The sequence below is a fragment of the Pongo abelii genome, chromosome 21 (assembly GCF_028885655.2).
Source record: "Pongo abelii isolate AG06213 chromosome 21, NHGRI_mPonAbe1-v2.0_pri, whole genome shotgun sequence".
In the NCBI taxonomy this organism is placed as follows: domain Eukaryota; kingdom Metazoa; phylum Chordata; class Mammalia; order Primates; family Hominidae; genus Pongo; species Pongo abelii.
In genome coordinates this window covers 31,587,897-31,648,844 of record NC_072006.2, presented here as the reverse complement: position 1 = coordinate 31,648,844, position 60,948 = coordinate 31,587,897, and the positions used below count along the sequence as shown (strand labels likewise).

The 60,948-nt window shown below is 52.0% G+C and overlaps 4 protein-coding genes across 12 annotated transcripts; 2 read left to right on the top strand and 2 right to left on the bottom strand.

Moving 5' to 3' along the window:
* Window positions 1-788: 788 nt before the first annotated feature.
* SPEF1 (sperm flagellar 1) lies at window positions 789-4,884 on the bottom strand. Its single transcript, XM_024239190.2, has 7 exons — window positions 4,484-4,884; window positions 2,951-3,062; window positions 2,483-2,639; window positions 2,239-2,278; window positions 2,034-2,094; window positions 1,705-1,828; window positions 789-1,603 (listed from the first exon to the last, which is right to left on the bottom strand). Exons 1-7 carry the CDS (start codon window positions 4,590-4,592, stop codon window positions 1,496-1,498), a joined length of 711 nt encoding a protein of 236 aa, XP_024094958.1. The 5' UTR covers window positions 4,593-4,884; the 3' UTR covers window positions 789-1,495.
* Window positions 4,885-7,140: 2,256 nt separating this feature from the next.
* CENPB (centromere protein B) lies at window positions 7,141-10,045 on the bottom strand. The gene has a single exon (XM_024239189.2). The coding sequence runs from the start codon at window positions 9,785-9,787 to the stop codon at window positions 7,976-7,978; it is 1,812 nt and encodes a 603-aa protein (XP_024094957.2). The 5' UTR covers window positions 9,788-10,045; the 3' UTR covers window positions 7,141-7,975.
* Window positions 10,046-18,987: 8,942 nt separating this feature from the next.
* Window positions 18,988-29,733, top strand: CDC25B (cell division cycle 25B). 7 transcript variants are annotated; one of them, XM_009233400.4, is made up of 16 exons: window positions 18,988-20,181; window positions 21,080-21,207; window positions 21,865-21,916; window positions 23,753-23,794; window positions 23,931-23,967; window positions 24,212-24,349; window positions 24,440-24,562; window positions 24,723-24,857; window positions 25,326-25,406; window positions 25,528-25,704; window positions 25,885-25,980; window positions 26,513-26,575; window positions 26,737-26,835; window positions 27,033-27,166; window positions 28,196-28,307; window positions 28,449-29,733. In XM_009233400.4, the coding sequence occupies exons 1-16, from the start codon at window positions 19,982-19,984 to the stop codon at window positions 28,587-28,589; spliced, it is 1,758 nt and encodes a 585-aa protein (XP_009231675.1). In that variant the 5' UTR covers window positions 18,988-19,981; the 3' UTR covers window positions 28,590-29,733. The 7 variants fall into 7 exon arrangements, with proteins under 7 accessions (XP_009231675.1, XP_009231676.1, XP_009231677.1 ...); XM_009233401.4 differs by having other exon boundaries at window positions 19,043-20,181; window positions 24,212-24,334; XM_009233402.4 differs by having other exon boundaries at window positions 19,186-20,181; window positions 21,122-21,207; window positions 24,212-24,334.
* Window positions 29,734-43,782: 14,049 nt separating this feature from the next.
* On the top strand, window positions 43,783-57,329 carry AP5S1 (adaptor related protein complex 5 subunit sigma 1). Of its 3 annotated transcripts, XM_054542053.2 has the most exons (4): window positions 43,811-44,363; window positions 45,710-45,901; window positions 47,485-47,837; window positions 50,915-57,329. In XM_054542053.2, the coding sequence occupies exons 2-4, from the start codon at window positions 45,726-45,728 to the stop codon at window positions 50,986-50,988; spliced, it is 603 nt and encodes a 200-aa protein (XP_054398028.1). In that variant the 5' UTR covers window positions 43,811-44,363; window positions 45,710-45,725; the 3' UTR covers window positions 50,989-57,329. The 3 variants fall into 3 exon arrangements, with proteins under 3 accessions (XP_002830115.2, XP_054398028.1, XP_002830114.2); XM_002830069.5 differs by lacking the exon at window positions 50,915-57,329 and having other exon boundaries at window positions 43,783-44,363; window positions 47,485-48,933; XM_002830068.5 differs by lacking the exon at window positions 50,915-57,329 and having other exon boundaries at window positions 43,838-44,459; window positions 47,485-48,933.
* Window positions 57,330-60,948: the final 3,619 nt, after the last annotated feature.

Sequence of the window (60,948 nt, the reverse complement as noted above, 5' to 3'; positions counted from 1 at the left end):
TCTCCTTCTGTTGCCCAGGCTGGAGTGCAGTGGTGCGATCTTGGCTCACTGCAACCTCTGCCCCCCAGCTTCAAGCAATTCTCCTGCCTCAGCTTCCCAAGTAGCTGGGACTACAGGTGCCTGCCACCACGCCTGGCTAATTGTTTGTATTTTTAATAGAGATGGGTTTTCACCCTGTTGGCCAGGCTGGTCTTGAACTCCTGGCCTCAAGTAACCCACCTGCCTTGGCCTCCCAGAGTGCTGGGATTACAGGCCTGAGCCACCATGCCCAGCTGGATCTCAGGATTTACAAATGTTCCACATTACTGGTAGTCAAAAAACCATTAAAGTTAGGGTCATGCCATGGCTGTAGTGTGTTGGCCAGGGTTGGGAGTAAAGCCTGGCCTCAATCCATTGAAGTTGGGATTGTCTGTGGGCAGGGCTGGAGTCGTACAGAGGGCCGAGTTACGGGTCAGTCCTTACGTAGGGTTGAGGGTGAGTGCGTGGCCACATTTGGGAAGAATTTGAAGCCTGGTTTGGGGTTGGGTTTGGACAAGGTTGGAGAACACTGTGAGGGTGGGTTTGGCGGTCAATCTTAGGCCAGGGTTAGAAGTTAGGCTGTCATCCTGTGCAAAACCTGACCCCTGGTGATATCAAGCTGTGGCCACACAGGACCCAGCCACCCACAAGATGAGATCCACTCTGGGTCCAGAAAGCTCTTTCACTCAAGGCGGGGGTGGGGAGATGGAGAACAAGAAGAAACTCGCTTCCCTCAGAGATCTATGCAAAAAGAGAAGGCAGGCACAGGAAACAGAACACAACACTAACTTTAATGGGGCAGCCCTGAGCTGTATCCTTCAAACCTTCCCCCTCAGTACCCGGTGCGCGAGGAGGGAGGGGCGACTGCTACAGGCACATCGTCGATGTCCTCCCTACTCCTGGCGATCCCACTCCTCACCCCTTCTCGAGCTGCTGCGGTCTCCGTCGCCGAGGTGGGTCCCAGGTAAGCTCCCAGGAGGGGCAGGGGAGCCCCTCAGCGGCCCGGGACAGATTCCCCCATGGCTGAGGGCATGGGAAACTGGCCTGGATGGAGACGCCGCCGTCCTCGGAGCTGGGCGGGGACCTGATTCTGGGGGTGTGGACAGAGCCAAGGGACCGCCCCCCAAGGCCCAGCGCCGGGAGCTGCAAGGCCGGGCCCAAGGTGTTGGACACTGCTTTGGGGGGCAGGCTAGGTCTCTGCACGTGGCTTCTGGGCTCTGGAAAGCGGTCCATTCTCCTGACCCGGATTTCCGGAGTGGGAGGAGGCGGCTCAGTCCCGGGCCTCCGCTCCTAGAGTTCCTGTCCCATCTCCTCCCACGCTCACCCATCCCAAGGAAGGAGGGCACTCGGGCCTCAAGAGGCTCGTGAGAGCAGCAGGCTCCGCCCTCCCAATGGTCTGTCCATCGGTGGGTGGGTCCGGCGCGGCGTCGGGGCTCTGGCGGGTACCCGGGCGTCCCCGCGCGGCCCGGGCCGCGGCTCACCGCTGCTTACGCTCCGCCTGCTGGAGCCGCCGGGAGAGGTCTTCGATTCGCACATTCTTGAGCTGGAGCAGGTGCTCCAGGCGCCTTACCTTCATCTGCAGGACCTAAGCCGCACCGCGCAGGGGTCAAGCCTGGCGGCCTGCTCCCTCCTGCCCGGCCTCTGCTGGCCACGAGTCCCCACCCGCAGCCTTCCTAGACCCCTCACCTGCACAGTCTCTTGAGAGGCCAACAGCTCCTGCTCCTTTTCAGCGATCTGGAGGACGAAGCTTGGGTCGCCCTGCAACGCCTGGTTATATGCTGGAGGCCGAGGCGCCGGCGGCCGGTCCCAGCTGGGGTGGGAAGCAGCTTAGCGGAGGCTTGGACCTCGGGCCCTACACTCACCCTTTCAGTGCCCTCGACCAGGCCTTCCCTTCTCCCCCCCTAGCCCCTTTCCTGCCTCCCGACTGTCTCAGGCTCAGCGTACCGTGCCCCCCAACCCCAGCTGTGTGCAGAGATCACCAGCCTGGTGAAGTCGGGAACTTCCAGCTTCTTTACCTGAGCTGACCCCCTCCCTGGGGGTCCGGGGCACCTTCACCTCGGGCCTTCCGGGATAAACCTGAGACAAGGCAAGTGGAGGAATGACTGTGCTGGAGTCTCATTCTCCTGCTTCCCCCTCCCTACTTCCACTCTCACAAGCAACGGGAAGAAGGACAGAAGGAAAGCTCCAACCGGGAGGGAGAAATGGAAAAGGCCACCTTACCCACATCCATGTAGCCACTGCCATCCTGGGGAGCCAGCTCCTGAAAGAACCCCGGGGGTCCGCTGTAAGCCCGGGCTCAGTCATCCCCAAGGAGCCCCATGTCCCTTCCACGGCCCCCAGGCCAGGCTCTATTAGCCAAGCACCCCTCCCCCACACTTATCACCCAAGCTGGCTTTTCTGTGGTCTGGGGAGCGCCCCCCACCCAGCCCCCAGAGCAGTGGGAGAAGCTGGAGCGGAGTGGCACCTGTAAGGAGGCCGCGCCCTGCTTCCTGCGCCTCTGCCTCTCCTCCAGGCGCTGCCTCAGCGGGATGAGCACCAGCTCCACCACGCCTGGGGCGCACTCCGCGATCTTGCGCATCACGTCATCCGGTACTGAAAAGTTCAGCCTCTTCAGTACCTTCCTGAGGGGTAGACACAGGGATAGCAGATTGGGTCCTGGGGAAATGAAGCGAGGGGATGGGGGAGACGGAAGGGGGCATGGTGGTTGCTGTTCTGAGTGCACAGCCCTGGGGGAGTGAAAGCGCATCGCATCTGAGCTTCCTTGTGTGGGTGTCCCGAGGTTCCTTGCCTCCTTCCGAATAGAAGAGTCTCTTGATTTTGTAACCGGAGGGATTCTGTCTGCGTTGACCCTCCCCACCCTGCCACCGAAACAGTCTCAGCCTGGGCAACCAAGACCATAGGAGATGATGGGGCTGAACAGGTATTCTGCTACCTGTTCAGATGACCCCAGTTGCTGAGCTTCTGCTGGAGAGAGTTGGCAGGGACATAATTGTGCATCTCCACCATCTTGGGGAAGTAAAACTTGATGACCTCTGCAACCAGGACTGAGGGAGAGGGGAGCAGACATGGAAAGTGGGGGCATGGGTAAGGAAGGAGGAGGTGAGAGAAGGTGGGGGTGGGAGAATCAGGCATGGCAGAGTGATGGAACCCAATAGGAGGGGTGGAGATGCAGAAAGGGGAAGGATAAGGAGGGAGACAAAGACATTAAGATTAGTGATAGGTAGAGGAGACTAAGTCTCCAGCATACCTCAGAGGAGCTGCATCCCTTCCCCATTAATTTAGGAATGGGAATACTGAGTCTCTGATCCTCTAGTAGAGAATGAGTCAGCCAGCGCAGGGGCTCACACCTGTAATCCCAACACTTTGGGAGGCTGAGGCAGGCAGATCACCTGAGGCCAGGAGTTCGAGACCAGCCTGGCCAACATGGTGAAACCCCGTCTCTACTAAAAATACAAAAATTAGTCAGGCATGGTGGTGCATGTAAACCCAGCTACTTGGGTGGCTGAGGCAGAAGAATCGTTTGAACTCAGGAGGTGGAGGTTGCAGTGAGCTGAAATCATGCCACTGCACTCCAGCCTGGGCAACAAGAGTGAAACTCTGTCTCAAAAAAAAAAAAGAATGAGTCTCCAAGATAAGCTTTCAGGAGCCCAGATAATTCACATGGATGCATGACGCGCGCGCGCGCGCGCGCGCACACACACACACACACACACACACACACACACACACACACACACTCCAACACCAAAGTTCCAGGAGAGTAAAAGACTCACATAAGCAGAGACACATGTGATAAGATCCCCCTACACACAGATACATAGGGCAGAATGTGTAGACACAGAACAAACACATGCTAGACACACATAGGCACACATGTAGAACACACATAAACAGAAGCACAAAAAGCCGCATATGCACACAGCCTCCCCAAATATACAGATACAGAGATGCATAGAAGTACTTGACATGAAAAGATGACAGATATGTATTTCTGTCATTGAGATCCCAGGAGACATTCCTAGAAACACAAACACCTTCACAATCACAAAGAAACACACGCACACAAGACCCCCCCAAATACAAGACTAAACATATCAACACACATATGAACACACACATGCTCAGACTCCCACAAGACATAGAACACATAGCAATGAGTGAGCACATACAGAAATGCACAAATACATATGCAGACACATATCTTAATCATTAATGTCCCTGGAGGGAGTTAGAGGCACACACTCCCCCCACATGCACACAGGATAGAACATGTAGACATACATATATGGACACGCATCGTTCACACACAGATGCAAATAGAAAACAAGCACACACGTCTAAAATTTGAAGTCCCAGGAGGCAGATTCCTCCCCACTCCCATAAGCACACAAACACAAAGAGTTTGCGCAGAGACCCGTTACACACGAACATACAGGACAGAACATGAACACACAAGGGCACACACCTCCATCACTAAAGTCCCGGGAGAGGTTTCGCTTGGGCCGGGACAGAGGGATGTTGTCTACCCACAGGTACAGCTGGTGCAGCGCCTCCTCGTCCACGCTGCTCGCCATTGGCGTCCTCAAGGCCTGGCCGCCCCAGCGGTGCCGGGTCCAGCCCCGGCCTCACGACCCTTCAGGCGCTTCCTTTCTCGCCACTGCAGAAGCCCATAATTGCCTCTGCCTGCCTAATCCAGAGACTCACGTCCCAGCTGGGAGCGGCCATATTGTTTTCTGAAACCATGGAAACCATCCCCGACTCGCCTGTGAACAAAGACTTCTGGGAGTTGTAGTTTTATCCCCTCCCCGCTACCTCCTCTCAGGCCCGAGCTTTCAAAAGGCGGTTAGCTGCCCTTGTCTTCTTCCCAAGAAAGCATCACTTCTGTGCCCGCGCCACCTGGTGACCAGCCACTCATCCATTTTGGGACTAGCCAAAGCCAACCAGGACCCCAGAATTCCTGCATCTGCACCCCTAGGGTGGGGATTCCCCTTCTTGGCCCTTTAGCCCTTTAGTCCCAAATGAAGGGAGCACTCCAATGTTTGTCCCCTTTATTTGGGGGTGCATTGTTGATAATCTGCCACCCAAATGGATTGCGTGATACAACTGCTTCCTGCTTCGTCCCTCTCCAAAACTCTATGCTCATGGGGCCATTGCCACTCGCCCTTCCCAGCAGTGTTCTAGTGGGTATTTAATAGGTAACCCAGACTCCCAGGGAAACACCAGAGTTCAAGGCCAGTACCTTGGCAGGTCATTTAACTTCTTAACTCTATTTCCTCCTTTGTGAAATGATGATGGTTCTTATTTGTCCCAAACCCCTCATCACCCGTCAATGAGCTATTCCATAGATTAGAAATTCATTTCAGGCAAGGCGCAGTGGCTCACACCTGTAATCCCAGCACTTTGGGAGGCCGAGGCGGGCAGATCACCTGAGGTCAGGAGTTCGAGACCAGCCTGGCCAACATGGCGAAACCCCGTCTCTACTAAAAATACAAAAAAGTTAGCCATGCGTGCTGGTGGATGCCTGTAATCCCAGCCACTGAGGAGGGTGAGGCAAGAGAATCGCTTGAACCCAGGAGTCAAAGGTTGCAGTGAGCCAAGATCGCACTATTGCACTCCAGCCTAGGCGACAGAGCAGGACTCCGTCTCAAAAAAAAAAAAAAAAAAGAAAAGAAAAGAAAGAAATTCATTGCAGTACCCATAGGAGGGTTAGGAATATGGGTCCCTCCTTAGAGAAGAGGTACTTCTAGAGTCAGGATGAGAAGAGAGCTTGACTAATGGCACGGCCTTGGGCACCTGACCGGACCTCTGCCTGGTTTCTCATGGCTTTACCTACCTTATAGGGGCTTTGTGAGCATCTAAAGCATTTAGCACAGAGAAGGGGCCCTATTAGTATCAGCTGGTACTATCATTAATGACACAGTCTCAGTTCCAGCAAGAACTGTTCTTTTTCGCAGGAGACAAATGCAAGTAATTTGCCTTGGAACCTGCGGTGAGGCAGCTGGGTTAAACAGGAGCACCTGGGCAAGCAGGCAATGCTCCTCCTGCTCACTCGAGAGCAGGTGGGGCTTCCTTGTGGCCTTCTGGTCTCCAACTCCAGGGCTTGGATTTGGGGAGGGAAGGTGGTGGCAAGGGGTATCCCAACTACTTTTTGTTGTCACTTCAAAGCCCTCAAGGCCTGGAGGGGATTCCTGAATGCCAGAAGTGCAGGCCAAGAGTGGAAGTCACCCCCATTTCTTGTTTTAAAGTCATATATAATGGTCTTGATTTTCCACAAGGGGCCATAACCAGGGCAGGCCAGGGACAAGAGATGAACTGGATACTCCCCCATTAACATTCCCGGTGTTGGAGAGGAGAAACTTGGTGGTAAAGGCGGGCCGGGGATGGGAAGGAAACACAGAAGTGATGTGCCAGCCTCAGGTGAGGTGGGAAAACCGGTTTGGGGCCCAGAGCTGCCAGCCATGCTCAAGCCCAGGCCCTCCCCTGGCTGGAACCGCTGGGGCCTGAGGGCCTCAGTGAGGGAGGGGTAGGGAGGGAGGGGCTGGCTCTGAAAGGAAAAAGGGTAGGATCAGCAAAGGGACCTGACCTCACCTTTGTACTGGGGGCCCCCTGGAAGGCACTGCACAGGGAGTTACCAACCATCCTCTGCCTCTTGGGGGTTCAACCTGTTCCTAGCAATTTCACCTTCCTCCTGCCACTATGCCTAGAGGTGGCCACCAGGCTTGGATATGCCAATCACTGAAAGGCCTAAAGGGCTCCCTCTTAAGGCACCAAAGGTAAACCAAAGGGTGCCCTATATGCCCCTCCAAACTCCAATCTGGACTCCAGAAGCTGCCCCAACACTCCTTTCTTTCTGTCCTGACCCCACTCCTGCAAAGGCCTTCAAACCAGCCTCGGTAGGCCTAGTCCCCACGTGCATATTGATTTGCCCCCAGAGACTGATGGCTCCCTCCCTCCTGCCCCAGCCAAGTGACCCCAAGCTTGAGGTCTCCTCCTGCCCCTCTTCCGGTCAGGGCAACCCTCTCAATACTTGCCTTCATGTCCCACCAGAGCAAGGACCAAAGGGAGCCAGGACGAATATGTCCCCCAAGACAGACGCAAGCCCAGACCATGAAGGATGCACCCTTGGCTGTTAAAATGTTCACCCCCACAAAAGGGGAGTGGACAGATTTATTGAAATCAAACTGGGAAAGGAGCAGCTGGATGGCTGGACTCTGGGCCCAGCCCCAGGCCCCTCTGCCCAGGATGGGGCCCTGCCAGAGAGGGAGGAGAGGCATGGGGCCTGCAGCTGCCCACAAGGGAAGCGCCCTTTGTCACTCCCACGGTGGGGGGCCTCTTGGAAACCTCCAATCTGGAAAGAAAACCAAGGGCCAAAGTCACATGGACAGGGCCAGAGAAAGGGACTGGAGAGGTGGAAAGCAGGCAGAAGCAGGCTCAGGAGCCCGCGGTGAGTTAAACTGTGCTTCTCAAGGCGGCCTGGGGGTTGGGGGTGGGGGCTGCCAGCCTTGCAGGGGGCCTAGGCTGGACCTTCTTCTGGAGCCCTTCCCAGAATGGCTTTGGGGTCCCCCCCACCAAAGACCTGGTGTGGATGGCAGAGGGGAGAGGCACTCTCCGGCCGGGAACCTCCAGGGCCCATCCCTGGCTGCTGCTGTGGTTAGTCCACTGAGGGCACGGTGTGGTAGCACCGGACAGCTCCCCACCCGCCCCACCTGGTCCCCTGAGCCCAGGGCCAAATGGGGAGGAAAGAGGATTCTGAGAAAGAGGCAATAAGCAGGCAGTGAGGCTGACCTCAGCCCCAGGCCCGGCCGAGGTGACCGGGCCTGTTGCAAGACCAGGGGAAGCATTACTAAAGGATCTGGGGCTCTGCACTCTGGCTCCATGCACAGTGGGTGCCCAGAGAGTCCTCTGCCCTGGGGTGGTGCTGCCAATCTAGGTTGGGGGCACAGCTAGGTCCAGTGACTCAGCTTTGATGTCCAAGACCTCGAACTCCCGCCTGCCTGGCGTGGTTCTTCCTGGTCACATGTACCAGATCGTGTTCCAAGTGGAGGATGTGGCTCTGCACGCGGTCATCAATGGGGAAGGAGGTCAGGTACCTCTTGACCATGGCAAAGTAAGCCATGGCCTCCCCAAAGCTGGGCACAGGCACCTCATCACCATCCTCCTCATCATCATCGTCGTCTTCATCTTCATCATCCTCTTCCTCATCGTCCTCCTCTTCCTCACTGTCCGAATCAGAGTCCTCCCCACCTTCCAGGAAATGCAGAGTAGGGCACTGGGCCTCCTCCTGGGCACCATAACCCCCGAAGCTGCCACCGGCCTCCACTACTCCCTGGGCCCAGTCCTCAGCCTCCAAGCCCTCCGAGGAGCTCTCCTCATCTTCCTCCTCTTCTTCATCACTGTCATCAACATCACCCTCCTCCTCCACCTCTTCTTCCTCCCCCAATTCCTCTCCTTCCCCCCCTTCCTCCTCCTCCTCCTCTCCTTCCTCCTCCTCTTCCTCTCCTTCACCCTCTTCCTCCTCCTCTTCTTCTTCCTCCTCCTCCTCTTCCTCTTCCTCCCCCTCACTCTTGAGGGAAGTGGTGATGGTGGCATTAGGGCCACCCCCAAAGCCAGCCTCACGAAAGCAGGTGGCTATGTCTGAAGGCTCCACTGCCTGCCAGGCGGCAGCCACAAAGTGCAGGGCCTCCGTGAGACCCAGCTGCAGGCCTGAGCGATCCTGGCCCTCTAGCGCGGCCATGGCCTTGAGCAGCATGGCCTGGCGGTAGTGGCCCTTCACCTGCTGGACCACTCCCCTCTCCAGCGGATGCACGGTGCCCGGAGGGAAGAAGGCCAGCTGCACATGCCGCAGGCCCGAGGTGTCCAAGGACTGGGCAGCCAAGCGGCCGGCCAGCAGTAGGACCCGGCGAGACTCTGCAGCCATTCGGGTGTCCAGGGCCTTCAAGTACTTGGCCAGGGCCTGGGTGGTGACACCACCCTTGGAGTTGGCGGTGTAGTCACAGGGCAGGCCGGCTTGGCCTGCGCGGGGCTTGGCCGACTTGCCGGCCACCAGCGGGGGCAGCTTCTCGCTGCCGTCGGCATTGGCGCATAGCAAGACGCTCAGGCGCTGGGTGGCTTGACGTGGCCGTCCGTCGCCTCCGCACAGCCCCGCGGCCTGGTCGGGCAGGAAGTCGTACCATAGACTGGTCTCGGTGGCGCTGAACACGTCCTGCGAGGCGTAGCCCTCGGCCACCGACGGCGGCTGCTCCTCCCGAGCGCGCCAGCCAGTAGTGCTCCCGCCGCTGCCCTCCGAGGGCACCGCGGCCGGACTGGCAGGCGCCGCCGGGGTGCGGGGGGCAGCGTTTCGCGCGCGGGCGCGGGCCACGCCGCTGCAGGACACCACGCCGTGGCGCCGGCGGAAGCGGTCCAGCCAGCCGTTGGAGGCGGTGAAGTCGTCCATGCCCAGCTCCTCGGCTATGCGCAGCGCCTTCTCCTTGAGGATGATGCCCTTGACCGGCAGGCCGGCGGCGCGGATCTGCTGGAACCAGGCGATGAGCAAGCCCTCGAGCTTGTCGTAGGGAGACAGCTTGTTGGTCTTGCGGCAGGTGGAGGCCACCCCGTACTTGCGCTCCGACGCCAGGATGGCGCGCTTGTTCTTCAGGATCGTGCTCAGCGTGGACGGCGGGATGTTGAAGCGCCGCGCGATCTCGCCCTTGCGCAGGTCCGGATTCTCCTCCACCTCCTGGATGATCCGTGACTTCTCCCGGAACGTCAGCTGTCGCCGCTTGGGGCCCATCCCGGCGCGCCCCCCGCCCCGGGGCCCGGCGCCGCCGCCGCCGCCCCGGGGCGGGGGGCCCGGGCCCGTGGCGGGGGGCACCTGGCGGCCTCTCCCGCGCGCCCCGCCCGAGACAAAGCGGCTCGCGGGCGCGGCGGCGGGGCGACGACCCGGCCGGGCCGGGGGCACCTCCGGGGGCGCCGGCGGGCGCGTCGCCGGGCGGCGGGCGGCAAGCGACGGGCGCAGACGAGAGCGGGCGGCGCGGGCGCGGAAGGCAGGAAGTGCCGCGGCGCGGGGAGCTGAGAGCGCGGCGAGCGGGGCGGAGCGGGCGGAGCGGGATCTCGCGGGAAGCGCGGGGACGCCCGGCACCTCCTCCCCGCCCTCCGCGCCCACCCCCTTCCCGCCGCCAGGACATACCGCGGGGGGGCGCTGCGGCCTGCTGGACCTGCCCGTGCTGCGGCCTCCGGCGACCCGGCAGCAACGCGGGCGAGGACGCGGTGCATCGCTACTGCGCCCCGCGGACAGCGACTTGCTGCTCAAAAAGAATAAGAACCAGGGTTTTTGTTTATTTGTTTTTTTTAAATTAAGGTAAAAATAACGCACTTTTTTTTTTTTTTTTTTTTTTTTTTGCGGAAACGGAAAAATTCAAGAAGTTGAAAAACGCTTTTCACATCACCTGGAGAGATGCACAGGTAACATTTTGATACATTTCCTTCCAGTCTTTTCTCTAGATGCATGTAGTTTTCTCTTTTAAAATTTATTATATAAAACTGGCATCAGACTGTATAGACTGTATATCTGGCATCTCCTGCTGTTTCACCTGGCACCAAGTAGTGAGAATTTTGCCATATCGGTAAGTATCATTGCCAACACGCTTTTTAATGATTGTGTAGCATTCCAGCTATGAACGAACACTAGTGTATGTAACCTATTGTTACACACTTAAGTGATTTTTAAAATCAGCATTACAGTTGTAAATCTATTTGATGGTGCTAATGACATTTTTAAAGTTCTAGTAATCCCACAACCCATAGATAAACACTCATAACATCTTGGTGTGTCACTTTCTGGGCTTTTCCATGCATATAGCCATAAATGTATGTGTTTGCATTTACAGAAATAACATCATGTATATACCTAAGTGTGAATCCCTGAAGCCTCGCTCTCCTGCAGCAAGACATTAAAATGCCAAGCTCTTAAAACAATGAATGTATAGCTGTGTTTTTAAAAATCTCTTAGGGCAGCATTAAGGGGAACTCCAGCATTAGCAGAGGGGAAGGCTGTGACCCAGGGGGATAGGCTGAGGACCTGGGGCTGGATGAAGCTGTGGGTGAGTGTAGACAAAGAAGAAAAGAGGACCAAGGACAGTGCCCTGGGTCCTCCAAGGTTAAGAGCTCAAGAAAGAGGCCAGGTGCAGTGGCTCACGTCTGTAATCCCAGCACTTTAGGAGGCCGAAGCAGGTGGGACCACCTGAGATCAAGAGTTCAAGACTAGCCTGGCCAATATAGTGAAACTCCATCTCTACTAAAAATACAAAAAATTAGCCAAGTGTGGTGGCACTCACCTGGAGTCCCAGCTATTTGGGAGGCTGAGGCAGGAGAATCGCTTGAGCCTGGGAGGCAGAGGTTGCAGTGAGCCAAGATCATGCCACTGCACTCCAGCCTGGGCAAAAGAGTGAGACTCCATCTCAAAAAAAAAAAAGAAAGAAAGAACCAAATAGAGACTCTTGAAGGGGAGGAGCCCCTGAAGCAGGAGAAAAACCAGGCTACTGTGGCATTCTGGAAGCCAAAGGAAGAAAGTGTAACTTACTGCTGTTTTAGTGCAAATTTTTGTTTTCATATGTTTCTTGGCCATTTGAATCCTGTGAATTTTCTAGTCATATCCTTTGACCATGTGTTTGTCTTTTTCTTGACTTTTATTAGGAGCTCTTTACATGCTCTGAAGAAAAGATCTTGTTAAGTATGTTGCAAATGTTTTCTCTCAGTCTGCCACTTGTCTAACTTAGCTTAGAGAATCTTTTGGATATGAGAAGTTTTTAATCTTCAACCTGTCAATTTTTTCCTTATTGCTTCGGGGTTTTGTGTCTTACTTAGAGAGGCCTTCCCTATCCCTGAGATATAAAAGATATTCTTTTAATCTCAAGGTCCAAAAGAACACGTGGGAGACTTTTCCAGAGCACTGCTTGGCCCAAGAGGAGTGTGTGGTCACTGGGCAAAAATGAATCTAAGATTACCTGGATGAGAACTCCTTGCCATCCATCTTTTCTTTCTTTCCTCTCTTTCATCCCTTTCCTTCTTTCTTTCCTTCCTTCATTCCTTCCTTCCCTTCTTTCTCTCTTTCCCTTTCTTTTCCTTCCTTTCCTTCCTTCTTTCCTTCCTTCATTTCTCTTCCTTTCCTTTCCTTTCCTATGACCCCTCCTTGGTGCCATACAAAGGGCATTTGCACAATCACTTCTAGGACAGAAAAGCCACGCCCATCATATGCTGATATCATAGCCATTTCCAGATACCTCATCTACCCTTTGCCTGTAGCAGTGCACGGGGCCCATTTCCAATCCCTCTCAAGTGACCATTTACCCCAGTAATCCATCTGAGGCCCTGGGCTCCCCCACCTCTTTCTGTAAGTCCCAGCTTTCTGCTTTTAGGACTGTTTGGGAAATCCATAACTCACCTTCTCTTCTTTTGGTCCAGCCTGCCCAAAGTTGTCCTTCAGGCCCCTCAGCAAGCTTTCCATTCTCCTTTTGTTTATTTGAGACAGGTTCTAGCTCTGTCACCCAGGACGGAGTACAGTTGCACGATCATAGTTCATTGCAGCCTCAGTCTCCTTAGTAGCTAGGACTACAGGCATGAGGCACCATGCCTGGCTAATTTTTAATTTTTTTTTTTTTTTTGAGACGGAATCTCACTCTGTTGCCCAGGCTGGGAGTGCAGTGGTGCGATCTCAGCTCACTGCAACCTCCTCCTCCCTGGTTCAAGCGATTCTCCTGCTTCAGCCTCCTAAGTAGCTGGGATCACAGGCGTACACCACCACACCTGGCTTAGTTTTGTATTTTTAGTACAGACAGGTTTTCACCATGTTGGCCAGGCTAGTCTCAAACTCCTGACCTCAAGTGATCTGCCTACCTTGGCCTCCCAAAGTGCTGGGATTACAGCCGTGAGCCACCTCACCCGTCCAAAAAATAATAATAAATAATAAAAATAAAGAAAACAACATTGGGCGCGGTGGCTCATGCCTGTAATCCCAGCACTTTGGGAGGCCGAGGCGGGCGGATTATGAGGTCAGGAGATCGAGACCATCCTGGCTAACAAGGTGAAACCCCATCTCTATTAAAAATACAAAAAATTAGCCAGGCATGATGGCAGGCGCCTGTAGTCCGAGCTACTCAGGAGGCTAAGGCAGGAGGGTGGCATGAACCCGGGAGGTGGAGCTTGCAATGAGCGGAGATCACGCCACTGCACTCCAGCCTGGGCGACAGAGCAAGACTCCGTCTCAAAAAAAAAAAAAATTAGCTAGGCATAGTGGCTTGAGCCTGTAGTCCTAGCTCCTAGGGAGGCTGGGGTGGGCGGGAGGATCACCTGAGCCCAGGAGCATGAGGCTGCAATGAACTATGATTGCACCACTGCATTACAGCTTGGGTAACAAACTTTGTTTTGAAAGAAAGGAAGAAAAAGAAAGAAAGAAGGAAAGAAGGAAGGAAAGGAAAGGCAGAGATTGCAGTGAGCCAAGATTACGGCACTGTATTCTAACCTGGGTGACAGAGTGAGACTCCGTCTCAAAAAAAAAAAAAAAAGTTTTATTAAGATATATTTCAAAAAGCATACAATTCACCCATTTAAATTGTACAGTTCACAGATATGCTCAACTGTCACCACAGTCCATTTTGGAATTTTTTTTTTTTTTTTTTGAGACCAAGTCTCACTCTGTTGCCCAGGCTGGAGTGCAGTGGCTCGATCTCGGCTCACTTCAACTTCAACCTCCGCCTCCCAGGTTCAAGAAACTCTGTCTCAAAAAAAAAAAAAAAAAAAAGATTTGCTTAAAAGTTAACATCTCGGGCTGGGCACGGTGGCTCACGCCTGTAATCCCAGCATTTTGGGAGGCCAAGGCGGGCGGATCACGAGGTCAGGAGATCGAGACCATCCTGGCTAACACGGTGAAACCCTGTCTCTACTAAAAATACAAAAAAATTAGCCGGGTGTGGTGGTGAGTGCCTGTAATCCCAGCTACTTGGGAGGCTGAGGCAGGAGAATTGCTTGAACCCGAGAGGTGGAGGTTGCAGTGAGCTGAAATCATGTCACTGCACTCCAGCCTGGGTGACAGAGCAAGACTCTGTCTCAAAAAATAATAATAATGATAATCAAAAAACTTATACCTGTTCTTTGAAAAATGTTTTAAAATACAGAACATTTTGAAGATAAAAACATTTAATCAACTTTATTTCCACCACTCAAAGAATATCCTTGTAGAATGTTTTCACATGCATATTGTGTGGTTTTTTAAATTTTATTTTATGTTTTTTGAGACAGAGTCTAGCTCTGTCGCCCAGGCTGGAGGGCAGTGGCGCAATCTCAGCTCACTACAAGCTCTGCCTCCCAGGTTCATGCCAATCTCCTGCTTCAGCCTCCCGAGTAGCTGGGACTACAGGCGCCCGCCACCACGCCTGGCTGATTTTTTTGTATTTTTTTAGCAGAGACAGGGTTTCACCATGTTAGCCACGATGGTCTCAATCTCCTGACCTCGTGATCCGCCAGCCTCGGTCTCCCAAAGTGCTGGGATTACAGGCGTGAGCCACCGCGCCCGGCCATGCATATTGTGTTTAATGTGACTACACTTGGCATAGTATTTTGTAGCCCATATTGTGAACATCTTTTCATGTCAATAAATAGCTACATCAGTGAATTTCACACTTTTTTTTTTTTTTTTTTTTGAGACAGGGTCTCGCTCTGTCACCCAACCTGGAGTGCAGTGGCTCAATTACTGCTCACTGCTTCACTGCTACCTCAGCCTCCCAGGCTAAAGTAATTTTCCCACCTCAGCCTTCAGGGTAGCTGGGACTACAGGCACCCACCACCATGGTGGGCTAATTTTGGGGTTTTTTTTTTTTTTTTTTTTTTTTTGCTTTTTTTGAGATAGAGTTTCACTCTTGTCACCCAGGCTAGAGTGCAATGGCGCAATTTCAGCTCACTGCAACCTCTGCCTCATGGGTTCAGTCAGTTCTCCTGCTCAGCCTCCCAAGTAGCTAGGATTATAGGTGCCAACCACTACACCTGGCTAATTTTTGTATTTTTAGTAGAGACAGGGTTTCACCATATTGGCCAGGCTGGTCTGGAACTCCTGACCTCAGGTGATCCACCTGCCTGGGCCTCCCAAAGTGCTGGGATTACAGGCGTGAGCCACCACACCCGGCCTAATTTTTGTATTTTTTGTAGAGACAGAGTTTCACCATTTTGCCCAGGCTGGTCTCGAACTCCTGAGCTCAAGCGATTCTTCCTCCTTAGCCTCCCAAAGTGCTGGGATTATAGGCATGAGCCACCACCTACACTTCTTTTACTCTAGGAACCTGTTGTTCAGAAGTCCATTTGCTATGATCTCAATATGTAGTCTTTCAATAATGAGCCCCTACCAAGCAGGCATCCCCACCTGACTGCCCATTCTCCTTAAAGGTTGCAGGTATTGCACAGTGTAGAGGAATCACCTCCCTTATTGAAGACAATAACTCAATGAACATACATCTGTGTGTACGTTTATCATCTCCTTAAGAGAAATGCTGAGAAGTGGGATATTAGGGTCGTGGCCAACTTTGGTCTTGAACCAAAGTTCTGGGAGCAAGGTTCTGGGAGCCTGGGAGAGAGGTAAATGATTTGGTCCTTGTCCTTCGATAGTCCAGTCAGCTTGAGATGAGATTCAAGAAAGGGAAAAGGAGATTTCAATACTTAATGCTACTGGGTGTGGTGGTTCATGCCTGTAATCCCAGCACTTTTGGAGACTGAGACTGGTGGATCGCTTAAGCCCAGGAGTTCAAGACCAGCCTGGGCAACATGACAAAACCCAGTCTCTCCAAAAAATACAAAAATGTGCCAAGCATGGTGGCACGCGCCTACAATCACAGCTACTCGGGAGGCTGAGGTGGGAGGATTGCTTGAGCTCAGGAGACAGAGGTTGCAGTGAGCCGAGATTTAACACTGCACTCCACCCTGGGTGACAGAGAGACTTGGACTCAAAATAAAAACAGAAAACAAACTAAATGCTGTGCCTCCCATCAGTTCCTCCCTAGGAATTCATCTTGTAGATAGCACACAGACACGTAAGGGCATACTTACTGCATCATTGTGAAAGCTAATATCCTAAATGTTCAGCATTAGGGGCTTGAGTAAATATATATTGTTATGGTACTAATATGGATCCATCTCCAAGTAAGATGAAGAAAGGTATAGAACAATGTTTTTTATTTTTATTTATTTATTTATTTTTGAGACAGACTCTCACTTTGTCACCCAGGCTGGAGTACAGTGGCACGATCTTGGCTCACTGCAACCTCTGCCTCCCGGGTTCAGGTGATTCTCCTGCCTCAGACTCCCAAGTAGCTGGGATTACAGGCTCACACCACCATGCCTGGCTAATTTTTGTATTTTTAGCAGAGACAGGGTTTCACCATGTTGCCCAGGCTGATCTTGAACTCCTGACCTCAGGCGATCCACCTACCTTGGACTCCCAAAGTACTGGGATTACAGGTGTGAGCCAGCATGCCAGCCTAGAACAATGTTTGTATGCTGTTTGTATATTCTTTAAAATACAGACGGATTTACGCTTGTAAAGATATAGACCTACAGCCACTAACCGTAAGTGGCCACTGAACTATTAATTAATTTATTTTTATGTTTAGAATCAAAGTCTTACTCTGTTGCCCAGGCTGGAGTGCAGTGGTGGAATTATGGCTCACTGCAGACTCAAACTCCTGGGCTCAAGCTATCCTCCTACCTCAGCCTCCAGAGTCACTTGGATTTTTTGTTTGTTTGTCTGTTTTTGAGACGGAGTCTTGCTCTTTTCGCCCAGGCTGGAGTGCAATGGCGTGATCTTGGCTCACTGCAACCTCCGCCTCCCAGGTTCAAGTGATTCTCCTGCCTCAGCCTCCCGAGTTGCTGGGATTACAGGTGCGTGCCACCAGGCCCAGCTAATGTTTGTATTTTTAGTAGAGGGGTTTTCACCATGTCGGCCAGGCTGGTCTCAAACTCCTGACCTTGTGATCCACCTGCCTCGGCCTCCCAAAGTGCTGGGATTACAGGTGTGAGCCACCGCGCCCAGCGAGTCACTTGGATTATAGGCAGGGGCCACCACACCGGGCTAAGTTTTTTAAAAATGTTTTGTAGAGACAAGGTTTCACCATATTGCCCAGGCTGGTCTTGAATTACTAGCCTCAGGCAATTCTCCTGCATCAGGCTCAGGAGTTGCTGGGATTATAGGTGTGAGCCACAGTGCCAGCACTATTGAGCCCTTTAAATGTTCCAAGTACAAATTGAGATGTGCTGGGGGTGTAAAATGCATATTAGTTTGAAGACTTGGTATCCAAAAAAGTATGCAAAATATCTCATTAATTTATATTGATAACATGTCAAATAATATTTTGAATACATTACATTGAATAAAATATTACAGTAATTTCATGTTTCTTTTTTACTGTTTTAAATGTGGCTACTAGAATATTTTAAATTATGTATGTGGGCCAGGCGCGGTGGCTAACGCCTTTAATCCTAGCACTTTGGGAGGCCGAGGTGGGTGGATCACCTGAGGTCAGGAGTTCGAGACCAGCCTGGCCAATATGGCAAAACCCTGTCTCTACTGAAAATACAAAATTGGCCAGGAATGGTGGCGGGCACCTGTAATCCCAGATACTCAGGAGGCTGAGGCAGGAAAATCGCTTGAACCCGAGAGGCAGAGCTTGCAGTGAGCCGAGATCGTGCCACTGCACTTCAGCCTGGGCAACACGGTGAGACTCCATTTCAAACAAACAAACAAAAAAACCCAGAACCCCTCTGTGGTCTTGCCCACCTCCCCCCTCACTGGCCCAGAGGTGACCTAACTGTGGGATTTCAAGGGATTCAATAGTATAATGCCTGCCCTGCCACATACACCCTGTGCAGATGTATGTTGGCTGGGTGGGGGGTGGGGGGATACCTGTTGTGTTTATTTTGAAAATGCAAATCTCGGGGCAGTTTTATTTCTGGTTTTTGGGCTGGGTGGCTTCACAAGGGCACTTCCCCTTCCCTCCTGGCACTAAGGGCAGTCACATCCTCACTGGAAGTAGTGGCTGGAGGTCCAGGGCATGACCCCTGACCCAGGGAGGATGAACCGGAAATTCAGTCTTGCAGAGCTCTCTGCACAGCACAGGAGCTGGGCAAAATGTGGAGAAAAGGAAAGGTCACGGTTCCACCTTGGCCACCCCTCTCAGGTGGGGCTGGGGTCTTCCCCTCCCCTTCAGATGCATTGGCCCACCCAGCCCCCCATCACCAGGCCCTCCCTTTTGCCACCCCCATCCAATGTACCTTGGGTCCGGGTGGCTGGGACTGCACAAGAAGGGGCGCTCCTGCCTTGCTGAGCTGCAGCCCGCCCCCTGCACCACCACCCGCCCAGCCAGAGGCCACTTCTAACCTGGGGAGACAGGATGCGAAAGCTGCGCACTACCCACTGGCTTTTGGGTGCAGCCTTCAGGCCTCTTGTTCCAGGAGGCCTGGAAAACGAGCGGGGCTGGAAGGCATTTAGATAATTGGAAGATGGGCCGGGCACAGTGGCTTCTGCCTGTAATCCCAGCACTTTGGGAGGCCTAGGTGGGTGGATCACGAGGTCAGGAGTTCGAGACCAGCCTGGCCAATATGGTGAAACCCTCGTCTTTACTAAAAATACAAAAATTAGCTGGGCGTGGTGGCGCGCTCCTGTAGTCTCAGCTACTCGGGAGGCTGAGGCAGAAGAATCGCTTGAACCCGGGTGGCGGAGGTTGTAGTGGGCAGAGATCGCCACTGCACTCCAGCCGGGTTGACAGAGGGAGACTCCATCTCAAAAAAACAAAACAAAACAAAAAAAGATAATTGGAAGATGCTCCGCTTAAAACGAATGACAAATTCAGCCTCTCTGGTCTGGTCATCAAAGAAACACCAATTAAATAATATGGTGCCATTAGCACCAAGTTAGCCAAATCATCAATGGGCGTGATACTTAATTCGCTTCTCTGGTTGCTGACACCCTCCTCGACCCCCAGCCGCGGAAATCCATTCCTAGTTCCACCGTTTAGAGCCTCTACTGAGGCTGCCGCGAAAATTGGGCCGGTTGGGATAACATCTAACCTGGGGTCCCCCGAAAGCGCCCATCAGTTCCGCTTGGGGGCCCCACTGCCCTCCCACCTCCTACGCTGGGCGCTCCGCCTGCGAATGACGTTTTGCTGCTGCTCAGCGCAGCCAGTCGCGGAGGCGGGGAGGCTGCGCGGTCAGAGGCGCCTGGAGCGAGCGAATCCTGGCCTACAGCCTGCCCAACCGCGTGACCTTGATTGAGTTAATGAACTTCACGCCTCAACGTCCAGGTCTGTAAAATGGGGTATCTAACGCAGACCGTACAGCCCAGCTGGGTTTAGCAAACTTCCGGGAGCCGGTTGGAGCCTCTCCCCGTCCCTAGCGGTGATCCCAGGTGACGACATGCCGTGGGGGGTCCTGCGGAGGCCACCCTAGGGCGTTGCTGCTGCCTTTGGGAGTGTGGAGCTCCAAACCATGTCGCGAGAGGCGGATTTTGGGAGGCCAGGATCCTCGCGCCAGGGGGATGTGCGAGTGTGTGGGATAAATCTTAATTCCTCCGGCCCACCGAAAGCCTGGAAATCCAGCCTCCGCGCCTCTTGCCCTGCGGGCCCCGCCCTCAATCCCGCCCTCATCTAACCCGCTACCCCATTGGTGGCCTCCGGCGGCGCGGCTGCTGTTATTTTTCGAATATATAAGGAGGTGGAAGTGGCAGCTGCAACTAGAGGCTTCCCAGGCTGGTGCCTGAGTCCCGCGTCCCTCGCCCCCCACCCTCCCCGCATCCCTCTCCTCCCTCGCGCCTGGCCCTGTGGCTCTTCCTCCCTCCCTCCCTTCCCTCCCCCACCCCTCGCCCGCTGCCTCCCTCGGCCCAGCCAGCTGTGCCGGCGTTTGTTGGCTGCCCTGCGCCCGGCCCTCCAGCCAGCCTTCTGCCGGCCCCGCCGCGATGGAGGTGCCCCAGCCGGAGCCCGCGCCAGGCTCGGCTCTCAGTCCAGCAGGCGTGTGCGGTGGCGCCCAGCGTCCGGGCCACCTCCCGGGCCTCCTGCTGGGATCTCATGGCCTCCTGGGGTCCCCGGTGCGCGCGGCCGCTTCCTCGCCGGTCACCACCCTCACCCAGACCATGCACGACCTCGCCGGGCTCGGCAGGTAGGACACCCCAAGGAGGCTGGATATGGGGGTGAAAGGCTCGGTCTGGAGTCCTGGGCCTCCTGGAGAACTAGGCATGGTAGTCGAATCCAGCAGGTGGAGTCCCGGGGAGGCATCCTGAGCAGTGGAGAGGTACGCCCTTGTCCCTTCATAGGGGCCCAGGACATGGGAAGTGAGACCTGGGCTGTGCCCCCCACACCCTCCAGGTGACCTGCTCTGAGTCTGCACAAGCCTCTCCAAGTCTTCTTTCCCCTCACTCCCTCCTCCCTCATTGTGCCTCCACCACGCTGCCTCCCTAATCTCTGCCCAGATAGCCACCATTTTGCCCCAGGATGGGAATCCCAAGCCTGGAGAGGGAACTTGAGGGTGGCAGAGCCGTGGAGCACTCACACATCCATGCCCCTGCTCCCTCCACCCCAATTCTGCCCCCAGAATTAAGGCAATTAATTAAACACTGATCCTGCTCCCTAAGTCTGCAAGGGGAGAGCTGGGTTGTTCCAGTAGGAGAACCTGGTCTTGGTCCATCCTTCAGGAAGGGTCCTGGAAAGGTGGGGGTCTGACAGTTTAGGGGAAGGCTCTCCGGGGTGGCTCTGCTAGACCACCAACCCCTAGGCTGGCCTCCAGCCAGGCCCCCTTGCTCACACCCTGGGCTCACCTTGCCCTGCACCTGGGAGGACCTTTCTTAAACCAGTCAACAAAGAGAAGAAGAAGACCCTTTAGGGCCTCTGTAGAATGAACCTGCCTTGACCTGAGAAGAGGGGGCCCTCGGGGCCATTGCTTTCCTGGTGTAGTGTTTCGTTCAGTTCTTTTCTCAGCAAGGGAGTGGGAATGTGGGCTAGCCAGGCCTTGAGCCCCACGTTTACCTTTCTCCTTTCCCGGGTCCCTGCTCCCTTCCCAGCGAAACCCCAAAGAGTCAGGTAGGGACCCTGCTCTTCCGCAGCCACAGCCGCCTGACGCGCCTATCCCTGTCTCGACGGGCATCTGAATCCTCCCTGTCGTCTGAATCCTCCGAATATTCTGATGCAGGTGAGGCCCAGGAGAGCCTGGGGAGATCTGCCTGTGCCAGGAGAGTTTGTGGGGGCTGCCTGGGCCTCCCAATTTCCCTGCCGATCAAACTAACATCCTCCCCACAACCTGGTGGGCCCAGGAGCCTCTCCCCCACCCTCCACAGAGATGGGAGGAAGACACACCTCTTGTGGGGCTCACCACACCCAACGAGGACTGGCTGAGTGGATGAGAGAGGGTGGGGCCCTCTAGGCAGATGAGATCTTACCTATGTAAAATCACGCACCAAAGTTCCTAAACCACAACCCTACCTGGGAAGCACCCAGGGCTGAGAGTTGGTCTTTAGAACATTCTTAGCCGATAACCTCTTTAAAAATCTGTTGTCTCTTCTAGAACAAATTATTTTAAACTAGTTCAACAAAAATGCTTAGTGAGCATTGTGGTTTAAAGACGCATATGAAGGAACTTCCATAGTAAACAGGGAGTGGAGCCCTGTACCATTTGGGGAACGATGTGTCAGCTCTCAGGGTCCATGGTTGGGTTTTTGTTTCGTTTTCTAATGTGTCAAAGCCAAACTAGAAACTGTTTTGTTGTTTTTTTTTTTTCTTATTGGGACATGGTGGGGAAAGAATACAGAAAGTGCCACTACTTTCAAACCAAGGTGCTCTGTCCCCTCAGGTCTCTGCATGGATTCCCCCAGTCCTATGGATCCCCAGATGGCAGAGCAGACGTGAGTAGAGATGGGAATGTGTACTACCAAGCATTCAGCACCTGTCTTTAAGAATCCTAGTTCTACCATAAACTCACCTGGGAGGCCTGGGAAAGCAGACAGACCATGGGGTGGCTTCAGGATCCCCATGGCCGGGGGGCTCACTGACCTTCTCAGGCCTTGGCATTCTGCTCCCTGTCTCAGAGAAGGATCTGCTCTCATGGGAGCCAACCGAGAGTGGGCTCAGGGCCAGGGATAGTGGGGACAGTGGCCACTGGGAGAGCAGATACTAGACTACAGCCCATGTCTTGCAGGAATACAAGCCCAGCGTATGTCCCGTTTTTCTTTCTTGCCTATACCCATTTTTTTCTGTGAAATATTACAATTTAAAAATATGATCCAACTAATTCAAAACTTTAACTCACTCTAGGCCAAACAAAATACAGTTGCCTGCAGATTGATTTGGCTCTTGGCCGATCAGCAACCTCTGACTTCGATGACACTTTACCCTCTGGCCAGCCCTGGTCTAGGCCCTTTGTGCAAGGGAACAGACAGAGAGTTTGTGGGCTCTGGCCTGGACAGACCTTCCGCTTGGCTGTGGGCATGGGTGGTGTCTTCCAGAGCACAGCTGTTCCCGTCCAGTTGTTAAAGCCCAAGCAGCGGGGCAGCTGCCAGCCATTAGTAGGGACAGCTGGGCGTCCCTGGCCTGTGCTGGGGACTGTGGCTTTGGGTTTAGGGTAGTGACTTGTCTTACCTCCCATTGCCTTTGATCAGACTGGGCTGGGCTGCAGATCGGTTCACAAACAGGAAATGGGGAGAGGATTGGGTGGGGTTGGGGGACTGCAGGTTGGTTTTGGTGGCAGCACAGAGCAATCTTGCCCTACCCCCAAGGCCCATGTGCAAGCCAATGAAATTGGTCGTCCCTGATGCCAGGTTGGCTGGGCACAGCAGCTCCCCCAGGGGGGCATCCCCCTCATACTTTATCCCTGAGTGGTTCCCTGCCCTGCACCTGCTTTGACAGTTATACAGAGTTTCTCAGAAGCTGTGTGTGTGTGTGTGTGTGTGTGTGTGTGTGTGTGTGTGTAGATGCACAAAAGCTCCACGTGGCAGGTGGTCTCCTGTAACACGGCTGGGGGGCGGGGCCTCAGAGGGAACATGTGTTGGAATTCCTTGCCTGCTGGCCTCTTCTAAGGCAGGAGGAGGGGGTGGGACAGAGGCTGGTCCTGGAAAATTCCATAGGAGGGAGGAGAGGATGTGACCCTGCACGTTTGTCACTAGGGGGTCTACTGTATCAGACTGGAGCTGATTGGGGGAGCCCTAAAGCATGCCCCAGTCCTCGGAGGACCTGGAGCCAGGCCAGCTCCTCACAGGGGAGAGGAAGCCTAGCCTTGCTGTTGTCCAGGCCCTGGAGACACCCACATTGCTGGGTGCCCCTGGCCTATCATCATAGGATGGATGGATGCCTTTCCTGGCAGCCATATGGCCCCGCTGAGGTGATTTGCATACAGGTGGAAGGCCTGGTGCAGGCTGGCGAGACTGTTGCCTTGGTGATGCTTCCCTGACCCTGTGACCTGCCCCAGCTGTCTCTATTACTGCCATTCTCTGGGCTTTCTTTCATTCAGGGCAGCCTTTAAAATTCCAAGCTGCCTCTTATCTCCCCCTCCCCAATACCTGGGCCCCCTGATGGTGGGCGTTCTTCCTACCCCACCCCTTCCACTGCCTTGAGCCCTGGCCCTTGTCTTTGCCCTCACTACCCCCTGGACTGGAGACCTGGTGCTGGGGACTAGGGGCCTGGTGCTGGGGTGGGTGACGGGTGCGGAGGGAGCATGGGTTGCATGGGACCCTTCTCTGTCCTAGGTTTGAACAGGCCATCCAGGCAGCCAGCCGGGTCATTCGAAAGTAAGTGTTCCTGGGCCTCTTCCATCTACCACAAGCTTTCCCCTAAGACGTACAGGGCTCCAGAAGGGCATGCTGCATGCTCTCAGTCCCCGCCCTGCCTCTCCCAGCTCTCACCTGTCCCCACTTCCTCCTGTAGCGAGCAGTTTGCCATCAGACGCTTCCAGTCTATGCCGGTGAGTGTCTTCGAGGCCTGACTGAGGCTTAGGCATGCTGGCCAGGCATGGGGTAGATGAGCAGGATGCATCCAGGGATCACCTCCCAGCTGGGTGTCCCCAGGCAGGCTGTGAGAGATAGGGTTTCAGAGGTAGGTAGGTAAGTGGGAGGAGCTGGAGGAGAGGTGGAGAAGGTAGGGCCTGGGCTGGTGCCGGAGGAATGCAGCCTTCATTCCTCTGCCTGCCGCCCTGCCTGGCTCTCTAGGTGAGGCTGCTGGGCCACAGCCCCGTGCTTCGGAACATCACCAACTCCCAGGCGCCCGACGGCCGGAGGAAGAACGAGGCGGGCAGTGGAGCTGCCAGCAGCTCTGGGGAAGACAAGGAGAATGTGCGCTTCTGGAAGGCAGGAGTGGGAGCTCTCCGGGGAGAGGAGGGGGCATGCTGGAGTGGTTCCCTGGCATGTGAGGACCTTCCTCTCCCATCTTGGCTGCAGGATGGATTTGTCTTCAAGATGCCATGGAAGCCCACACATCCCAGCTCCACCCATGCTCTGGCAGAGTGGGCCAGCCGCAGGGAAGCCTTTGCCCAGAGACCCAGCTCGGCCCCCGACCTGATGGTATGTCCAGAGAGCAGACCCCTGGAAGGGGCCTGGGGAGGCATCCTCGGGGAATAGGAGGGTGGCCCTGAACCCCCAGGCACTGGGAACTTTTCCTCAGGAGGATGGGGGTGGGAACTATCTCTACCTCTAAGTCTGTGTCTGTCTGTCATGTGGACAGTGTCTCAGTCCTGAGCGGAAGATGGAAGTGGAGGAGCTCAGCCCCCTGGCCCTAGGTCGCTTCTCTCTGACCCCTGCAGAGGGGGATACTGAGGAAGATGATGGATTTGTGGACATCCTAGAGAGTGACTTAAAGGTAAACAGCCTTGTCCCACCAGGCCCCTACCTCCCTATCCCTGGGTTCGCCTAAAAGAAGAGAGCTCTGAGCCCTTGTGGCAGGACCGTGACCTCATTCCAGTGTCAGAAGAAGAATTTGAGGTAACTGAGTCACAGCCTAACCTCTGGCCAATGAGAGGTTAGGGGGGACTAGGGGCCTGGTGGACTAGGGGGAACTAGTTCTTCCTGGTAGGAAGAACGCCCACCATCAGGGGGCCCAGGTATTGGGGAGGGGGGAGTTAAGAGGCAGCTTGGAATTTTAAAGGCTGCCCTGAAAGGCAGGTGGCTGGTGCCACAGTGGAGGGCAGGTTTGGGAGGTAGGGGAGCTTCTCACCCCAACCTGGAGTTTGCCAGGGAAACAGGGAAGGCTGTGCTGGAGAATTCCGGAACTGGAGGGGTTTGGCCTATTCCTGTGGGTGTGACCCTGTCCTTGCTAATCTGGCCTCAGGACGATGATGCAGTTCCCCCAGGCATGGAGAGTCTCATTAGTGCCCCACTGGTCAAGACTTTGGAAAAGGAAGATGAACAGGTGGGCCTCTGGGGTGGCCCCCTCTGAATTTGGAGGCATGGGGTCCATCCTACTCTCCAGTGGATTTGAGGGATGGGGTGGGGCCTGGGCACTCTGATCCCTAACCTGCTGTCCCTGCCAGGACCTCGTCATGTACAGCAAGTGCCAGCGGCTCTTCCGCTCTCCATCCATGCCCTGCAGCGTGATCCGGCCCATCCTCAAGAGGCTGGAGCGGCCCCAGGACAGGGACACACCCGTGCAGAATAAGCGGAGGCGGAGCGTGACCCCTCCTGAGGAGCAGCAGGAGGCTGAGGAACCTGTGAGTGCCTTCCTCCTAGGATCCACTTTGGCATGCACCTGGGCAGCCACCCCCTTGGCTAAGTTTGTGGCAGAGGGCAGGTGGCAGCCTGGGCATGGCAGAGAAAGGGGGTACCAGCCAGACAGAGCACTGAAGGGCAGCCCCACCCTGACCTTGGCCTCCATCTGACTCACTTTCCAGAAAGCCCGCGTCCTCCGCTCCAAATCACTGTGTCACGATGAGATCGAGAACCTCCTGGACAGTGACCACCGAGAGCTGATTGGAGATTACTCTAAGGTACCTGCAGCAGTGAAGGGGCCCCTTGGGGGCTTGACCTTTTACTGACCAGGGGTCTTCTAGCCCAGGGGCTGCTTGGGTTCCTCCCTCTCTCCCCGGAGCCCCCCTTTTCTTTGTCCTTTGTATCTTTTCATCCTTTGTTCTCACATAGATTCCTCCCTCTGGCCCTCCTTGTCTCCTGACTCCACCTCAAGTCAGTCCAGGCATCTGTTGCGTCTCCATCTTATTTCCAAGCTCATACCTGGCTTGGAACCCCCTCATGCCTCAGCTTCGGGCTTGGCAGAGGGTAGGGAGCAGAGTGTGGAGTTCATCTCTTCCACTTCCCTTTTTCATTTCTCTTTCCCCTTGGAAGGTTGTTCCCTGGGTGTCAGACCCAAGAGGCGCCTCTCAGTTGCCATGGGAACCAGAACTGAATTTGAAGGCCAAAGCAGGTGTGGCCTCTGATTTTGGGAATGAAACTTCATTCTTTTAGGCTCCTGATCTTACCAATTTAACTTTCTCCTTTCTCCCGCATCCCTTCCCTTCCCTTCAGGCCTTCCTCCTACAGACAGTAGATGGAAAGCACCAAGACCTCAAGTACATCTCACCAGAAACGGTAAACCGTGTTGCGCCATTTTCTAGGCACATTTGGGACTGTAGCTCCACTGTTGACCTTCCCTGGGGACAGGCTGTATGGACTAGGCCAGAGGACAGGCTAGGGCCACCTTCCAGCTGCCAGCCTGACCTGCCGGAACCAACCCCCATGACCTCCTACAGATGGTGGCCCTGTTGATGGGCAAGTTCAGCAACATCGTGGATAAGTTTGTGATTGTAGACTGCAGATACCCCTATGAGTATGAAGGCGGGCACATCAAGGTAAGGTGGGGCAATGGGGAGAGGCCCTGAAGATCCCACCTGGTTTAGGTCCTTGCTCTGCCAAGAGGGTGAATGGGTGGAGGACAGGTGCCCCCTCTCATGGGGAGGGTTCCTACTAAGAGAAGGAGAGGGACTGCAGGGGGAGGGGCCTGCCTCCTGGACCCAGGGCTATGCCTGACCTCTGGCTCCTCTGACAGACTGCGGTGAACTTGCCCCTGGAACGCGACGCCGAGAGCTTCCTGCTGCAGAGCCCCATCACACCCTGTAGCCTGGACAAGAGAGTCATTCTCATTTTCCACTGTGAATTCTCATCTGAGCGTGGGCCCCGCATGTGAGTCCCAGCTCCGCCCAGCCAGCTAGTGTCTGCCCCGGCCTTCCTTGCCCAGGCTCACAGGTGCTGGCACCATTGAGATGGCCAGGGGTGCAAGTCCAGGTCCTCCTCTGTCCCATCTGATGGCCTAGAGCTGACCTCAGCCCCACTTCACTGTGCATGGTACCCGCCTCCCATCTCCCTCACTGTCCTGCCTATCAAGCCTCATGTCCACCCCACATCCATTACTGCCACCCTCAGAAAATCTAGTTCCAAGTCTCTAGCGATGTCTTTCTCGAAATCTAAGGGCCCTGTGTCAGTCCCCAGTACACTGACCCTCTGCCTGTTCAGTGCTGTTAGGTCTCCATTGCAACCTCCTCCATTGGCATCACAGCACCTGGGCCTCCCTGGCTGAGCTCCTTCTGTCTCTATTCCTGTTCTGCCTGGCCATCTGTCCTCCCACCCCTGCCTCCTCCTGGGTTGCCACTGGTCCCTCTGACTGCTAGTGGCTCCCCAGCCTGGCCTCACCCATGTGGTAGGAATCTGCACCCAGACACCCCTTACAGAGTCACATCCCTGAGGCCCTCCCAACTTCTCCAGGCATCCCAGCACGTGGCACCTACCTCCACCCTGGCACTGGGCCTGGGCACTGGCTTCAGTCTTGGGTCCTCCTCCTCCCTTCTCCCCACCACTGATCCTCACCGGGTCTTGTCCAGGAGTGGCCTGAATGGATCCCTTGAATTTGGCCCACTTGTCTCCTCTCCTGCTTCTCCTTTCCTGGTCCAGGCACAGATATCTCTAACAAAGATTGTGCAACTGCCTTCTAGAAATGGAGAGTTCATCCCCTTGGTTTTACCTCCTTCCTTCCACCTCCCCACCCTCTTCTGTAGCCAGACTGATCTAAAAGTGTTCTTGTGGTTACATTCTTGTGCTCTAAAGCCTTCTGTGGCTCTCCAAGGCCCTCAAAGGAGGGGATGTGTGGGATAGGTCCCATGATGTACAAGCCACTGCATGCCCCACTCTGACCACACCCTGCCCGTGACACCCCAGGTGCCGTTTCATCAGGGAACGAGACCGTGCTGTCAACGACTACCCCAGCCTCTACTACCCCGAGATGTATATCCTGAAAGGCGGCTACAAGGAGTTCTTCCCTCAGCACCCGGTAGTGTGGGTGGGGAAGGCCACAGTCTCTGTGTGAGGGTTGGCTTGGCCAGGCTGGAGCCGTGGGATGAGGGGGTGGGAGGGTTGGGTCCCTGCCAAACTTACCCATTCCACTGCATTGACCCCTCCTGTCCTGCCCTAGAACTTCTGTGAACCCCAGGACTACCGGCCCATGAACCACGAGGCCTTCAAGGATGAGCTAAAGACCTTCCGCCTCAAGACTCGCAGCTGGGCTGGGGAGCGGAGCCGGCGGGAGCTCTGTAGCCGGCTGCAGGACCAGTGAGGGGCCTGCGTCAGTCCTGCTACCTCCCTTGCCTTTCGAGGCCTGAAGCCAGCTGCCCTATGGGCCTGCCGGGCTGAGGGCCTGCCGGAGGCCTCAGGTGCTGTCCATGGGAAAGATGGTGTGGGTGTCCTGCCTGTCTGCCCCAGCCCCGATTCCCCTGTGTCATCCCATCATTTTCCATATCCTGGTGCCCCCCACCCCTGGAAGAGCCCAGTCTGTTCAGTTAGTTAAGTTGGGTTAATACCAGCTTAAAGGCAGTATTTTGTGTCCTCCAGGAGCTTCTTGTTTCCTTGTTAGGGTTAACCCTTCATCTTCCTGTGTCCTGAAACGCTCCTTTGTGTGTGTGTCAGCTGAGGCTGGGGGAGAGCCATGGTCCCTGAGGATGGGTCAGCGCTAAACTCCTTCCTGGCCTGGGAGTCAGCGCTCTGCCCTGTGTACTTCCCGGGCCAGGGCTGCCCCTAACCTCTGTAGGAACCGTGGTATGTCTGCCATGTTGCCCCTTTCTCTTTTCCCCTTTCCTGTCCCACCATATGAGCACCTCCAGCCTGAACAGAAGCTCTTACTCTTTCCTATTTCAGTGTTACCTGTGTGCTTGGTCTGTTTGACTTTATACCTATCTCAGGACACTTCCATAGACTGTTTAGGTTCCCCTGTCAAATATCAGTTACCCACTCGGTCCCAGTTTTGTTGCCCCAGAAAGGGATGTTATTATCCTTGGGGGCTCCCAGGGCAAGGGCTAAGGCCTGAATCGTGAGCCTGCTGGAAGCCCAGCCCCTACTGCTGTGAACCCTGGGGCCTGACTGGTCAGAACTTGCTGCTGTCTTGTTGCGGATGGATGGAAGGTTGGATGGATGGGTGGATGGCCGTGGATGCACAGTGCCTTGCACACCCAAACCAGGTGGGAGCGTTTTGTTGAGCATGACAGCCTGCAGCAGGAATATATGTGTGTCTATTTGTGTGGACAAAAATCTTTACACTTAGGGTTTGGAACTATTCAAGAGGAAATGTCACAGAAGCAGCTAAACCAAGGACTGAGCACCCTCTGGATTCTGAATCTCAAGATGGGGGCAGGGCTGTGCTTGAAGGCCCTGCTGAGTCATCTGTTAGGGCCCTGGTTCAATAAAGCACTGAGCAAGTTGAGAAACCAGCATTGTGTCCTGTGGGGCCCTGGGTAAGACCCCAGCAGCCCGCCAGTGGCGGGATTGGGGTAGGGGACAGGGTCAGCAGAGGCAGGAAGAGTTGCTGGAGAGGTGCCCTCATGCTCTTGTCCCTTCTCTCAATGTCTTCCATCTCTTGGGTGACACTCCTGCCAGGACTTTGGATTCAACCCCTCCTTCCCCTCACCTGGCCTCCCAAGCACTTCTAGGCTTGCCCTTCGTAAACTCGGCACCAAAAGGCAAGAGTGACCTCATCACTCAAGGATCATCAATGGCTCCCCATTGTCCTCAGGATAAACTTAAAGCCAGGCACAGTGACTCACGCCTGTAATCCCAGCACTTTGGGAGGCTGAGGTGGGCGGATCACGAAGTCAGGAGTTCGAGACCAGCCTGGCCAATATGGTGAAACCCCATCTCTACTAAAAATACAAAAATTAGCCAGGCACACACCTGTAGTCCCAGCTAACTGGGAGGCTGAGGCAGAAGAATTTCTTGAATTTGGGAGGCAGAGGTTGCAGTGAGCTGATAATTGCACCACTGCACTCCAGCCTGGGCAACAGAGTGAGACTCCGTCTCAAAAAAAAAAAAAAAAAGAACTCCTGGCATGGCCTTTTAAGATTTGGGCCCTCGCCAGCCTCATTCCCTCAAGAAATTGGGAAAGGGCCAATCTGGGAGCACAGGCCAAACCCAGATCTCTGAGGAAATCCTCCCTGAATACCACTGCAGGTGACCCTTCCCCCAGCTCCCCCCACCACACAAATGGGAGCTGTGCAATGGGAGGGACTCCTTTGCATCTGTATATATAAGATGCTGTCTTTGACACACAGTGCACACACATGTCAGGCGTGATTACCACTTTCTGGGACAGTTCATCTATGTTGTGAAGTAGGTGATGCAATGATTATCCACCCCATTTTTCAGATGGGAAAATGGAGGCTATTTCCTATCAGAACAGAAAAAGGGGACTCCAGATCCCCATGCTGAGTCTAAAGGACACTTGCCCTATCTCTAGCTTGTTCTCTCAAGTTTCTTATGCCCAAGAGCTTGGTCTTCACTCCTGGTTCAGAGCCCTCTGCAAGGGCACAATAGGTGGGAGTTATTGGGGTGTGGTTTTGGTCTTGGGGCTGGGCTGTTCTCAGGGAGGGAAGGGACCTCAAGGCTTCAGAAGTCCCCTCCACCTAGCAGGCAGCGATAGAAAGGCAAATGTTTATTTGGTGAGAGGATTTGCCCCAGAAAAGGGGAAACAGCTGTGCAGACCCCTGAGAAAGGAAGATGGAGGAGGGGAGACGATGGGCCCTGGGCGCCATCATGCTGGCATGCCTGCTCCACCCTAAGTGCTTAGGGGATCTCGTGAAGCCACCATTCCTCCTGGTTTCACAGAGGAAAGCAGCTTCAGGAGCTCAGAGAAGGCACTCACTTGCCCCAGGGCACACAGAAGACTTAAGCAGAGCAACCATTCCAGCCTTCCCAGGAGTATCCCATCCCCCCTTACCTCCCATCTTAGTCCCAGAGCCCCCAGGCAGGTGGGGCTGGGCAGCCTCACTTCTGCTGTGAGCGTCCTCTTCCCACTCCGGGATCAGGCCACGTGGTGAGGAGGAAACATGGGCTGAGTGTCTACAATGCCCAGGCCTTGTGCCAAGTGCTGATGTCCATGGCCACATCTGTCCCCATTGTAACTCACCATCAGAGTCTTAGTTGCAGCCATGGGACAATTAGTATGCTCTAGACACTATCAGATATAATGTCTCCTAAGCCCACCCAGCAGGTATTCAGCTCATTTTGCGGGAGAGATGGGGGGATTGGTCAAGCCAGGAGACACCTCTTCCCCAAGAGAAGGCCCTAGTGCTGACATCTCTGCTGAGGAAGCAGGAGCCTGGGCCTGGGAAAGGGGGTGCTGTGGGCTTGCCTCTCAGTTTCTGACTCGGAACCCCCTCTGCCCTGGAAAGTTCAGGGGGATAGGGGCAGAGGTGTCTCATCTCCCTTCCCCCCAGCAAGAGAAGCTATAACTTTCTTCCTGGATGTGCTAAAGGGAAGTGGATCAGGCAGGAAGGCAGTTTAAAATCCCAGGCTGCCAGCCAGTTTTAAAAGTTGTTTAGCTTTGGCCAGGGTGGGGCAGGAATTCCAGCCTGCAGGAGTTCCGAGCAGCCACGTGCTGCCAGCTCACATGGTTAGAGAGCTGCATGAGGCTGGCATAAGCACAGAGAGCCAGTAGGGGGAACAGTAGTGTCTGGACGGAAGGGGGAAGAATCTTCATCCACTTCATTATCTGAATTGTTCACCCGGTAACTTTTGCCATGACAATTTTACAAATTAAGGTTTTCTTTTAAAATTGAGGAATAATTGACATTTCATCAAGGGCACAGATCTTCAGCATGGAGCATAGACCCAAGGGACCACCATAAAGCTCAAGATGTAGGACATCTCCATCAATTCAGGAGGCTCCCTCCCAGTTACCCCCACTCCAGAGGTAACTACTATTTTGACCTCTGTCACAGTAATTTAGTTTTATCTGTTCATGAGCTTCCTATAAATGAAATTATACAGTGAGTACTCTTTTGTCTGGCTTCTTTCACCCAGCACAATGATTTTGAGATTCGTTATTTTGTCCTGTGTAGCAGGAGTATGTTTCTTCTTCATTGCTGCATACTATTCCACTGTATGAATATACCCCTACTCTCTTTCTTCTTCTTTTTTTTTTTTGAGATGGAGTTTCACTCTTGTTGCCCAGGCTGGAGTGCAATGGCACGATCTCAGTCCACTGCAACCTCCGCCTTCCAGGTTCAAGCGATTCTTCTCCTGCCTCAGCCTCCCAATTAGCTGGGATTACAGGCCCCTGCCACCACACCCAGCTAATTTTCTTTTTTTTTTTTGAGACGGAGTCTCACACTGTTGCTCAGGCTGGAGTGCAATGGCATGATCTCGGCTCACTGCAACCTCCAACTCCTGGGTTCAAGCAATTCTCCTGCCTCAGCCTCCCAAGTAGCTGAGATTATAGGTGCCCACCACCACACCCAGCTAATTTTTTGTATTTTTAGTAGAGATGGGGGTTTCACAATGTTGGCCAGGCTGGTCTCGAACTCCTGACCTCATGATCCACTCACCTTGGCCTCCCAAAGTGTTGGGATTACAGGCGTGAGTTACCACGCCCGGCTCTCTTTCTCTTATCTTTTAAAAAATATTTATTTATGGCCAGGCACGGTGGCTCACGCCTGTAATGCCAGCATTTTGGGAGGCCAAGGCAGGCAGATCACCTAAAGTCGGGAGTTTGAGACCAGCCTGACCAATGTGGTGAATCCCTGTCTCTACTAAAAATACAAAATTAGCCGAGTGTGGTGGTGCATGCCTATAATCCCAGCTACTCGGGAGGCTAAGACAGGAGAATCACTTGAACCTGGGAGGTGGAGGTTGCAGTGAGCCGAGATCACACCATTGCACTCCAGCCTGGGCAACAAGAGTGAAACTCCTTCTCAAAAAAATATATATATATTATTTATTTACTTATTTTTATTTCTTTCAAGACAAGGTCTTGCTCTATTGCTTAGGCTGGAGTGTGGTGGCATGATCTCAGCTCACTGCAACCTCCACCTTCCAGGCTCAAGCGATCCTCCCACCTCAGCCTCCCCAGTAGCTGGGACTATCAGTGCATGTTACCACAGCTAATATTTTTTGTATTTTTTTTTTTATAGAGATGAGGTTTCACCATGTTGCCCAGGCTGAATTTTTTTTTTCTTTTCTTTTTCTTTCTTTTTTTTTTTTTTGAGACAGGGTCTCATTTTGTTGCTGAGGCTGGAGTGCGGTGGCACAAACGTGGCTCGCTGCAGTCTTGACATTCTGGGCTCAAGTGATCCTCCCATCTTGGCCTCCCGAGTAGCTGGGACCACAGGTACGTGCCACCACACTCAGCTAATTTTTTTTCTTTTTTTTTTTTGTAGAGACAGGATCTTGCTGTGTTGTCCAGGCTGGACTTGAATTCCTGAGCTCAAGCAATCCTCCGGCCTTGGCCTCCCGAAGTGCTGGGATTACAGGCATGAGCCACTGCTCCTGGCTTGTTTCAAAATTAAAAAGAAAAACTTACATGCAGTAAAATTAAGTCTTCCTTTTTTTTAGTATATGTGCTGCCAAAGTTAGTGCTAAAATTTCCCCTTTTGAGTGTACAGTTCTGCGAGTTTGGGCAAATATATACAGTTGTGTAACCCCTACCATAGTTGTGATATAGAACATATTCATCCTACCCTCGATGGATTATTTGGGCCTGTTACAAACTGCTGGAAACACAGCCAGGAGTGGAGTGCTGGGTTACCGTGTGTACATTTAACTTTAGTATTTTCCACATAGTTGTCCAAGGTCCTTGCACCACCTTACCTTCCCACCCACAGCGTCCCAGAGTTCTAGTGTTCCACATTCTCATCAAAATTGGTAAATGTTGCTGGGCGCGGTGGCTCATGCCTGTAATCCCAGCACTTTGGGAGGCCAAGGCGGGCAGATCACTTGATGCCAGGAATTCGAGACCAGCCTGGCCAACATGGTGAAACCCCATCTCTACTAAAAATACAAAAATTAGCCTGATGTGGTGGCACACGCCAGTAGTCCTAGCTACTCAGGAGGTTGAGGCTCAAGAATCCCTTGAACCCAGGAGGCAAAGTTTGCAGTGAACCGAGATTGCTCCACTGCACTCCAGCCTGGGCGACAGAGTGAGACTCTGTCTCCAAAAAAAACAAAAACAAAAACAAAAACAAAAGTCTGGGCGCGGTGGCTCACACCTATAATCCCAGCACTTTGGGAGGCCTAGGTGGGCAGATCACGAGGTCAGGAGATTGAGACCATCCTGGCTAACACAGTGAAACCCCACCTCTACTAAAAAGACAAAAAAAAATTAGCTAGGCGTGGTGATGGGTGCCTGTAGTCCCAGCTACTCGAGAGGCTGAGGCAGGAGAATGGCGTGAACCCAGGAGGCAGAGCTTGCAGTGAGCCGAGATCACGCCACTGCACTCTAGCCTGGGACACAGAGAGAGACTCCATCTCAAAAAAAAAAAAAAATGTAAATGTTAATTTTACTCCCTTAACCAGAAAATGTGATTGCTGTATCTAGCAAAGAGATCTGTGAGCTGTCAAGTGCTGAACCCACATACCGGGACGTGATAGTGGCAGGCATTTGGGTGTCGCAGACTCAGCCTGTTTTCCGACTCTCCTATGTTGAAAGATGAGGCTATATTAGTCTTGATTTGTTCTCAAGTCAGATTCTTCAAAAATCAAAGTGCCTCTTTAGAGTTCATTAGCTGTATGTTAATTGCCTTGAGTCCTTCTGCTGACAACAGCCCACAACCATCTAGAAAACATGATTTCTACAAAGTCTTGATCCTGGAATGGAGCACACAGCCCCTGTTCTCCCCAGGCCATGATACTGCTAGTGGTGCAGAACGAAGTTTAGACAAGGAGGTGCATGGCCGAGAGCAATCTGGAAACGATCAGAGAGGCCAGTTGCATAATGATGGAGAAGCCGCTGTTTTGCAGCCACGAAAATCATGCCTGGAGAGAGAATGTTCCGGGATGTGAAATTATTCACAATCTATTGTTCAAAGAAGACAGTTGATTATGGGACAGAAGGTAAGAAGCGTTCCCACCCTCCCCACACAGGAGGAGTCTGTGTGGGTGCCAAGGGGTGCAGCGAGGGTTGCCTTGGCCCCACCCAGCGCTTACTGGCACGCACAACCCTGGGAGGAGTGCCAGGCTCTGAGTCAGCGGGGCCTGGGGCAGCAGGAAGGGAAGGGGCCTCACGTGGCTGGGCCTCCTCTGCCTCGTGGGGCCTCCTGGCTCTCAGCCCTGCAGGCAGTGTGGCTGTTTGAAAGGACAAATCACACATGGCCTAGTCCTCCTGGGGCCCAGCCAAGACTATTTTCCTGAAGGATGGCTGAGGGGAGGGTGCCTCCTGGGTCGGGATTGGGAGCACTGGGGAAGGAGGTCATCCAAGCATAGGGCGGGAGGGAGCTCTCAGGGTTGGGTCATGGAGGATGAGCAGGGATGGGGTTGCAGGGATGCTATGGCCTTCCAGAGCTCCAGAAGAGGGCTGAGCCAGCCCTTGGGATGACTATGAGAGGACAGGGGGAGACAGGGAAACACAAGGGGAGTAGAAGGCTTCAGTAGAAGATTTCAGTAGAGGCTGAAATCTACTGATATGTATACCTCCAAGGACACATGTGTCACATCAGAATAGTTGCTGAATCCCACTGGGCCTCTATTTCCTCACGTGTAAAATGGGAATAATAAAACTCCTACTTCACAGGGCTGTGGATTGGATCAAATGAGCTGATGTGTGCAAAGCACTCAGAACAGGGCCTGCTGATCAGGTGCAGTGGCTCATGCCTGTAATCCCAGTGCTTTGGGAGGCCAAGCTGAGAGGACCACTTAAAGCCAGGAGTTGGAGACCAGCCTGGGCAACATAGGAAGATTCTGTTTCAAAAAAGAACAAGGGCGGCCGGGTGCGGGGGCTCACGCCTGTAATCCCAGCTCTTTGGGAGGCCGAGGCGGGTGGATCACGAGGTCAGGAGATTGAGACCATCCTGGCTAACACATGGTGAAATGCCGTCTCTACTAAAAATACAAAAAATTAGCTGGGTGTGGTGGTGGGCGCCTGTAGTCCCAGCTACTCGGGAGGCTGAGGCAGGAGAATGGCGTGAACCCGGGAGGCGGAGCTTGCAGTGAGCCGAGATCGTCCCACTGCAATCCAGCCTGGGTGACACAGTGAGACTCTGTCTCAAAAAAAAAAAAAAAAAAGGAACAAGGGCATCTATAGCAAGTGCCATACAAGAGGCTGCTATGGCCATTATTGCTTAGGGGCAATGTAGGGATTGACAGGAGATCAGAAAGGTTAAAAGGACATGCCTGAAAACATTTAATTAAAGGAGCCAGTCTGAAGGTTTCCTTTTCTTTCTGCACATGGACAAGATATTGGGTGATGGGTCACAGGAGAAAAGCCCAGCTTGGCAGGTCACAGTAGCTCCCACCGGTAACAGGGAGGCCAAAGCGGGTGGATTGCTTGAGCCCAGGGGTTGGCGACCAGCCTGGGCAACAAAGCAACACCCTGTCTGTACACAGAAATAATTTAAAAATTAGCTGGGTGTAGCACGTGCCTGTAGTCCCAGCTACTTGGGAGGCTGAGGTGGGAGGATCACTGGAGCCCAGGAGTTCAGGCTGCTGAGCTAGGATTGCACCACTTTGCTTGCTCCAGCCTGGGCAATAGAGCAAGACCCTGTCTGTAACAAAATAAGCAAAGCCCAGCTGTGGTGTGTAGGAAGCAGCAGCCTATGCAGCAGTACAGGTAGCAGTTAGGAAGCTGCCGATGGAGGTTTGGTGGAGATAGAAGATGGGAGAGCTGTCTGAGTGCCCAATGGGAGGCTCCCAACACAGAGTGCTGCTGTGTCTGAGAGGGTCCAGGGAGGTAGAAGAAAGGAAGAGACAGACATTGCCCGACTTTGGCCTCCTTTATTCTAAGGCAGCCATAATCCACCTAATTTCAGCCCACCTTGATTTGCAGAAAGGCATATTCCCTTTTCTTCTTAGTTTCCTGCTTTGATCTTTGAGAAATGACTAAACACTCTTATCAGAGAGGCATTACAAAATCCACCGGTGGCTGGGCACAGTGGCTCACGCCTATAATCCCAGCACTTTGGGAGGCCAAGGCGGACAGATCCCTTTAGCTCAGGAGTTTGAGACCAGCCTGAGCAACACGGTGAAACCCCGTCTCTACAAAAAATACAAAAATTAGCCAGCCATAGTGGCATGTGCCTGTGGCCCCAGCTACTCTGAAGGCTGAGGTGCAAAGTTGGCTCAAGCCCAGGAAACAGAGGTTGCAGTGAGCCAAAATCATGCCATTGCACTCCAGCGTGGGCGACAGAGCAAGACCCTGTCTCAAAAAAAAAAAAAAAAAAAAAAATTCCACTGCCTGGGGCTAGCAGAATCTACCTAATTGCTCTCCCCACATCCAGAAATAGGTGTTTGCTGGTCTAGCCTGAAGTCTCAGTTTCTGTAAAGATCATCAGTGTGGCTGGGTATGGTGGTAAGTGCCTATAGTCCCAGGTACTAGAGAAAGTGAGGTAGGAGGATAGCTTGAGCCCAGGAGTTCAAAGCCATAGGGCGCTATCATCGTGATCATCATGTTTGTGAATAGCCACTACACTCCACCTTGGGCAACATAACAAGACTCCATCGCAAAAATAAATAAATAAATAAATAAATAAATAAATAAATAAATAAATCACATCAATGAGTTTCCAGCTGGGCACCAGCAGAGCTCCAAAAGGCAAGCCCTGGCTGGGCGTGGTGGCTCACACCTGTAATCCCAGCACTTTGGGAGGCCAAGGCTGGAGGATTACTTGAGGTCAGGAGTTTGAGACCAGCCTGGGCAACATAGTGAGACCTTGTCTCTATAAATTTTTTTTTTTTTTTTTTTGAGACAGAGTCTCACTCTGTCGCCCAGGCTGGGGTGCAGTGGCGCAATCTCGGCTTACTGCAAGCTCCGCCTCATGGGTTCACGCCATTCTTTTGCCTCAGCCTCCCAAGTAGCTGGGACTACAGGTGCCCGCCACCGCACCCAGCTAAGTTTTTGTATTTTTAGTAGAGATGGGGTTTCACCATGGTTTCAATCTCCTGACCTCGTGATCCGCCCTCCTCAGCCTCCCAAAGTGCTGGGATTACAGGCATGAGCCACCGTGCCCCGCAAAAATTTTTTTCAAATTAGCCAGGTGTGGTGGGGTGCAACTGTAGTCCCAGCTATTCAAGAGGCTGAGGCAGGAGGATTGCTTGAGTCCAGGAAGTTGAGGTTGCAGTGAGCCGAGACTGCGCCATTGCACTCCAGCCTAGAGGTCAGAAGGAGACCCTGCCTCAAAAAACAAACAAATAAAAAGGCAAACCAGGCTGCCTCTATTGTGGGGGCAGGCCCCACCCTATGTGAATAGAAAGTGGAAGGCAGGCGGGTGGGAAGGTGGGAAAGGGGCCAATGTGAGGGGGCAGGGAGTGGCTGTGGGGAACCTCCCAACTTGGAGGACCACTGAGAAAAGCAGGGTTGGGGTGTGTGGCAATGGGTGCCTCTGCCCACAGTCAGAGGGAGGGGAAGGGAAAGAACGAAGGAGACGTGGCCCCTCTAGGTAGGTGGGCTGGGTCACAAATCCAGCCACCTGTTGCCTTCAAGCTCCTCTAGGTTTTTTTTTTTTTTTTTGTAGTGCTTTATTTTACCTTTCTTCCTTTTCATTTTCTCTAGCACACACAAACACACAATCCCACATCTGCACCCACTGGGTGCCCAGCTCTGCCACAAGCCCTGGGCTAACCCCTGTAAAAGCCTCACACACGGCTGGGCACAGTGGCTCATGCCTGTAATCCCAGCAATTTGGGGGGCCAAGGCGAGTGGATCACTTGAGGTCAGGAGTTCGAGACCAGCCTGGCCAACATGGTGAAACCCCATCTATACTAAAATTATAAAAATTAGCTAGGCATGGTGGCAGGTGCCTGTAATCCCAGCTACTCAGGAGGCTAAGGCAGGAGAATTGCTTGAACTGGGGAGGCAGAGGTTGCAGTGAGCCAAGATCATGCCATTGCACTCCAGCTTGGGTGACAGAGCAAGACTGTCTAAAAAATAAAATAAAAAAAGCCTCACACACATGGCTGCAACACACTCAGACTCTTCTGTTTCGTCTTCAGGGCAGGTCTGGCAATCACAGGATGTCCTGCTGTTCCCCCCTCACCTCTGAGCTGCCCCACCTGTTTCTTCTGGTGCTGATCAAGTCCTCTCTGATACCTTCCCCTGTCTGCCGCTGGATTAATAGTTGTCAACATTTATTGATGTATTGAGTGCCTACTAGGTGCCAGGCTCTACCCCGTCGACTTCACATGCTGCATCACTTAGGAGTGCATTAAGTTGCATGTAACAGAAACCCCACTCAGCAGTTTAACCACATAAATGTCTGTACACCTCACTCAACAAGTAGACTCTGTAGCATCTCTGGGGCCGAGGCTCCTTCCTGCCTCACTGTTCTCAGCACACAGCTTTTGGCCCTGGGGCCGCAAAAAGTCAGAGAATGGCACTGAGTCTGCCCCCCTTATTTGGGAAACAATGACTTTTCTGAGGCCTCATCCAGGTGGCTCCTACAGTGCCCCACTGGCTGGGGAGGACGCAGAGACATTTCTGATTGGACCCATGTCCTCTAAATAAAGGAGGGCCAGGGGACCCTGAGTCTGGGAAAGCTGGCTTCTTTTCACCCTTTGTATTTGCTCTGATCTAGTCCTTATATCCAGAATGCCCTTCCTGCCAGCCAGCTGCAGCTACTGAACTCCTACCTCTCCAGAAAGCCCAGTTCAGATGCTCCCTCCTCCACACAGTCTTGCCAGATTGCTCCTCCAGAGTCCTCCCCACTTCTGAATCTGTTGGCCATCTTGACTCCTACCTGCCTTGGCCATTGCACCTGTCTGCACAGAGCCTGATGGGAACTCTAAGCACCCAGAGGATTTTCCCAGCAGAATGAGTGGATGAGCACACAAATGAATGGTGTGTTCTCACTTTTGGGCCATCTCCATCCTTTGCAATCTTGTTCAAGTCCTCCCTCTACGTACAGTCCTCCCCCAACCTCTCTTACTTCCTTGGTGGCTGCTCCAGGGAGTAAAGCTCATGTCCCCGAGGCCTTCCACTTGGCACTGTGCTGTGAGACACTGGCCACATCAGGGAGCATCTCTGAGCCCACTTAGTTATCTGTTAAATGAAAGGCTATGCTCTAAATTTCTTCTCATGCTAAAAACCTCAACCCTGCCAGAATTCAAGCCTTGGGGCAGGGGAAGGATTCTATCACATTCTTTTTTTTTAATTTTTTTTTTTTTTTTTTAGATGAGTCTCGCTCTGTCGCCCAGGCTGGAGGGCAGTGGCGCGATCTCGGCTCACTGCAAGCTCCGCCTCCCAGGTTCACGCCATTCTCCTGCCTCAGCCTCTCCGAGCAGCTGGGACTACAGGCGCCCGCCACCACGCCCGGCTAATTTTTTGTATTTTTAGTAGAGACGGGGTTTCACTGTGGTCTCGATCTCCTGACCTCGTGATCCACCCACCTCGGCCTCCCAAAGTGCTGGGATTACAAGTGTGAGCCACTGTGCCCAGCTATCACATTCTTATCTTCCAGTTTAAAGGCAGACTTCAAAGTAAAATCGTTTTAGTGGAATTGTCACAGCCATTATTAAGGTTTTAATTGAATTTATTATATAGAAAAGTGCATATATCTTAAGTGTCCAGCTTGGTTAATACTTACAAAGAGAATATACCCATGTAATCACCACCCAGATCAAGACTTGGAATGTGACCGTCTCCTAAAGCTCCGTGCCTCTCCAGTCATTGCCTCCCTAGGATAACCACCATTCTGACTTGTAACAGTGCAGCATAGCTTGCCTAGATTTGGACCTTTTATGTTAATGGAGTCACATGGCATGTACACTTCTGTGACTGGCTTCTTTCACTGAACATTGTGTCTGTGAGAGTCACTCATGTTGTGTATCAGTAGTTGTTCTTCTCCATTGCCCTATACTATTCCACTGTAAGAGTATACCACAATTTATCCATCATTCCATAACTGATGGATATCTGGGTAGTTTCCAGTTTGGGACAATTAAGAGTAAAGATACTGGCCAGGGGTGGTGGCTCACGCCTGTAATCCCAGCACTTTGGGAGGCCAAGGCGGGCAGATCATGAAGCCAGGAGTTCGAGACCAGCCTGGCCAACATGGCGAAACCCCGCCTCTAATGAAAATACAAAAATTAGCCAGACGTGGTGGCGGGTGCCTGTAACCCCTGCTACTTGGGAGCCTAAGGCAGGAGAATCGCTTGAATCCAGGAGGCAAAGGTTGCAGTGAGCCGAGATCGTGCCACTGCACTCTAGCCTGGGTGACAAGAGCAAGACTCCATCTCAAAAAAAAAAAAAAAAAAAAAAAAAAAGAGTAACGATACTATGAATATTCTATTTGTCTCTTTTGGTGAACAACAGCCCTTATTTCACTCAGGTACACATCAAGAGTGGTTGCTGCTGGGTCATGGAGCAGTGAGGTCAGCATGAGTAGCCACTGCTGGGCTTGCTGTTTTAGATGATGTCTGAGCTAGCAGGCATAGACATTCCCAATGTACCCAGAACAGACTCTCAGAAGCATGGGTTGGACCCAGGAGAGCCCAGTGGCCAAGGAAAAGGGATCTCCCAGGGCACACCCACAAGCAGCCTCCAGCAAAACCATCAAGCAAAACCCCCACTCCCACCAGGCTGAGGAAGCCCTCCATGCTATCACCTCCATCTGGGTCTCCCATTGTCCTCTGGGAGTAGTAGCTCAAGACAGCCTCTCACAGCTGTCTCCTCCACATACCTCACATGAGGCCAGCCCTCTAGTGGTCAGAAACTTGGTGTTGACTCACTGCCTGAGGAGTGGACAGAGGCTGGGAAACTGTGTTCCAGATGCCAGGTGGCCCCCAGCAACCAGACCCCTCTCCTTGCTAGCTCTCTGCTGTAATCAGCTGGCAGACACGAGCCCTGGCTGAGAGTGATAGGGACTGGGCAACAGGAGGGGTGCCAACATCACTCCCCAGCCTCGCAGCTGAGGCCCCACAGTCTCTGGGCTTCCCGCAACACCTGCACACACATTTATGTGTTGTCACATGCTTTGGCCAGGCCCTGGCCACCTGCAGCTTCCCTTCAGCCACCTCCTAACCTACCCTGGGTCCTATGGCTTAAGGGGCCCAGAGTGCACTTTCTCAGGGGGTGCTGGCTCTAGGATCCCTGCCTGGGCCACCCTGCCCTGTTCTCCTTTCTTGTCACCAAAGAGTATGTTCAAGCCGGCTCCAGTCCTGCGTTGTGCATGGCCCTGGGGAGTGAAGATGGAAGCCATCAGCACTATTGGTGAGACCTTCACAGGGGTGCAAAGGCCGCAGTTGAATGCCAACAGGCAGCCTGAGCAGGAAGGCTTCCTCCCATTTGGTCTGAGTATATATCTACAAGGGCAATTAAAAGGACAGGAAAAGCCAGGCGTGGAGACTCACGCCTGTAATCCTAGCACTTTGTAGGGGAGAAGCAGGAGGATCACTTGAGCCCAGAATTCGAGACCAGCCTGGGCAATACAGTGAGACCCTATCTCTACAAAAAAAAAAATTAAATTAGCTGGATGTGTTGCCTGCCTGTAGTCCCAGCTACTTTGGGGGCTGAGGAAGGAGCATTGCTGGTGGGAGGGGGCAGGGAGGCTGCAAAAAAAAAAAAAAAAAAAAAAAAAAAAAGGGCCAGGAAAGGGAATTCTAGGCTGGGGGAACACTCAGTGGGGGAGGCTCCGAGGCACATCTGGGGGACAAGGCTGAAGCCATTCACATGCCAAGAGGTAAAGGAGGTGCACCTTCATGGTCGCGGTGGGGGTGGTAGTGGTGGTGGTGGCTGGAGGAACATGCAAGTCAGGCAGTGAGGCCCAGGCAAGCCTTGTGGGGCCCCCAAACACCAATGGGCCAAGCCTCCAAGTTGGGGCTTTTACCCCATTGTAAGGCTCTAGAGGTTAGTGCTAGAGTGCCCCTTTCAGGTTTAAGGTATAAACCTCTTCCCTGTTGTTCTGATGACCTCCAGTCAAGAACAGGGCTTGCTGGTCAGCCCTACTAAGCGTTTGCCCTGGGTGACCTCTACAAGGTTTTACTGGGGCCCAATGAAATTGACAGATCTGCCAGGGACACACTGAGAGTTCGGAAGCAGCGTTCGAATCGTTCTGCGCCGAACCGAGTGCCAGCATTAATCCGCTGCAGGAACCCACAAATTCAGAATCTGCGCAAAATACACATATTTGTATTTAAAATCCGCGCAAAATACCCATGTGCCTAAATACACACATTTCCCTCCAAAGTCATAATTTCCGGGGGTATAGCCCAGGAATGTACATTTGAACTGGAGCCCCAGTAATTCTCACGCATGTTGGCTAGATAAGAACTCAGCCCGCAGCCCGTAGCTGCGCGGCCCGGCCTAGGTCCACCCGCCGCCCGCCCCCGAGCCTCCTAAGGCCGCAGGCGACGCGCCCCGCCCTCCGGGGACAACTAGGCCCCGGCCTTTTCCGCAGACTCCGCGCTCCGAGCCGCGGCGCCCCCTCGCGGCCGCCGGGGTCGGCAGCCTGGGGCTCGGCTGATCTAGAGCAACGAGCGGGGGACGCTTCGAGCCCGCAACGAGAGTGACCAGCATGGTCCCTGCCAGCAGCTCGGAGCCGGAGGGTTTTGACTGCGAGGCCAGCCCACGCCGAGGAGCCAGGCATCGGGAGACACCGCCCGCAACTCGCTGCCGCAGAACCACGCTGGACGTGAGCGCTCCGCCCAACCCGACGGCGTCAGCTGGCGTGCGCGCCCGCGATCGACGCGCGCAGGCGCCCACGGGCCGCGCAGTCGCCATTGCTCTCCTGCCACCGAGGGGAGCGTTTGTTGGCAGTCCGTGGGCCCGGACGGAAGGCTGAGGCGACGCCTCGACGACAGCAGACCGGAGCTGCAGGGGCAACACATTCAGGGCGGAGTGCCCCATTTAGGCCTGGCTGACCGGAATAAGAAACTACAACCCCCGAAGTGCATTGCGCCTCAGGGTTAAGGAGGCAGTGACGTAAGCTGTCTTGACCGCTACCATTTCTCTAGTAGAGGGGGGACGCGGCGGCGCGGAGTGATGACGAGTTCTGCTTGCGGCTGGAGGGTTGCGGAGGTCAGCGCTTGGGTGCTGGGCTCCGGTTCTCGAAATGCCTTTGCGAACCTGCTGTTTGACCAGTTTACTGACGGTCTATTTAGCCTTAGCTACAGATACCCACTGACTGTGTACCCGCCGTCTTTCAAACCCCGGGCCGGCCACTGAGCCAGCCAGATAACCATTACTATTATTTAGTTTTTATTTTGAAACAGTTTCAAGTAACTCCTGTATGCACTTTGATGAGATTCACGAGTTGTAACCTCTTTTACCCCATTTACCTTATTATTTCCTCTGTTTTTCTCTCTGCCTTTTTTCTTCCCTGGACCATGTGAGTTAGTTGCAGATATGAAATCCTGTTACCTCTGTATTTAGAGGCACATCCGTGTTTATTTTCTAAAAACAAGGACAAGCTCCTGTCTTCAAAATCGGGTAACATTGGTCAAGACTTTTTCTGACCCATAGTCCATATTTAAATGTTTTTAAAGTTTTTATTAGTGTCCTAATAATACCCTTTATGGAAATTATCCTTTTCTTTTTCTTTCTTTCTTTTTTTTTTTTTTTTTTGAGACAGAGTCTCCCTCTGTCGCCCAGGCTGAAGTGCAGTGGTGCGATCTCGGCTCACTGCAGCCTCTCCTCCCGGGTTCAAGCGATTCTCTGGCTTCAGCCTCTCAAGTAGCTGGGGTTACAACCATGCGCCACCATGCCCGGCTAATTTATTTTTAGTAGAGATGGGGTTTCACCATGTTGGCAGGCTGGTCTCGAACTCCTGACCTCAAGTGATCCGCCCACCTAGACCTCCCAAGGTGCTGGGATTACAGGTGTGAGTCACCACACCTGGCCCAAATTACCCTTTTCTTGATCCAGGACCCAATCCGGGAGTACACGTTGCATTCAGCTATCTGGTCTCTTCAGTCTCCTTCAGTCTGGAGCAGCTCCTCAGGTTTTCCATGACCTTATGACTTTGACGCTTTTGAAGATTCCTGTTGTTTTGTAGAACTAGGTTTAGGGTTGTCTGAGATTTTTTTTTTTTGGTTTGTTTTTCTTTTTCTTCTTTTTTTTTAGTTTATGCCTATTCTGCTTATGTATGTCTGAGGTTTTTTATCACTGGACTCTGTTATGTGATATTGTTCAGATGCTGTTATTCAAAGTGCTCAGCCTCACCGGCCTCTGGATACATTCCCAGACACTGCCAGGTCAGCCCCTTCCTGTGGTTTCCTCTCCTGCTGAGGTTCACTCTCACCTTACCAATGTCTCTGGCTTCCCTGTAGCACCCACCCTGGAGCCATGGTCCACGCCTTCCTCATGCACACCTTGAGGGCCCCAAATACTGAGGACACGGGCCTTTGCCGAGTGCTCTACTCCTGCGTCTTCGGTGCTGAGAAGTCACCTGATGACCCACGGCCGCATGGTGCCGAGAGGGACAGGCTTCTCCGGAAGGAACAGATTTTAGCTGTGGCCAGGTAACCACACAGCCCAGCCCCAGGCCTTCATTGAACACGTACCTGATTGTAGTAGGTATTTTCAGGGAGTGGGGACGCAGAGAAATCGGAGGACTAAGAAGCAGAGAGGAAGTTTTAGAGTAGCATTTCCCAGAGTCTTCCACAGCTTTTCATAAGTGTTATGTGAAAAGGGTTAAATAAATAATAATTCTGTTATCATTATTAGTATAATTAGCATTTGTTCAGCCTGTAAGTGCTAAGCATTTATAATCTGAACATCTTATATACATTAACTCATTTAACCCTCATAATAGTCTTTTGAGGTAGGTATAGTTATTATCTCCACCTTACAGATGAGTAAACTGAGGTACAGAGTGTTTGAGGAATTTAACCTGTCCAAGGTTACATAGCTAGAAGGTAGCAGAACTAAGATTTGAGAGTAGGCAGGCAGACAGTACAGATTAAACATGCTTTTCAGTGCAGTACTTAACAGGGCCTTTAGTGTGCCTGTAGACTTTATGCATCTCTAAGGAAGAGAGAGGGTGTGGTACATGAGGACTCCAGAAAGCCAGGGATCCAGATCACAGTTTGGAATATAGTGTTCCAGACTAGGGTGGCTAGCCTTCGCTCTTCCCCTCTCAGACCCAGCCAGAACTGGTAGGTGCTGGAGCCTCCTGGACCTCCGCATTCTGGGTGGGGTAGCACCACTCTGGGGCAACCTTCTGCCAACTCCTGCCTTTCCCTTGTTCTTCTCATTCTCCTTCCCCTCCCTGTAGCTCAGAAAACCAAATACATGCCTTTAAAACCAGCCTGTGCGTGGCTCAGACTGGAAGATGATTCAGGAAAGATCAAAGGGAGCTTCTAAGAAGCCTTGTTGGTCCAATGGAAGGTCTTTCTTTCATACTTGGAGAGGGTTGCAGGATAGGGTGGAGATTGGATGGCCCATGTTGGGCGATGGCGTTTATTTTCTGCCTGATCCCTTTCCTTTTTTTGAGATGGAGTCTGGCTCTGTCGCCCAGGCTGGAGTGCAGTGGCGCAATCTCAGCTCACTGCAACCTCCGCCTCCTGGGTTCATGCCATTTTCCTGCCTCAGCCTCCCGAGTAGCTGGGACTACAGGCGCCCGCCATCACGCCTGGCTAATTTTTTTAAATATTTTTAGTAGAGACGGGGTTTCACTGTGTTAGCCAGGATGGTCTCGATCTCCTGACCTAGTGATCCGCCCGCCTCGGCCTCTCAAAGTGCTGGGATTACAGGCTTGAGCCACCGCGCCCGGCCAAGCTGCTTCCCTTTCCTTTACGTGGAGAAGGCCTCTGTGAATGAAGCAGGTGAGGGCAGGATCTTCTTCCTCTGGTGCCCTTTTTCAGCCCAAGGAGCTGAGTTGAAAACCTGCCCTCTTGGCCACATAGAATAAAGTGGTTCAGGACCTGGAGGCTCACACTTCCTGATTCTGTGGCCCTGGGCAGATCACTTAGTCTCTCTAGGCCTCAGTTTTCTCACTTGAGATATGGGGATGATGGTAGCTCCCAGCACCAGGGTTGACCATGAGGATGACAGAGTTGGTGTGTGAGCCCACCAGCCTGACTTGCCTGCCCACTCTCCCCAGGCAGGTGGAGTCAATGTGCCGGCTGCAGCAGCAGGCATCCGGCCGGCCCCCCATGGACCTGCAGCCGCAGTCCTCAGATGAGCAAGTGCCGCTGCACGAGGCCCCACGTGGGGCTTTCCGCCTGGCAGCAGAGAACCCTTTCCAGGAGCCACGGACGGTGGTGTGGCTGGGCGTGCTCTCATTAGGCTTTGCCCTGGTGCTGGATGCCCACGAGAACTTGCTACTGGCTGAGGGCACGCTCCGGCTGCTGGCACGCCTCCTCCTTGACCACCTCCGGCTGCTGGCGCCCGGCACCAACCTCCTGCTGCGGGCTGACCGCATTGAGGGCATCCTCACCCGCTTCCTGCCACATGGTCAGCTGCTTTTCCTCAACGACCAGTTTGTCCAAGGCCTGGAGAAGGAATTCAGTGCTGCTTGGCCCCGCTGATTCCTTGTTGGGATGGTGCTTCCGAGGGCAGGCAGAGGGTAGACACACAGCCAGATGAAGCTTGGCATCTACCTCCTGCCCAGCCTGCTCCCAGCTCTAATGTGTTGCTATACCGGCACAAGTGGGCGACACAAGCCTGCAGAAAGGGGGCTGGGCAGAGGGTGGAGGAGGTCCTGCCTATCTTCGGGTTAGTGGAACCACAGAACATCCTGAGCCTAGAGCTGCTGTGTAACTTAGACCACTGCGGTGCAGCAGCCACTCTTGTCCTTGACCCCACCTTCCTCCATCCCTGCCAGCCGCTAGTGCTAGGGTGAGGAGCTGCCTGGAGCTCAGCCCACTCTTCTCCTTCCAAACCCACAGTCAAGGCCAGGCGCAGTGGCTCACGCCTGTAATCCCAGCACTTTGGGAGGCCGAGGTGATTGGATCACCTCAGGTTGGGAGTTCGAGACCAGCCTGGCCAACATAGTGAAACCCCTGTCTCTACTAAAAATACAAAAATTAGCCGGGTGTATGGCGCCTGCCTGTAATCCCAGCTGCTCAGGAGGCTGAGGCACGGGAATCACTTGAACCTGGGAGTCAGAGTTTGCAGTGAGCCAAGAGTGTGCCACTTCACTCCAGCCTGGGCAACAGAGTGAGACTCCGTCTCAAAAAAAAAAAAAAAATCCCACAGTCACTGAAACACAAAAGGGGTCTCAGACTCCTCTGAGGGTGGAGGAGCTGTGCCTGCATGCTGGCAGGCCCCAGCCCCTGGCTTTGTGCCCACTTAGGCAGTATTGTCAGCAAGGTCCTGCTCAGTGTCCAGCCCCCACAGAGTTCAGAAATGCATCTGCCAATCAGCAGCAGGATTCTGCAGCTCCTTTTGTGCCAAGCCCATGCCCACCAGGCAGGCCTGAGATAAAATAATCACAGGCTTCCCTCATCTGCAGGGAGAGAAGGCGCTGTCAGGTGAATGCGAGCAGTCTAGCCTGGATGAAGTATTTTTCATTTTGAATTAAAAGCACTGGCTGTGTGATTTTACCCTCTTTCTGTGAGTTTGATGCATGCATCCTGCTCCTATGAGTGAGTGCCTCTCTGGATGGCCCCCAAGCTGGGTGTCTGAGCCTTCGTGGTCAAGGATCCCCCTAGGAGGCTTCTTGGGATGCCTCCATCTCATCCCCACCTCACCCCTGTCTCCCTAGAGGCCTCCTTTGGATGGTGGCACACACTTTCTCCACCAAAGTATATATCACAGGTGGCAGGTGGCTGTGGCAGAGCCATCTGAGAAGCAGTGCCTGGGCTGTGAATCGGTGCGAGTGTTTTATGTGGGGCGGGTGGTGATCCCAGGAAGCAGGAAGGGGACACAGTCCTCGTGAATGCTTGTCAAGCCTATTAGGACTGTGGTAGGGAGCTGAGTGCCTCTGGGGGGCTGCACACAGCAGTTGCCTCTGAATTACCTCACCTGAGAGGTGGCGGCTGTGGGTGTTTGCCTACTGCCTTTAGTCAGTGGTTACAGGTTGATCCCAGGGTGCATACATTCCCTGGTTCTTTCTGCCCCTGAGAAAAAGCTTTCAGGCAATGTGACGCTGGGCCTGCCTGCACAATGTTGAGTCCCAAAGGGATATGGGTAGGGTACCAAAAGCCAGTGGTTAGGAGGTCTTCAATCAGCGGCTTCTAGTGAAGGTTTAAACTTACTCAGTTGGGGAAAAAAAAAAACAAACCACTTCAGTTTACATTGATTTTCATGATCTTCCTGTTACCAAGGAAGGTGAGGCTTTCTTGGCAGAATGAGCCCCCTAGGTGCTCAGCTCTCATGCTTGCCATCCGTCAGTTGCCCTTTAGCGTCCAGGACGGACCCACCTACACCCACTTTGGAGGCAGCACTGATGATTAGCCCTTCCAAGTCCGTGGCCAAGGCCACCAGCCATGCCAGGCCTTCTACCACCACTGTCAACATAATTGGGATGAGGCCACCTTTTCCATTTTATGGTGCCACAAACCACCTTGACCGTGAAGACTTAAAGCGATGTTACTCTGTGTGTGTGGCCAAGTCCCACCAGTGGAAATGTCCCACAGGCGTCTGTCTAGTAGGGACACCCCTTCCCTGTACGTTCTATTCTCCTGGCCCACCCTTCACACCAGGCTGGCGGTCCTGGTGGATTGGCTGTGTTCTCAGGGAACAGGGCGTTTTGTCCTCTATGGAAAGGCTCAAGCTTACTGATCCGAATTCTTTCTGCCTTTTTTTCAAATGGAACTTAAGGAAGAGGTTGAGACCCTGCTCCCCTGGGAGCTGTGGGAAGTTGAGGTTAGGCATGGCTGGTGGCCTGGTTCCCATGAGGTGGGGCAAACTGATGCACAAGAGAATAGTAGAGACTGAGACCACACCCTGGGGCTGCTGAGCTCCAGTTCCTGTCCAGCTGGACCAGGGTTTTCTTAACCAGATGAGCTTGCCCAGCACCCTTCTCACACTTCACACTTCTGCCCCAGCCTCTTGGGCTAGGTTTCCACCACAATTTATGCTCACCATATATTTATCGAGCCTCCCTTGGGCCTGATGCTCTGCTGGATGCAATGCAGGATACAGAATGTCCCCAAAGTTCCAGGAGAGACAGAGCTAAGGCCAGGTGACTGCAGATGACTGCAAAGCAGCAATGGTTTGAACATCCCTGAATTGCTGCTCACAAGTGCTTTAAACACCCAAAGGAAGAAGGGGCACTTCAGTGTGGAAGGCCGAGTGAAGGAGCCAGGATTTAGAACTAAAAGTGAAGCGGCTGTGGAAGCAAACTTGCCTCCATCTCCAAGCCTCTTCCCTTTCTTCTCCCTGCCCCAGGAACCCCGGCCAAACCACATATCCCTCAGCTTCTCAAGAGAACTAGAGACTTTGAGCAGCTGTAGTGTTACCAGTGTACCTCCACAAACACTCCTGGGACAACAGGTGATGACAGGAGGGCAGTAGAGCCCAGAGAAGAGAGCTTACCTGGAGGGAGGAAGAAGTCACAGGTTTTGTTTTTTGTTTTTTTTTTTTAGGCGGAGTCTTTCTCTGTTGCCCAGGCTGGAGTGCAGTGGCACAATCTCGGCTCACTGCAAGCTGCACCTCTTAGATTCACGCCATTCTGCCTCAGCCTCCCGAGTAGCTGGGACTGCAGGTGCCTGCCACCACGCCCAGTTAAGTTCTTCTATTTTTAATAGAGACGGGTTTCACCGTGTTAGCCAGGATGGTCTACATCTCCTGACCTCGTGATCCGCCCACCGTGGCCTCTCAAAGTACTGGGATTATAGGCGTGAGCCACCACAACCCGCATGAAGTCACAGGTTTTAAGACAGGAACTGGCCTGCATGTATGTGGGTCACTGATTGGGAGGGTGGTAAGCCCTGGGATGGGATTGGATCATCATGTCTCCTTTAGGGCAGGGTGTTTTTTTGTAGCCCTGTGGTGCTGCGCACTGTCCAGCATCCCCCCAGGGCTCAATGTTTTCTTTTTCTTTTTTTTTTTTTTGAGATGGAGTCTCACTCTGTTGCTCAGGCTGGAGTGCAGTAGTGCAATCTTGGCTTACTGCAACCTCCGTCTCCTGGGTTCAAGCAATTCTCCCGCCTCAGCCTCCCAAGTAGCTGGGTTTACAAGCGTGTGCCACCATGCCTGGCTAATTTTTGTATCTTTAGTAGAGACAGGGTTTCACCGTGTTGGCCAGGCTGGTCTCGAACTCCTGACCTCAGGTGATCCACCCATGTTGGCCTCCCAAAGTGCTGAGATTACAGGTGTGAGCCACCACGCCTGGCCTCAATCTTTTCTTTTGAACAATTATTCCTATATTTTATTGTAATGCAGTTAACCGTGTTTGTCAGATTCAATACTCTGTGACCCATTAACCCAGTCTCTGTATGTTTATTACTGCAATTGAAGTGGCCGTGACCGTTTTCTTAAATATACTTTATTTGTTTAGTGCAATTTTAGGTTCACAGTAAAACTGAGCAGAGGGTACAGAGAGTTCTCATTTACTCCTTGTTCCCACACATGCACAGCCTCCCTTATCACCAACACTGGGCACCAGAGTGGTCATTTGTTACAACTGATGGACCTTCATTGACACGTCACTATCACCAGAGTCCATAGTTTACATTAGGGTTCACTCTTGGGGTGGTACATTCTATAGGTTTGGATGTATTTTCAGTGATATGCATCTACCATTATAGTATCATACAGAAGAGTTTCACTGCCCTAACAGTCCTCTGCTGCACCTATTCATCCTTCCCTCCTCTCAACCCCTAGCAACCATTGATCCTTTTACTGCTTCCATAGTTTTGCCTTTTCCAGAATGTTGTGTAGTTGGATTCATACCGTATATGTAGCCTTTTCAGATTGGCTTCTTTCACTTAGTAAGGTACATTTAAGGTTCCTCCAAGTCTTTTCATGGCAGACTCATGAGCTTGACAGCTCATTTTAGAAGTACTGCTGAATAGTATTCCATTATGTGGATGTGCATTATCTGTTCACCTACTGAAGGACATCTTGGTTGCTTCCAAGTTTTGGCAATTATGAATACAGCTGCTACAAACATTTGTGTACAGGTTTTTGTGCAAACATAAGTTTTCAACTCCTTTGGGAGTATAAGTACTCATAAATACCAAAGAATATGAGTCCTGGATCCTGTGGTAAGAGTATGTTTCATTTTGTAAGAAACTGCCAAACTGTCTTCAAAAGTGGCTGTACCATTTTACATTCCTGTTGGCAGTTAATGAGGTTTCTGTTGCTCCACATCCTCTGAAACATTTGGTTTTGTCACTGTTTTGGCTTTGGCCTATTCTTTTTTTTTCCTGAGACGGAGTGTCCTTTGTCATCCAGGCTGGAGTGCAGTGGCACTATCTTGCCTTACTCTAACCGTGACTGCCCGGGTTCAAGCGATTCTCCTGCTTCAGCTTCCCGAGTAGCTGGGATTACAGGCGTGTGCCACCATGCCTGGCTGAATTTTTTTTTTTTTTTCTGAGACGGAGTCTCGCTCTGTCATCCAGCCTGGAATGCAGTAGCACAATCTCCACTCACTGCAACCTCCACCTCCTGGGTTCAAATGATTCTTATGCCTCAGCCTCCCGAATAGCTGGGACTACAGGCACGCGCCACCGTGCCTGGCTGATTTTTGTAATTTTAGAAGAGACAGGGTTTCACCACATTGGCCAGGCTGGTCTCAAACTCTTGACCTGAAGTGATCTACCTGCTTCAGCCTCCCAAAGTGCTGGGATTACAGGCGTGAGCCTCTGTGCCCAGCTGGCTTTTGGCCATTGTAATAGGTATGTAGTGAAATCTTATTTTAATTTGCAGTTCCCTAATAACATATGATGTAGAATATCTTTCCTGTGCTTACTTGCCATCTGTAAATCTTTAGTGAGGTGTCTGTTCAAGTCTTTTGCCCATTTTAAAACAGGCAACTTTTTTGGGTGATTTCTTTTTGTTGAGTTTTAAGAATTCTTTGGGTATTTTGGATAACAGCTCTTTATCAGATGTACCTTTTGCAAATATTTTCTCCCAGTCTGTGGCTTGTCTTCTCATTCTCTTGACAGTGTCTTTCACAAAGCAGAGCTTTTTAATTTTAATGAAGTCCAGTTTCATATAATTTAATGAAGTGGGTCGGGCGAGATGGCTCATGAGGCCTGTAATCCCAGCACTTTGGATGGCCAAGGCAGGAGGATTGCTTGAGCCCAGGAGTTCAAAACCAGCCTGTACAACATAGAGACTTCATCTCTACAAAAAAATACAACAATTGGCTGAGTGTGGTGCACACCTGTGGTCCCAGCTACTTGGGAGGCTGAGGTCAAAGGATTGCTTAAGCCCACAAGGTCAAGGCTGCACTGAGCTGTGACTGTGCCACTGCACTCCAGCCTGGGTGACAGAGCAAGACCTTGTTTCCAAAAAAAAAAAAAAAAAAATTAATGAAGCTTGTCAATTTTTTTTTTTTTTTTTTTTTTTTGAGACGGAGTTTCTCTCTTGTTGCCCAGGTTGGAGTGCAATGGTGCAATCTCAGCTCACCACAACCTTGCCTCCTGGGTTCAAGCAATTCCCCTGCCTCAGCCTCCTCAGTAGCTGGGATTACAGGCATGTGCCACCACCCCTGGCTAATTTTGTATTTTCAGTAGAGACGGGGTTTCTCCATGTTGGTTAGGCTGGTCTCGAACTCCCGACCTCAGGTGATCCACCTGCCTCGGCCTCCCAAAGTGCTGGGATTACAGGCGTGAGCCATCATGCCCAGCCGTTTGTCAATTTTTTAAATGGATCCTGCCTTTACTGTTGTATTTAAAAAGTCATCACCAATCCAATATCATCTAGATTTTCTCCTCTGTTATCTACTAGAAGTTTTACAGTTTTGCGTTTTACATTTAGGTCTATGATCCATTTTGAGTTAATTTTTGTGAAGGTTGTAAGGTCTATGTGTAGATTCATGTTTTTGCATGTGGATGTTCAGTTGTTCCAACATAATCTCTTGAAAAGACAGTCTTTCTATCTTTGTTCCACTGTATTGCTTTTACTCCTTTGTCAGAGACCAGTTGACTGTATTAATGTGGGTCTCTCCTGGGTTCTTTATTCTGTTCCATTAATCTGTTTGTCTATTCTTTTGCCAATACTACACTATTTATTTTTTTTTGAGATGGAGTCTCACTCTTACCCAGCCTGGAGTGCAATGGTGCAATCTCGGCTCACTGTGACCTCCACCTTCCAGGTTCAAGCCACCCTCCCACCTTAGCCTCCCTAGTAGCTGGGACTATAGGCATGCACCACCATGCCTGGCTAATTTTTCTATTTTTATTAGAGATGGGATTTCACCGTGTTGGCCAGGCTGGTCTCAAACTCCTGACCTCTGGTGATTTGCCCGCCTTAGTGCCTGGCCACCACACTATCTTTTTTCAAGTTTTTTTTTTTTTTTTTTGAGACAGAGTCTCACTCTGTCACCCAGGCTGGAGTGCAGTGGCGCAATCTTGGCTCACTGCAAGCTCTGCCTCCCAGCTTTACGCCATTCTCCCGCCTCAGGCTCCTGAGCAGCTGGGACTAAAGGCGTCCGCCACCACACCTGGCTAATTTTGTTTTTGTATTTCTAGCAGAGACGGGGTTTCACCGTATTAGCCAGGATGGTCTTGATCTCTTGACCTCGTGATCTGCCCGTCTTGGCCTCCCGAAGTGCTGGGATTACAGGCGTGAGCCACTGCACCTGGCCCACTCTCTTGATTACTGTAACTTTATAGTAAGTCTTGAAGTCAGGCAGTGTCAGTCTTCAACTTTTTTCTTCATATGTATATCTATATATATATATGTGTGTGTGTGTGTGTGTATTTTTTTTTTTTTTTTTTTTTTTTTTTTGGAGACAAGGTCTTCACTCTTGTCACCCAGGCTACAGTACAGTAATGTGATCACGGCTCACTGCAGCCTGGACCTCCCTGGCTAAGTGATCTTCCCACCACAGGCATGCATCACCACACCCAGCTAAATTTTAAATATTTAGTAGAGACAGGGTCTTGCTATGTTGTCCAGGCTGGCCTTCAACTCCTGAGCTCAAGCAATCCTCCCACCTTGGTCTTCCAAAGTGGGTAATGTGGTTTTAATATCAGATTGCACTTGGCTGGGCACAGTGGCTCATGCCTATAATCCCAGCACTTTGGGAGGCCAAGGTGGGTGGATCATCTGAGGTCAGTAATCCGAGACCAGCCTGGCCAACATGGCAGAAACCGTGTCTCTACTAAAAATACAAAAATTAGCCGGGAGTGGTGGTACACGCCTGTAATCCCAGTTACTTGGGAGGCTGAGGCAGGAGAATCATTTGAACCTGGGAGGTGGAGGTCCAGTGAGCTGAGATCATGCCACTGCACTTCAGCCTAGGTGACAGAGTAAAACTCTGTCTCAAAAAAAAAAAAAAAAAAAAAAAAGCTGGGCACAGTGGCTCACTCCTGTAATCCCAGCACTTTGGGAGGCTGAGGCGGGCAGATCACAAGGTCAGGAGATTGAGACCATCCTGGCTAACACAATGAAACTCCGTGTCTACTAAAAATACAAAAAAAATCAGCCGGGCGTGGTGGTGAGCGCCTGTAGTCCCAGCTACTCGGGAGGCTGAGGCAGGAGAATGGCGTGAACCCGGGAGGCGGAGCTTGCAGTGAGCCGAGATCGCGCCACTGTACTCCAGCCTGGGCAACAGAGTGAAACTCTGTCTCAAAACAAAAAAAAAAAAATTGCACTTGCTGATTGCTTGTATAAGTGAAAGCAATTGACTTTTTTTTTTTCTTTTTTGAGACAGAGTCTCACTCTGTTGCCCAAGCTGGAGTGCAGTGGCGCAGTCTTGTCTCACTGCAACCTCTGCCTTCTGGGCTCAAGTGATCCCCCCACCTCAGCTTCCCAGGTAGCTGAGATTACAGAAGTGCACCACCACGCCCAGCTAAATTTCTGTATTTTTAGTAGAGACGAGGTTTCACTATGTTGGCCAGTCTGGTCTCAAAATCCTGACCTCAAGTGATCCGCCCACCTTGGCCTCCCAAAGTGCTGGGATTACAGGCGTGAGCCATCGTGCCTGGGCACCATTTTTTTTTTTCTTTTTTTTGAGACGGAGTCACGCTCTGTTGCCCAGGCTGGAGTGCAGTGGCACCATCTTGACTCACTGCAACCTCCACCTCCTGGGTCCAAGCGATTCTTCTGCGTCAGCCTCCCGAGTAGCTGGTACTACAGGCGTGCACCACCATGCCCAGCTAATTTTTGTATTTTTAGTAGAGACGGGGTTTCACCATGTTGGCCAGGATGGTCTCAATCTCTTGACCCTGTGATCCACCCACCTCAGCCTCCCAAAGTGCTGGGATTACAGGTGTGAGTCACCACGCCCGGCTGAGTTTTTCTTTTTTTAATAGAGATAAGGTCTTCCTATAGGGATGTTGCCAAGGCTGATCTCAAACTCCTGGACTCAATAGATCCGCCTGCCTTGACCTCTCAAAGTGCAGGAATTACAGGCATGAACCACTTCTTCCAGCCTAGCAACTGACTTTTGTATATTAATGTTGTGTCTTGCAACCTTGCTGTAATGCTTATTTGTTCCAAGAGTTTTTGTTCGTTTGTTTTTGTTGATTCTTTCCGATTTTCTACATTAGCTAGGACTTTTGGTACAATATTGAAAATGAGTTGTTAGGACATTATTGCCTTGTTCCTGACCTTAGTGGGAAAGCTTCCAGTTTCTCACCATTAAGTATGATTTTTGTAAATGTTCTTTATCAACTTGTGAAGTTCTCTTATTTCCTAGTTTGTTGAGAGTTTTTATTGTAAATGGTGGTTGGACTTTGCCACATGCTTTTTCTGCATTTATTGGTATGATAATGCGATTTTACATCGTTAGCCTGTTGATGTAATTGATTATCTTAATTGATTTTCAAATGTTGAACTAGCCTCACATACCTGGAATAAATCCCGCTTGGTCATTTTGAGTAATTATTTTTATACATTACTGGATTTGATTTGCTGCTATTTTGTTGAGGATTTTTTGCATCTATGTTCACAAGAGATACTGGTCTGTAGTTTCCTTCCTTCCTTCCTTCCTTCCTTCCCTCCCTCCTTCCCTCCTTCCCTCCTTCCCTCCTTCCCTCCCTCTGTCAGGAGTCCGAGACAAGGCTGGCCAACATAGCAGAAAACACGTCTCTACTAAAAATACAAAAATAAGCCAGGAATGGTGGTACACGCCTGTAATCCCAGCTACTTAGGTGCAGTCTCGGCTCACTGCAATCTCCACCTCCCAGGTTCAAGCGATTCTACTGCCTCAGCCTCCTGAGTAGCTGGGATTACAGGTGCACGCCACCATGCCTGGCTAATTTTTGTATTTTTAGTAGAGACGAGGTTTCACCATGTTAGCCAGGCCGGTCTCGAACTCCTGACCTCAAGTGATCCACCCACCTCAACCTCCCAAAGTGCTGGGATTACAAGCGTGAGCCACCACACACCTGGCCATCACTTGCTTTTTTCACTCACCAGTGTATCCTGGATATTTTTGTCATAGCACTACAGAGACAGCATCTGTATTCTTTTAAATTCTTATCCATCATGTGGCTAGATTATAGTTAATTTAGCAAACCTAAAAGTTATTGTGAACTACAGTAGTTCACATTTTCAAAAAGGTGCTTAGAATTATATAATGAGCATCCAAGTACCTGTCATTTCATTTAAGAAATAAAAACCGGCTGGGTGCGGATCACGCCTGTAATCCCAGCACTTTGGGAGGCCGAGGTGGGCAGATCACCTGAGGTTGGGAGTTTGAGACCAGCCTGACCAACATGGAGAAACCCTGTCTCTACTAAAAATACAAAATTAGCTGGATGTGGTGGTGCATGCCTGTAATCCCAGCTACTTGGGAGGCTGAGGCAGGAGAATCACTTGAACCCGGGAGGCAGAGGTTGTGGTGAGCTTAGATCGCGCCATTGCACTCAGCCTGGGCAGCAAGAGTTAAACTACGTCTCAAAAAACAGAAACAAAAGAGAAATAAAACCCAGCATTACCTCATTATTTTTGGCTTTTATTTTCATGAACTGTTTCCTTCTGTTTTCATTTAGTATATCCATACCTCTTTAGGGGTGCTTAAGTCGTTTGTTTGCAGTCTTAGAAAATGACATTAGTCTTTAAGTTATGAATTTTCCTATGATACAGCTTTAGTTGTATCCCATACATTCTGATGTGGTGTTTTCACTGTTGACATTTTCTAGAAATCCGTAGTTTCACTTTTTTCTTCTTAATCCCCTATTTTTACATGACTTCGTGAGAACAATATTTTTGGGTTCTTGTATGTTAAAAAATTATTTTTGGCTGGGCACGGTGGCTCATGCCTGTAATCCCGGCACTTTGGGAGGCCGAGGAGGGTGGATCACCTGAGGTCAGGAGTTTGAGACCAGCCTGGCTAACATGGTGAAACCCCATTTCTGCTAAAAATACAAAAAATTAGCCAGGCGTGGTGGCACATACCTGTAATCTCAGCTATTTGGGAGGCTGAGGCAGGAGAATCACTTGAACCCAGGAGGTGAAAGTTGCAGTGAGCCGAGATTGCGCCATTGCACTCCAGCCTGGGCAACAAGAGCGAAACTCTTTCTAAAAAAAAAAAATATTTTAGAGCGTTTAGAGCCTTTATACTTGATCTTTTTGCCTGAGTGCCCCAAAGATTCTTTATCTTTACATTTCAGTAACATTACTAGAATATATCTCATAGTGCAAACATAGTGTGTTTTTTTTTTGTTTGTTTGTTTTTTAACGGAGTTTTGCTCTTGTTGCCCAGGTTGAAGTGTGCAATGGCTCAATCTTGGCTCACTGCAACCTCCACCTCCCAGGTTCAAGCAATTCTCCTGCCTCAGCCTCCCGAGTAGCTGAGATTACAGGCATGCGCCACCATGCCCGTTTAATTTTGTATTTTTAGTAGAGATGGGGTTTCTCCACGTTGGTCAGGCTGGTCTCAGACTCCCAACCTCAGGTGATCCGCCCACCTCGGCCTCCCAAAGTGCTGGGATTACAGGCGTGAGCCAACGCGCCCGGCCCATAGTGTGTTTTTTCAAAAGTATATTGAAGTCCTTTTTTACTTCAGAAATATTTTCCAGAATTATATCTTATTTTTATTTGTTTTTGAGACGGAGTCCTGCTCTGTCGCCAGGCTGGAGTGCAGTGGTGCAATCTCAGCTCACTGCAGCCTATGCCTTCGGAGTTCAAGCGATTCTCCTGCCTCAGCCTCCTGAGTAGCTGGGACTGCAGGCACATACCACCATGCCCAGCTAATTTTTGTATTTTTGGTAGAGACGGGGTTTCACCATGTTGGCCAGGATGGTCTCGATCTCTTGACCCTTGATTCGCCCACCTCAGCCTCCCAATGTATATCTTTAAATAGGTATTGTATTTCATTGTTTCTGTCTCATCTAGGGATTCCAATTATGCACTAGTTGGCTGTTCTTTGCCTATCAATTGTAGCTATATTGTCCCCACCCCCTTAATCCTTTTAATTTGGTGGATCTCAGAAAGTGCTAGGAAAGAAAAATTGCTTCCTGAAGCTGTATCTCTTACTTGCAGTAAAGTAGGGACTACAATGTAGCTCTGTAGGGAAGACCCAGTTTAGTTTAACTAAGGAGAGAGCCTGCAGGCTGTGAAATTCAGGAGGTTCACTTGTGTGACTCATGTCTCTGCCTTCTGGTCAGTTCCAGGTCCTCCACCATTATAGAATTGCTCCATCCCTTAGTATGCAAATGCAAGTTCCTGAGTCCTCATCCTACCTGCAATGGGATGCCTAGTACTCCAGCATTTCTGGGCTTCTCATGGGGACGTATGTCTCCTAGGCATTATGTACTTTAGCTTTCTGCTTCTATGGCATTGTCAGTCTCACTGGGGGGCAGGACATACGGCTCTTCTCCCTGCCCTGCTGTCTGTCTAAACGAAGATCTTTTCCTCGATGTCCCTAAAGAAACAGACATTTGGGTGTAGCCAACTGTTAGAAAAGTTTAGGGGGATAAAGGAGAGTCATCTTACAGAATGACAGAGCAAAAAAACTTACAATTGATTGTTACATGCTCCCTTTCCCCTGAGTCTCTTGCCCATTCCACCCAGTGGGGTTTCCCCACTCCTAGTCTCTTCCTGGGGCCTCAGTTTCTCATCAGCTTTCATGCTACTCCTTATTTTTAAACTGTTTTCTGGCTGGGTACAGTGGCACATGCCTATAATCCTAGCACTTTGAGAGGCCGAGGCATGAGGATCGCTTGAAGCCAGGAGTTTGAGAGCAGCCTGGGCAACAAAGCGAGATCCTATCTTAATAAAATTATATTTTTAAAAGCTTTTTTTTCTTTTTTTGAGATGAGGTCTCACTCTGTTGCCCAGGCTGGAGTGCAGTGGCATGATCTCGCCTCACTGCGACCTCTGCCTCCCAGGCTCAGGCAATTTTCCCACTTCGGCCCCTCAGGCTTCCGAGTAGCTGGGACCACAGGCACGTGCCACCAAGCCTGGCTAATTTTCTTTTCTTTTTCTTTCTTTCTTTCTTTTTTTTTTTTTTCTGGTGAGACGGAGTTTTGCTTTTGTTGCCCAGGCTGGAGTGCAA

Excerpts from the sequence above, each read along its gene's own strand:
- CENPB (XM_024239189.2), bottom strand. The coding sequence starts at position 9,787 with ATGGGCCCCAAGCGGCGACAGCTGACGTTCCGGGAGAAGTCACGGATC.
- CDC25B (XM_009233399.4), top strand. The coding sequence starts at position 19,982 with ATGGAGGTGCCCCAGCCGGAGCCCGCGCCAGGCTCGGCTCTCAGTCCA. Across the intron at positions 21,917-23,752 it reads CCCCAGATGGCAGAGCAGAC|GTTTGAACAGGCCATCCAGG; the intron begins GTGAGTAGAGAT and ends TCTCTGTCCTAG. Across the intron at positions 24,563-24,722 it reads GCTCGGCCCCCGACCTGATG|TGTCTCAGTCCTGAGCGGAA; the intron begins GTATGTCCAGAG and ends TCATGTGGACAG.
- AP5S1 (XM_054542053.2), top strand. The coding sequence starts at position 45,726 with ATGGTCCACGCCTTCCTCATGCACACCTTGAGGGCCCCAAATACTGAG. Across the intron at positions 45,902-47,484 it reads CAGATTTTAGCTGTGGCCAG|GCAGGTGGAGTCAATGTGCC; the intron begins GTAACCACACAG and ends CACTCTCCCCAG. Across the intron at positions 47,838-50,914 it reads CACCCGCTTCCTGCCACATG|GCGGAGTCTTTCTCTGTTGC; the intron begins GTCAGCTGCTTT and ends TTTTTTTTTTAG.
- SPEF1 (XM_024239190.2), bottom strand. The coding sequence starts at position 4,592 with ATGGCGAGCAGCGTGGACGAGGAGGCGCTGCACCAGCTGTACCTGTGG. Across the intron at positions 3,063-4,483 it reads CCGGGACTTTAGTGATGGAG|TCCTGGTTGCAGAGGTCATC; the intron begins GTGTGTGCCCTT and ends CCTCTCCCTCAG. Across the intron at positions 2,279-2,482 it reads AGGGCGCGGCCTCCTTACAG|GAGCTGGCTCCCCAGGATGG; the intron begins GTGCCACTCCGC and ends GGGTTCTTTCAG.